Source organism: Benincasa hispida, chromosome 5, assembly GCF_027475165.1.
Source record: "Benincasa hispida cultivar pf3 chromosome 5, pf3_genome.v1.1, whole genome shotgun sequence".
NCBI lineage: Eukaryota > Viridiplantae > Streptophyta > Magnoliopsida > Cucurbitales > Cucurbitaceae > Benincasa > Benincasa hispida.
In genome coordinates this window covers 62,234,248-62,306,336 of record NC_143482.1, presented here as the reverse complement: position 1 = coordinate 62,306,336, position 72,089 = coordinate 62,234,248, and the positions used below count along the sequence as shown (strand labels likewise).

The 72,089-nt window shown below is 31.0% G+C and overlaps 3 protein-coding genes across 6 annotated transcripts; all 3 read left to right on the top strand.

Annotated features, from left to right (window-relative positions):
• Positions 1 to 23,180: 23,180 nt before the first annotated feature.
• Positions 23,181 to 26,718, top strand: BPC4 (basic pentacysteine 4). Of its 3 annotated transcripts, none has more exons than XM_039032731.2 (5): positions 23,181 to 23,442; positions 23,638 to 23,710; positions 24,255 to 24,362; positions 24,987 to 25,161; positions 25,261 to 26,718. In XM_039032731.2, exons 4-5 carry the CDS (start codon positions 25,093 to 25,095, stop codon positions 26,131 to 26,133), a joined length of 942 nt encoding a protein of 313 aa, XP_038888659.1. In that variant the 5' UTR covers positions 23,181 to 23,442; positions 23,638 to 23,710; positions 24,255 to 24,362; positions 24,987 to 25,092; the 3' UTR covers positions 26,134 to 26,718. The 3 variants fall into 3 exon arrangements, with proteins under 3 accessions (XP_038888659.1, XP_038888660.1, XP_038888661.1); XM_039032732.2 differs by having other exon boundaries at positions 23,256 to 23,442; positions 24,992 to 25,161; XM_039032733.2 differs by lacking the exon at positions 24,255 to 24,362 and having other exon boundaries at positions 23,256 to 23,442.
• A 24,113-nt stretch (positions 26,719 to 50,831) lies between these two features.
• On the top strand, positions 50,832 to 55,552 carry LOC120077916 (bZIP transcription factor 29-like). Its single transcript, XM_039032018.2, has 5 exons — positions 50,832 to 51,279; positions 51,422 to 52,814; positions 52,901 to 53,033; positions 53,122 to 53,206; positions 54,995 to 55,552. Exons 2-5 carry the CDS (start codon positions 51,541 to 51,543, stop codon positions 55,231 to 55,233), a joined length of 1,731 nt encoding a protein of 576 aa, XP_038887946.1. The 5' UTR covers positions 50,832 to 51,279; positions 51,422 to 51,540; the 3' UTR covers positions 55,234 to 55,552.
• Positions 55,553 to 64,587: 9,035 nt separating this feature from the next.
• Positions 64,588 to 68,415, top strand: LOC120078038 (Basic-leucine zipper (bZIP) transcription factor family protein). 2 transcript variants are annotated; one of them, XM_039032219.2, is made up of 5 exons: positions 64,588 to 64,872; positions 65,018 to 66,462; positions 66,548 to 66,680; positions 66,770 to 66,854; positions 67,931 to 68,415. In XM_039032219.2, exons 2-5 carry the CDS (start codon positions 65,186 to 65,188, stop codon positions 68,134 to 68,136), a joined length of 1,701 nt encoding a protein of 566 aa, XP_038888147.1. In that variant the 5' UTR covers positions 64,588 to 64,872; positions 65,018 to 65,185; the 3' UTR covers positions 68,137 to 68,415. The 2 variants fall into 2 exon arrangements, with proteins under 2 accessions (XP_038888147.1, XP_038888148.1); XM_039032220.2 differs by having other exon boundaries at positions 64,589 to 64,872; positions 65,051 to 66,462.
• The last annotated feature ends 3,674 nt before the right edge of the window (positions 68,416 to 72,089 follow it).

Below are 72,089 nucleotides of genomic sequence, written 5' to 3'. Positions count from 1 at the left end.
GATATTCTTTTAATATAAATCATTTGATAAAAAGTTTCGAAAAATAATTGTTATAAAAATATCGAATCAACCACAATTTATTGATATAGTTTAAAATAGATGTGAAAGGAAAAAATAATATATGAAAAATGAGATTTTAATTTAAAACAATTAGTTAAAGAATATGAAAGCTTTTTAGGAAAGTTGGTATTTAAAAGTTGATATGGAGTTGGATTTGAATAGAAGAAACTAAAAAGTGGTTTTTTAAAAAATAAAAAATAAATAAAGAATAATCTATTTTACCAAACATCTAACACGATTAAGGGTCTGTTTGGATTAACTACAAAAAAAATATTTTTCAAAAAAGTAATTTTTATTTAAACTCTTTTGATAAAAAAAAATGTTTAAAATAAACTTTGAAAGTGTTTTAAATTTTTTTGAATAGTTATCGAATAATTTAATTTTTTTTTTAAATGACTTATTTTCAAAACTAAACACGATTATACTCTAACATCATATAAAAATCCCTTTCATAGTTCAAAATTTTCTCTATCCTCTTTCTTCTTTCTCCCTCCTCCATTCTTTCTCCTTCCTCCTCTCCTCTCCTCACTTCTCTTTTCTCTTCTTATCCCCATTTATAATTTAGACGTTGTCCGATAACAATTTAGCTCCTGTTTGGTAACAATTTGATATTTGGTTTTCAAATTTTAAAAATTAAGCCTATAAATTCCTTTCTATCTCTAAATTTTATTGTTTTGTTATCTACTTTCTACCAATATTTTTAAAAATCAAGGCAAGTTTTGAAAACTAAAAAAAAAAAAAAAAATAGTTTTTAATAACTTGTTTTTATTTTTGAAATTTAGCTAAGAATCCAACTCTTTTATCGAAGAAAAATGAAAACCATTGTAAGAAATTAAGAGAAAATATGCTTAATTTTCAAAAATTAAATGGTTACCAAACATGGTATTGGTTTTTTATTTTTTGTTTTTTAAAATTATGCATATGGACATCACTTCCATCTATTGGGATCTATAGTTTATTGTCTACAAGTTAAATTTTAAAAACTAAGACCCCGTTTGGAAACTTTGTGGTTTTTATTTTTTTGTTTATGAAAATTAAGTCTATAGACACTACTTCCACCTCCACATTTCTTCCTTTGTTATCTACTTTTTACTAATGGTTTAAAAACTAAGCTAAATTTTGAAAACTAAAACATATAGCTTTTAAAAAACGTGTTTTTGTTTTTATAATTTGACTATGAATTTAACCATGATAATTAAGAAAGATGCAAATTATTGTAAGAAACGAGAATGAAATAAGCTTAGTATTAAAAAACTAAAAACAAAAAAAAAAATGAAATGGTTATCAAAAGGGGTCTAACAAATTAGTTTTCAAAAACTTCTTTTTGTTTTTTAAATTTGGCTAAGACATCAAATGCTTACATAGAAAACATGAAAATCATGAGTAATAAATTATGAGATAATAAGCATACAATTTTCAAAAACCAAAAACCAAAAACAAAAATGTTACCAAACGAGATTTTAAATTTAAATATATATATATATATATATATATATATATATATATATATATATATGTTGTGGTTAGTCCTCTGGACTGGAACGAGCAATAAAGGGAAAAAAACAGAGAAATGAAACAAAGATGAGGTAACAACAATGACGATCATCATAGATGGGAGGAGATAGAGATTTTTTTGAAAAAAAAATGTTATATTAGCCTTTTATTCAATAGCGTAAAACTCAAGACATAGACCAAATAAACCATTTTCTCAAGCCTCAGAGGTTAAAATGCCAGCTTTTAAAAGTCAAGAATTTAGTTGTTACATTGGAAAAGTTCAAATAGAAGTGCAGTTGTCTCACATTAGAAAAGTTCAAAATGATGTGATGGGCTCCAAGCATTAATAAAAAAAAAGTATATATCTTTGGTTTCAAATCATCCCAATTCAAAGTACTTTAAGCTTGACATATTAGTTCCATTATGCTAGTGGTATAATGCATTATGAGAATGCTTTTATAATTGGGGTCAATGAGAGATTTTTGTGTGATTGTAATAATTTTTCACATAGCGAAAATTTTTTTGTTTGTGGTTTTTCTCTAGCTTAAAGTTTTTTCACGTTAATTCTTGTGTTTTTAGTTTTATTGTTTTATTTTAATCTCTGTTATTTTTCGTTTATTCCTATGTTAGTAGGTTTTTTTTTAACAAGTTGTATCAGAGTTTAAGGTTCGTAGTTTCTTGGATTTCTGAGTGTACTCTGTGGTTACAGCATTATTTGATCTTCCATATCATAAAAGAATTTTTTAAATGTTCTACAGTATTATGAATAGTTTGTATTATTCACTATGTTAGAAATGTAATATTGGCTAAATATATTTGTTTTAGTTTGTTGGCATTGACTCTTTGGGCTTTTAAAAGTTGCCTCGGTTTTTGTCTTTGATGGATCTTGTATCAGAGGATGATCTTCTAGATGCCAAATCTGTAGAATATTTTTTATTTAACTTATTCTGTAGAATATTTTATTTGGGATGTCTTCATTGACAGACCGACTTTATGGTGTCGCTCCCAAAAGACAACCATACAAATGAATTTATATGCACCAAACTAACCCTTTATATAAACTAGTAGTACAAGTAGCAAGTCCGGGATCGAACTACAGAGAGCCAAATATGGATTCTTCAAAAGTTGAAACTTGTAGGAAGTAACCAAGGGGGGATTTGTGAAAACTATTAAAATAAATTGTGAAAGTGAAAATTGTGCAATGCAAATAATTGAGAAAGTTTATTTATCAAACAAATACTTAGCTTGGGTAATTATTTAATTCATTCCTCATTAATTCTATCATAGACTACTCAAAAGATACATGAGATTATTTGAATTAAAAACTTAGTCTACTTGATTAGAATCCTAACCGGTAGTCCATAAAATCAAGTTGATTGAGAGAAAAGCAAGAATCCTTAACTAATTAATTAATCAACAGGTATTAAGATTAAGGCAAAACTAAGCCAATTAATCAGTTTCCCTCATCTAACTAATTAATAGAGCGAAATTTGTCTAAGTTAGAAAGTAAATGCTTGCTAATTGGAATTCCAAATTAACACAACAAACCTACTTAACTCATGCTTTTAGGTGATGACTACCTAATAATTACAAATTAGGGTCAATCAAAGCAATCAATTCAAATTATTCTATATACTAAAATTGAAGAATATGCTCGAGATAAATTTCATAAATTCATAATAAAACTCACGGAATTACAAAACCAGTTTCAAGAATTAAATTGGAATGAAATTAAACTAACAAATTCAAGCTAAGTTCTTACCCTTTAGCCACTAAACATACTCAAATTCAAAATAAGTGGCAAGGGGAAGAATTCTTTTCAGAGTTTTGATATAAAAGGGAGCTAAAATGAGGTCGGAACAGAGGGGTGGTGTTCAAAATTAAGTGTACTAGATCTGATGATATCGGCTAGACCCAAATTATCCTTTTATAAAACTGTTGCAATGTCGCAATGCTAGGAAGAGCATTGCAACACTATGATGCATAATGGTCGAGCGTCAGGCAGGCGTTGCAACGCTAGCCTGACGCTGCGTTGCGCGTGCGCTAGGGTTATGCGTCCCTCAAACTCCATAGCGTCGCGACGCTTTGAAGAGCGTTGCAACGCTGATGCTTCTGTCTTTCAGCGTCAAGGTGCATTGCGACAGTGGCGTCATGGATTCTCCAGAGCATTGCAACACTCGGGGCAGCATTTCAACGCTGCCCTATGCCCAAGCATTTTGTCCAATAGCGTCAAGTTAACTTTGGACTCAAGCTTAATCAAAGCGTTGTGACGCTCGACAGTGTAACAGCCTTTTTACTTTGTCATTTGATTGATTTAGCTTCTAACTTCGTCATTTTAGCGCCTTTTAGTTCTGAACACTTAATTCGACTGCTTGTACACTCAAGTCCTACAAAATAATCAATTAAACCAAATTAACTAGCTAAACAACCCCGACTTAAGCGGAAGAAGATAGCACATTTCAAGTGCTATCAAAAACCCCCTAACTTCATTTTTGATCATCCTCGAGCAAGTTAAAACAAGCAATCGTGCAAAAAAATCAGTTTGTCAAACTAAAATGTTCCCTACTCAAGCCTTAACAGTCAACTAGAATCAGATTCATAATCAAAAAGCATTCTATCATTTCATGAACAGTTTGAAAATTCGTTTTAAAAATATTTTTAGTGCATGTTCAAGCTCAAAGTTATTTATTTTGAACAAGAGTGAGCCTGGAATGGCCTTATGAATCTTCCATTTATTTTCTCTTACATTGGCTCAAAGGATCCTGAATTAGCTTTCCTAAATTCAAAGTGGCAATGACATATCATTGATCTATTCACCTTCGTCCTTTCCACATGTTTTTACCCTTTTTTATTATTATTTTATTCTATAGAAATAAAAAGAGGAAACTTAATTCAGGATATCGGCTTTTGTTTTGGCTCGCCCACACGGGTATCGTGCGAATCATCCAACTATGGGCCAATTTCCCTTCAAAGCACCTAAGCTTACTCTTTCCTCTAGGATACTTTAGCTCAGAGGGAAACCACAGGTGTTATGGCCACCCCAAGTAAATCATACCCTTGAAGAAGAGGAGTAGACCCCTAAACATGCATAAACAAGGGGTCTTTTTAAATAAGTACAAGCACTTTTGGAATTTTTTACTATAAAATGTAAATATTTTTTAGATTATTCTATTTATAAGAATTTCCCCATAAATAATATATATATATGTTTTAAAACTAGGCGACAATGATATCAATTGACTATATCTCAAGCATGCATTACTAAATTGAACCACAAAAAGACTAATATCTATCACTAAGACCTATTGGAGTGACAAAAAACTTATGGTCTCATAATTCAATTCTAAGCAAGCATACAGGGTCAAGATAGATATGTAAAGGGCTTGGAGATGTAATAAAAATAATTAAACAGGATTTTCAAAAATATCATGAAAATTATGAACCCTTTCATCGACCTATTCTTATGCAAAAACAATTTCTATGAGTGCGCCATAGGTTAGTCATCATAAGGAACACAACAGCAAGATAAACTTAAACAAGTAAGCATTGTCCGAGCACAACACTCAAGGACCCCAAATAATATCATCATAAAAATTTGAAAAAAATTGGGCCAAAATCAAATCCAAACACTGCACCCCCAACTTTTAAAACACACATTGTCCCCAATGTGATCAAAAGTAAAGCACAAGGGATTAGAATACTTCCCTGAATAATGAAATGAAGGGAGGATGCAAGACATTCTGCTTAGCTCTTTTTTCTTCTAAAAAATCCTACAGACAAGAATAATAGAAAGAATTAGGATCAAATAAATGAAAAAAAAAAAAAAAGATACTGAATTGAATTCTAATCCTAAAATCCTGGTTGCCTCCAGGTAACGCAAATGTTTATGGTCGGTTGTTCGACCGTGATGGCTCGTTTCAGATGTAGACCGACAAGTCCAACCGGTAGGCGATGTCGAAACAATCCAAAGACTCGCCATCATGGAAGACCTTTAACCTGTGCCCATTAACTTTGATAACTTTTCCTATCTCAAGATTAACAATGTCTACTGCACCATAAGGATAAACGTGAGAAACACCAAAGGGCCCAATCCATTTGAACCAAAGTTTACCAAACATAAATTTCAATCAAGAGTTATAAAGAAGTACCTTTTGTCCTACCTGAAACTCTTTGGGTGCAAGCATCTTGTCATGAATATCCTTCGCTCTTTTCTTATAAATCAAGGAATTAACAAAACACTCTAACCTCAGCTCTTCTAACTCCTAAAGCTGTAAAAGTCTGGCCTCCCTAGCTACCTCTAAGTCCCAGTTGCACTTCTTGATTGCCCAATAAGCCATGTGCTAGATTTCAACTGGAAGATGGCAAGCCTTACCATAAACCATCTGGTAGGGGGACATTCCAATAAGATTTTTGAAAGTTGTCCTGTAGGCTCATAAAGCGTCATCAAGTTGGAAGCTCCAATCCTTTCTTCCTGGGTTGACAACCTTTTTCAAAAATGTCTTTACTTCCCTGCTGGACACCTCTGCCTACCTATTAGTCTGAGGGTGGTATGGGGTGGCAATACGATGTTGGACACCGTACTTCTTCAACAAGGATGCAATGAATCTATTACAAAAGTGTGATCCCTGATCGTTGATGATTGCTTTAGGGAAGCCAAACCTGCTAAGAATGTTAGTTTTCAAAAAACCTGCAACCACTTTAGCATCATCAGTAACTGTGGCCTTTACTTCCACCCATTTGGAAACATAGTCCACTGCCAATAAAATATATTTGTACCCACAAGAAGAAGGAAAATGTCTCATAAAGTCAATCCCCCAAACATCAAATTATCTCACAAAAAAAGTATAGGGAATTGTGGCATCTCATTCCTAAGGGACAACCCTTCAGATTTCTGACACCGCTCATAAGTTTTGCAAACAAAATATGCATCCCTAAATAGTGCGTCCCAATATAAACCATAATCTAAGAATTTTTTAGCAGTTCTCTTGGGACTGAAGTGCCATCCACATGCTTGCTTATGACAAAATTCAAGAATAGAAAAGAACTCATCATTAGGGACACACCTTCTAACTACCTGATCTGAAAAAAACTTCCACAGAATAGGATCCTCCCAAACATAATATTTTGACTCAATTTTAATTTTATCTTGCCTATGTTTATTCATCCCATGGGGGAACTTACCAGTGGTCAAGTAATTCACAATGTCAGCATACCAGGGGTCATAGAAATACCATCTACCTGCATCAAAGTGTGGTCAGGGAAGTCTCTATCAGAACTAAAGCAACCTCCCTCTACTACAATCCAACTCAAGTGATCGGCAATGACATTCTTGCATCCTTTTGTCTTGAAGTTTCATGTTGAACTCCTGAAGGAGAAGAACGCACCTCAGCAACCTGGCCTTGGACTCCTTCTTTGACATCAGGTAGCATAGAGCTGCATGGTCAGAAAAAACAGTAATTTCAGATCCCAAAATATAAGAGCAAAATTTTTCTAAAGCAAAAATGACAGCTAAAAACTCTTTTTTCGTCGTGGTGTAGCTGCATTGAGCTGGGTTGAGGGTCTTTAAAGAATAGTAGATGACGTGATGTTTCTTATCGATCTTCTACCCCAACACTGCTCCCACAACCTGGTCACTCGCATCGCACATGATCTTCTACCCCAATACTTAGCTTGGGTAATTATAATTTAATTCATTCCTCTTTAATTTTATCATAGACTACTCAAAAGATACATGAGATTATTTGAATTAAAAACTTAGTCTACTCGATTAGATCCTAACCGGTAGTCCATAAAATCAAGCTGATTAAAAGAAAAGCAAGAATCCTTAACAAATTAATTAATTAACAGGCATTAAGATTCAAGGCAAACATAAGCCAATTAATCAGTTTCCATCATCTAACTAATTAATTGAGTGAAAGTTATCTAAATTAGAAAGTAAATGTTTGCTAATTGGAATCCCAAACTAACACAACAAACCTACTTAACTCATGCTTCTAGGTGAATACTACCTAACGATTACAAATTAGGACCAATCAAAGCAATCAATTTAACATGCATAGCTAATTTGTCAAATTATCCCATACACAAAAATTGAAGAATATGCTCAAGATAAATTTCATAAATTCATAATAAAACTCACAAAATTACAAAACCAGTCTCAAGAATTACATTTGGAATGAAATTAAACTAACGAATTCAAGCTAAGTTCTTACCCTTTAGCCACTAAACATACTCAAATTCAATGCAATTGGCAGGGGGAAGAATTCTTTTCAAGTTTTGGTGTAAAAGGGAGCTAAAACGAGGTTGGAACAGAGCAGTGATGTTCAAAATCGGGTGTACTAGATCTAATGATATCGGTTGGACCCAAATTGTCCTTTTATAAAACTGTTGCAGTGTCGCAACACTAGGAAGAGCGCAACGCTAGGAAGAGCTTGCAACGCTGCGGCGCATAATGGCCGAGCGTCAGGCAGGTGTTGCAGCACTGGCCTAACGCTGCATTGCACGCACATTAGGGTTATGCATCCATCAGCGTCGCAACGCTCTAAAGGAGTGTTGCAATTTTGATGCTTCTGTCTTTCAGTGTCAAGTTGTGTTGCAACGGTGATGTCATGGATTCTCCGAAGCGTTGCAACGCTCAGGGCAGCATCAACGCTGCCCTGCGTTCGAGCATTCTGTCCAATAGCATCAAGCTAGCATTGGACTCAAGCTTAATCAAAGCGTTGTGATGCTCGGTAGTGCAACAGCCTTCTTACTTTATCATTTGATCGATTTAGCTCCTAACTTCCTCATTTTAGCGCCTTTTAGTTCCGAACGCTTAATCCAACTGCTTGTACAGTCGAGTCCTATAAAATAATCAATTAAACCAAATTAGGTAGCTAAACAACCCCGGCTTAAGCGGAAGAAGATAGCACATTTCAAGTATTATCTTGTTGAGTTGACAATTTTATATAGGAATATTTTTCATCATTCTATTGTGCTATTTAAGTTCGAGAAGTTCTCATGCTAGGGTTGCCGCATTAATTATTTGTGAGATTATCGTGTGAGCTCTACAGAATTCTTACAACATTACATTGTTTTCAAGTAGAAGTTCTTTGAGTTATTTGTAGCGGAGTGTTCTTCACTTGTTCTTGCTTCAATTCACGAAGGTTGATTGGTCCTAGGGAGAGCCTAAGACTTTATTCATTGAGAAGGATTTCTCAAGCCTTAGAAGGAGCGTAAGATGTTATTCATCAAGAAGGGAGTTATCAAGACTTAGGGGAGCCTAAGTTCTCATGTGAAGAGAGTTCACAAGTTGGAGGAAAGATATCATCAAATGAAAGGGAGTCTCACACGCTTGGGGGGAGCCTAAGTGTTTCAACACTAATATTCACATACTTAGGAGGAGCCTAAATTCGAGAGAGAAGGAGTCTTACATCTAGAGGGAGCCTAGGTGATCAGCTAAGTTGGGTTGTACGGGTGTCACTATAATTGTTGTTATTTACAAATAAATACAATGTTGTAATTGCTTGACTTATATATATTAGTGGAATATCCTTCCCAGGCACATTACCTTCAGATGTAGGTGGTTTATCATCGAACTGGGTTACCAATCTTATGTGTTTATTTTGATTCACTCTCTGTTATTTTACTGTTGTTTTCAAAATTGCCAAGATGTTGTGTGAGACAAGCATATTGAGTAAAAGTGACCACTTTTTAAATTTCAATTAGTATCAGAGCGGGTCACCTTTATCTCAGGTGCTTTGATCATGGATGACATTAAAGAAGGTGGTTCCACTATGCGTCCTTCTGTTCTTGATAGAACAAACTACTCTTACTAGGAAATCGAGATGATAACCTTCTCGAAATCAATCGATAGTAAAACCTGGAAGGCAGTAATCATGGGATGGTCTCATCCAACTGTGAAGAGTGCTGATGACAAAGAAATTTTGAAACTAGAGATTCAGTGGTCTGAAGCTGATGATGAAGCTTATTTGGGGAACTCACGAGCGTTAAATGTTATATTTAATGTTGTTAATCATAATATATTTTGTTTAATTAATACGTGCACTCAGCTAAAGAAGTTTGGGATATCTTGCCAATTGCTCATAAGGGAACAACTATTTAGGCTGCAACTGCTGACATCAAAATTTGAAAATATTAAAATGCAAGACAATGAATCAATCACAGAATTTAATGTTTGATTGCTTGACATAGCCAATGAGTCATTTGCATTGGAGGAGAAAATTTTTGAAGAAAAGTTGGTCAGGAATTTTTTTAGGTCTTTATCTAAGAAATTTGATATGAAAGTTATAGCCATCGAGGAAGCTCATGACATTTCCACTATGAAAGTTGATGAATTATTTGGCTCTCTATTAACCTTTGAGATGTCTTTGAATGGAAAACTAAAAAAATGAAACAAAGAGATTGCTTTGCAATTTCCAATTGAAGAAGACCATGATGAACTTAATTGAGAGTCTGATGAGTCTCTTGCTAACTCCATATCTTACCTATCCAAATAATTCAATCATGTTCTCAAACGATTTGAGAAGAAAATAGGAAATCAGAGTGCTTGGAGTTCTACAGTTGGAAAAAAATCCCACTCGTAAACAGTTTAAACCTCCCTAAAAAAATTTCTAAAGGAAGCTGACAAAATTGGTTCCAGTAGCTATCAAAAAGGGGAAAAGACCTTCAAGTGCAAAGAGTGTGAAGGCTATGGTCATTTTCAAGCTCAATGTTTAATTTTTCTGAAGAAAAAAAACATAATAGAAGTTACGTCCTAACCTGGTCTAATGATGAATCTGATAGTAGTAACGACTCTAAAGCCAATGTCAAGACGCTTGTTAGTAACATCTCATCCAACACTTTGTCCTATAAGAATCCTAAACTTGATGTGTTCATGGGAAGTAAAAACGGTGAGAATAATCCTGTATTTTCTGATCCCTCTTATCAGACATTGTTCAATAAGTGGCAAGATGACTTGAAGATTCTTGATGTTCAAAAGTGATGATTTAATCTTTAATGGTAGGCAATCATAGACTTATGTTTACAATTGTAGATTTAAAACATGAATTGAATCTAATTAAAGAAAAAAAAAAGATTCCATGAGTAAGCCAATTAGAATGCTGAACTCAAGCATTGAAACTCTTGACAGAATTTTGTTAGAAGAGAAAATAGCTAGTGACAATGCAGTGTTAGGCTTCTCAAAAGGGAGAATCAGGGACAATCAGCCATCCAAACTCAGAGGGAATCAAAAGTTTGTAAGAGCACAACTTCCTTAATCATATGGCTAGCCAAAAGCTTCATCTAGCAATGTAAACAAAAAAACTCGATTATCAGTTTAAACATACATGGATATGTCACCAATATGGAAAAAAAAGGTCATAAAAGACCTTTCTATTTTCAATTGTATGGAACTCCGTATAGATCTCTTAACATGACTTACATGTTTCCTCCCTCCAAAAATAGGCTTCTTCGTAATCCTCAAATGAGACATGTATGGAGGAACAAAGATGTACAACATAAATGCAATGTTGTGTTAACTTCCCTCAAGTCTTCAACAAAGGACGACTGGTTCTTTGACAGTGGTTGCTCTAGACACGTGACAGGAGAAAAACGCTTTATTTCTTACCTAAAGTCTGTAAGTTTCGAGCTTGTTACCTTTGGGGAAGGTGGAAATTTTGTTGGAAAGGACAAACTGAGCTTTCCTGGTCTTCCTTCTCTCAGTGATGTAATGTTGTTTGAAGGACTTACTGCTAATCTTATCAATACCAGCCAATTATGTGATCAAGGATTGAATGTCAATTTTACCAAAGACTTATGCATTGTTACAGATGATGCCAAAGCCTTGTCATGACAGGTACATGTATCTTCATACCTATTACTTATGGTTTCCTAATGATTCTTCTCAGGTTTGTCACCTATGTCGTCAAAAAGAGGCAAGTTTGTGGCATAAACGCTTCGATCACATGAGTATGAAGTCTACACAAAAAACTATGTCAAAAAATGCCATCATTGGCCTTCCTTCTTTGCAAATCATAAATTGAACAATTTATGGCGACTATCAAGCTGGTAAACAGAATCATGTGTCTCATAAACAGGTACCTTATATTGTTTCTAATCGCATTCTGTAAATACTTCATTTGGACCTTATGGATTCTATGATAACAGAAAATCTTGGAGGAAAAAGGTATGTTCTTGTATGTGTTGAAGACTACTCAAGATACATTTGGTGTGCTTTCTTCATGATAAATTAGAAACGTTTATTGCTTTTCAAGCACTATGTCTTCAAGTTCACAGAGAAAAAAAAACATGAATGTCATTCGTATCAGAAGTGACCATGGTCGTGAATTTAAGAATTCTCAGTTTATTGAATTTTTCTCTTCTGTTGGTATTCATTATAAGGTCTCCACCCTATTACTCCTCAGCAAAATGGGGTTGTTGAACAAAAGAATCGGATTCTTCAAGAGATGGCTAGAGCCATGTTGCATGATAAAAAATTTCCTTACTACTTCTGGGTTGAAGCTTTGAATACTACATATCACATCCATAATTGAGTAGCTCTGTGTCTAAGTTCCTCTAGAATAAATTATGAAATATGGAGAGGAAGGAAATCTAATGCCAAATATTTTCATATATTCAATAGCAGATGTTATATCTTGGTTGACATAGATACCAGAAGAAATTGGATTCCAAATCTGATGAAGGCATATTTTTTTGTTATTCCACGAATAGTAGGGCCTACCACGTGTACACCAAACATACACGATGTGTCATGGAATCTATAAATGTTGTAATTGATGATGTTGTGAATGGTTTTGAGGAAGAAGAAAATAACATGTTACCTGTTGATAGTTCACATGCCCAAGACAAGTTATTTGACTAGTGCACTGAAAGCCAGAATGAGAATAATGAGGATGTGACTGAAGAACATGAAGTTAGTACGAAACAACTCTCAAGCAAGGTTCGTAAAAATCATCCTACCTCTAACATTATCGGAAGTTTAGATGAAAGGATCTCCACCAAGAGAAAAGATTAAGTCAACTGTCTTGAGATGATAAGTAACAATTGTTTTACTTCCCCGATTGAGCCAAAGAATGTCAAGAAAGCTCTTGTTGATCAGTGTTGGGTGAATGCAATGAAGAAGAAGCTCGGTCAATTTGTGAGGAATGATGTCTGGACTCTTGTTCCTTGTCCAAAAAGTGTGAATGTACGTGGATTTTAAAGAACAAATGTTGTGAAATCGACAATTAAAGAACACAAAAAAGGAAAGTAGAGATAGAGAAGATCGATACATAGATATACGTGGTTCACTAACAGTGTGTTAGCTACGTCCACGGGCAGAAGGAAAACAATATTATTTGAGAGAATGTTTTCAGAATTACACAAAACGGCGCCTCTAGGGTAAGAGAGTTTATATAGCGCACTGCTCTAAACCCTAGGATCAAAATCGTAAATAACTGTAAATAAATAAATATGCTGAATACAAAATCTGAAGCGCCAGCAAACAGATTCAAGGCATTTCAACAAATCTCCACCTTGACTTGAATTCTCTCCCAGATAACAGATGTACCAAAAGCAACATAAATCAATATCGCCAGACGTACCCAGCTTCTCCCTCATGCCTCAAAATGTCCCACAAAGGGGACCACTAACAATTCAAAACATTCAGCAAGTCCAAACAATGTTGGAACTTGCCTTGTGGAACCGGTTTAGTGAACATATCAGCAGGGTTATCAGCAGTACCAATTTTCATCACTTTAACTCTCTGCTCACCTCTTAAGTGATATCTTACATCTATGCGCTTAGTTCTCTCATGATGAACTTGATCCTTGGCTAGGCATATTGCACTCAAACTATCACAATATACAATAGCTTGGTCATGATGCAAACCAAGATCACCAACTAACCCTCTCAGCCATATTCCCTCTTTAGCAGCTTCTGTCAAGGCCATGTACTCTGCTTCAGTAGTAGACAAAGTAACTGTGGGCTATAAGGTTGCCTTCCAACTAACAATAGAACCACCTAGAATGAACACATAGTCAGTCATAGACCTCTTACTGTCAACATCTCTAGCATAGTCAGAATCAGAATAACCAGTCACCAAACACTCTGTGCAATTCCCATAAACAAGACTAACATCAGATGTACCTCTAAGGTAACAAAAATCCTTTTAACGGCTTGCCAATGCTTCTTCTCAGGTTGACCCATGAACCTGCTGACAACACTAACAGCATGGGCAAGATCAGCTCTAGTACAAACCATAACATACATCAAACTTCCCACTACACTAGCATAAGGAACTCGAGACATATACTTCTTCTCAGCTTCAGACTGTGGTGAAAGCTCATATGACAAACGAGCATTTACAACACTAAAAGTATCTATAGGCTTAGCTGATGACATACCAAACCTGGACAATATTTTCTGAATATATTCTTTCTGTGACAAGAAGAGTTTATTCTTATCTTTGTCCCTATAAATCTCCATACCCAGAATTTTCTGAGCAGCACCCAAATCCTTTATATCAAACTTAGCACTGAGAAGATTCTTCAATTTCAAAATATCATACTTGGACTTTGCAGCTATGACCATATCATCTACATATAAAAGTAGATAAATCATCAAACCATCATCAGCTTTGTTGTGATATACACAACAATCATACAGACTTCTGTTATAGCCAAGTCCAATCATATAGCTGTCAAATCATTTGTACCACTACCTTGGAGACTGCTTTAACCCATACAAAGATTTCTTCAACTTGCAAACATAATCTTCTTTACCTGGATACTGGAACCCATCTGATTGGGTCATATAAATTTCTTCCTCCAACTTTTCATGTAAGAAAGTTGTCTTCACATCTAGTTGTTCAAGTTCCAAATTCTGATGTGCTACTATAGCTAGTAACACCCTGATAGAAGTATGTCTGACTATTGGTGAGAAGATCTCATTATAATCAACTCCTTCCCTTTTTGTGAACCCTCTAGAAACAACTCGAGCTTTATATTTAATGCCCTCTGAAGGTGATATTCCCTCCTTTTTCTTGAAGACTCATTTACAAGTGACAATTTTTCTCTCCTTAGGTTGTTTAACTAATTCCCAAGTCTGATTTTTGTCAAGAGATTCCATCTCATCCCCCATAGCAGTAAGCCATTTAGCAGACTCACCACATGACACAACTTTTCTATAGGTGGATGGCTCATGAGGATCCACCTCTTCAGCAACCTGCAACGCAAAAGTAACCATATCTTCAAAACCATACCTCACAGGAAGTCCAACATCAACTCTTCTAGCTCTATCACGAGCTATGCTCGGTTGATCTACTCGTGATCTAGAATTCTCAGGAAAAACAACTTCTGACTTTCTAGGCACATTAATTTCTGGTTGCACATCAGTTTCTGTAGTAACGTATTGATCTTCTCCAACTTGATGTTGTAATTCATTCACAGCTGAAGTGAATTGCATCTTCACCTGTTTATCAACACTACTACTTTCTCTCACATCAGTAGACGTCACAAAAGGCTTTACAATTGAGTTAAGCATGGAATTTTCATCAAATATCACAGTCCTACTAAGTATGACTCTATTCTCAAAAGATGACCAGACTCTATATCCCTTAACTCCATCCCCAAAACCCACAAATATACCCTTTTTAGCTCTCGGTTCTAATTTACCCTCATTAACATGATAGTAGACAGTACAACCAAAAACTTTTAATAAAGAATAATCTGCAGGCTTACTAGACCACACCTTGTAAGGTGTTTTACAATCAATAGTTATGTGAGGTCCACGATTGATCAGATAACATAATGTATTCACTGTTTCTGCCCAAAACTTTCTAGTCAACCCTGCATTAAAGAGCATGCATCTTGTTCTCTAGAACAACATCTGATTCATACGTTTTGCAACCCCATTTTGCTGTGGAATATTCCTAATAGTATGATGGCGAACAATCCCCTCAGCTTTATAGAACTCATTAAATTCAGATCCACAGAATTCCAGACCATTATCAGTTCGCAGCCTTTTGATCTTCTTCCCAGTTTGATTTTCAATCAATATCTTCCACTGCTTGAAATTCTTGAAGGCTTCACTTTTATGTTTGATCATAAAAACCCAAGTCATTCTTGAGTAATCATCAATTATAGACAAAACACAACTACTTCCTCTAATAGATTCAACTTTGGAAGGTCCCCAACAGTCTGAATGAATATAATCAAGTGTCCCTTTTGTACGATAAACACCTCTTGGAAACTTACTAAGATGAAGCTTCCCAAATACAAAATGTTCACAAAATTCAAAATCCTACACCTTATTATGCCCACAAAGAAGATCTCTTTTTAACAGAATTTGCATCCCTTTTTCACTCATATGACCAAGTCTCATATGCCATAACTTAGTCATATCATCCTTGTGAACGACCGACGATGCAACAACAGCATAACCTGTTATCATGGAACCTAATAGAAAGTACAGTGTTCCACACTTTATGCCTTTCAGAACTACCTCAGAACCCTTATAGACATACATTGCTCCACCTTTACCTTCAAAACTGTAACCCTTGCTATCGAGTACACTAAAGGATATCAAACTCTTCTTCATTAGTGGAACATGCCTAACCACTTTTAAAGTGTAGAAGACACCATTATGTGTTCGTATCTTGACTGAGCCGATTCCAACTATCTTGCACACAGCACCATTAGCCATGCTAACATTCCCTTCATCTATTTGCTGATAGGTTGAGAACCACTCTCTATTTGGGCACATATGATAAGATGCCCCATAATCAAGAACCCACACATCATCAGAATGTGACTGTTCATTCACAACTAAAGCTAGATCTTCTTCAGAATCGATCTCGACTTCTTCAAAATCAATTTCAACTTGTGCAACAGAGGCAGATGCTTCCCTTTTTCACTATTTTCCTTCTTTTCTTGATTCCTTTTTATATTAGGACATTCGATTTTCCAATGCTCCTTTTCTTTACAGTAGTTACAAATATCATATGATCTAGAACCCTTTGACTTCGAAGACCTTTTATTCTGGTTCGACTTCTACTTACCAGAATTCCCATGTCCCTTGCTTCCTGTAGCAGCTAACCTAGATGCCTGACTTTCTGTAACTCAACTTCCTGCATTCTGACGGTCCTCTCTCATAAGCAACGTGGACTTTGTATCTTCTAAAGTCAGAGATTTTTTCCCTCCAATATAGGAGTCAACGAAAGTCTCATAAGATGGCAGCAAAGATGTCAACAAAATTAGGGCAGCATCCTCATCATCAACCTTAACCTCTACATTGCGCATATCTAATAAAATTTTATTTAATTGATCAAGATGGTCTTGTAAAGACGTACCTTCCTGCATACATAGATGATACAAACGTTTCTTCATAAACAACTTCTTGGTTAAAGATTTCATCATGTAAAGACTCTCCAACTTCAACCAAAGACCAGCGACAGTTTCTTCATCTGCGACCTCGATGATGACGTCATCAGCCAAACATAGCATGATCGTCGAATGAGCCTTCTCCTCAAGAGTCTTCCACTCTTCGTCATCCACGGTAGCCTTCTTTGACTTACCTGTCAGCGACACCCACAGCCCCTGCTACTTTAGTAGGGATCGCATCTTGATCTGCCATAAACCAAAACTATTCCTCCTGGTAAATTTGTCGATCTTTACGTTCATGCCAGACATCTTCAATTGTCGAACAAATGCAGAATTTTGAGGAAAAAAAACCCTAACAAGGCTCTGATACCAGTTTTTTGTGAAATCAACAATTAAAAAACACAAAAAGGAACGTAGAGATAGAGAGGATCGACACACAGATATACGTGGTTCACTAACAATGTGTTAGCTACGTCCATGGGTAGAGGGAGAACAATATTATTTGAGAGAATGTTTTCAGAATTACATCAAAATGGCGCCTCTATAGTAAGAGAGTTTATATAGCGCACTGCTCTAAACCCTAGGGTCAAAATCGTAAATAACTGCAAATAAATAAATATGCTGAATACAAAATCTGAATAGGTTGTTCGAAGCGCCAGCAAATAGATTCAAGGCATTTCAACAACAAATATGATGAAAGTGGAAATGTAACAAGGAATAAAACTCGTTTAGTTGCTCAAGGGTACACTCAGATTGAAGGAGTAGACTTTAATGAAACATTTTTTCCTGTGGCTCGAATCGAAGCTATCAGATTGCTTTTGAGCATCTCGTGCTTACTAAAGTTTAAATTATTTCAGATGGATGTGAAAAGTGCCTTCTTATATGGGTACTTGCCTGAAGAAGTGTATGTCGAGCAACCTAAGAGGTTTCTTGATCCCTCTAACCATAATCATGTGTACAAGCTCAAAAAGGCGCTTTATGGTCTTAAGCAGGCTCTTAGGGCCTAGTGCGAATGGTTGACTTAGTTTCTTGTTGATAATGGATATAATAGATGAAGAGTTGGTAAAACTCTATTTGTAAAAAATTATGACAAAGATTTTGTTATTGTTCAAATCTATGTCGATATATCATTTTTTGTGGGATGCCTCAAAAGATGGTTGGTTTTTTTGTAGAAAGAAAAAAATTGAAATGAGTATAGTAGGTGAACTAACTTACTTCCTGTGGTTCCAAATCAAACAACTAAAAGGGGGCATATTTATTTCACAAAGTAATTATGCTAGAAGCATTGTGAAGAAATTTGGGCTTGAAAAGACAAAAATCAAACAAACTCTAGCTCCCATGTCCTCTAAGCTATCCAAAGATGCAAATGGAGATTATGTTGATGAAAACTTATATAGAAGCATCATTGGAAGCTTGTTATACCTCACTACTAGTAGACCGATATAGCTTTTGCAGCTGGAGTCTGTGGACGATATCAATTTTGCCCCAAATCAAACCATCTTCTTAGAGCAAAGAGAATAATCAAGTATATTAATGGGACAAGTGCTTACGAGTTATTCTATATCTTTGACACTGGTAGCTCTCTTGTGAGCTATTGTGATGCTGACTGGGTAGGGAGTTCTGAGGATAGAAAAAGTACTTCAAGAGATTATTTCTTCCTTGGAAACAATCTTATATCAATATTCCTCCTAACACTCATGAGCTTCATCCTTCTATGAAAGATTTGGTTTATGAATTAACTAAAGGTTTGAAGAATGCTTGGCTTAAGATTTGGCAGCTTGCTTCTGCTGAGCTAAGTGTTAAATATGTTGTGTTGTTTCACATTGGGATTGCCAATTGGTGCCCTTCTTCTCACCACTTTAGTCTTGTAACATCCCGGTTTTTTTTTTAGGAAAATTTAGTTAATTATCTCAAATTGCTGAGTTTTAGTTTCCTAATCTTTGGAATTTGGAAACAAATTGTTACAGTTGAAGAAGTTTTATTGGTTAATGTGGATTCTTTGAGTATGAGTTTTAAATTAATTGAAATGGATAATTGAATTATTTGTATAAGAAATTTTGAGTTTTTGTGAAATTTGAAAGGGGAAAGAAGAAATTGTGGTTTTAAGATTTTACCCTCTTTAATTTTAGAACTTAGATTCAAAATTTAAGTAAAGAATTAGGAAAATATAATTGGTTTATTTGGAAGTAATTAAATCAAGTACTTAAAAAGATTTGTAAATTTGGATTCAAGTTAATTTGGAAAGTTAGAATTTAATTTTGGGATTTAGAATTTTTGGAAAGAAGTGATTGTGAATTTATTTTTAGGTTTATTTAATTAATTGGAGAAGAGGTGAAAGATTTGAGTTTGATATGACATATTTATTAAGGAAAGGAAATATATATATATATATGTATGTATGTATGTATGTATGTATGTATGTATGTATGTAGTATTTATGTATTTGTGTGGTGGAGAATTAAAAAGAAAAGAAAATTGAATTTTCAAACCCCCACTTTCTCACTTTCTCTCTGGTTTAGATGAACTTCGGCTGCCGGACCGCTGACGTCCACATTCTTTCCTTCATCAAGTTGCAACCGCACCGCTCCAACCTTCACGTCGCCAGATCTGCTTGCCGTTGGTCCTCCTCTCTTTCAGTCGTTGTCCTCTATTGAACGTCGTCGTGAGGTTCGTAGTTTTGGGATAAGATCTAAATGATTTTCATGTTTTTGTTAAGGATCTTGAATACCCAATAAATAATGTATTTAATTATCATTTCAATCATGATTTTGGAGGTTGAATTTGAAAGTTTTGAAGGAGTTTAAAAGGTCGTTAGCATGCTGTCAAGCAGAGTTAAGGTGATTTCGGCAAGAATTTTGGTAAGATTTGGGGCTTTGTGACTTGTTCAATTCGAATGTAATTTATACGAATTAAGTTATTAAGTTTTGTTGCTGATTTTGGCATGATTAAACGCTTAGGTGTGAACCTAAAGGTTAAATTTTATTTTGGTTTATGTACTCAGATTTAATTCAAAGATTGTGGAGATTAGAAGGGGTTAGTTACTTAAATATTTGGCTCGATAAAGGATTAAGAATTTTACAAAGATTTCGTTGCTTTTTGGTTCCACCTAATATCAAGGTAAGTAATCTTACTACTTGAACTGCCCATGGGCCAGACACTAGATATATGCCAGCATGATAGATGAATATTATGATAGAATGATAACATGATAGATGGATAGTATAGTACGACCGATATATGTTCTTGTAAGATAATCTGAAAGATTTATATGTGCACGTAGAGACTTACATGCTAGTAAAAGGTGATATTTAATTCATTGAGGGTGTATTTGATATGAGGATATAGAGGCATATATGCATGTTGTATAGCCATGATGTTGAGGTGTATACGTATGTTATAAAACCATATTGTAATAATTGTGATGTTGAGACTGTGATAGTGTCTTTACTGATTAGTTAGATGTCCATTAGGTATTATGTTTCCTTCAGAATTCACCAGATTGTGTTACCTTCGGGATTCACCAGATATTGTGTTTCCTTCGGAATTCACCAGATATTGTGTTTCCTTCGGGATTTACCAGAGATAGTGGGCATACTTAACTACAATAGGATAGAAACCAGTTTTGCATTTATGTATGTATCCCATGAGGATTAGAGCAATTCTTATGTTCCACCAGAGGTAGGCATCTAGAGGACATAGATGCCTAGCCCGACCCCAGTAGTGAGGTTACTTACTGAGTATTTTATACTCACCCTTTCTCATGTTTATGTTTCAGGCAAGGGCAAGGACGCACTAGCGAATGACAAGAGGAATCCTTGAACGAGCCACTGGGGACCAGTTTTATGCTTCCGCTCATGATATTTAGATTTCTTTCCATGTTTTTCAACTTTCAATTTAATGTTTGAAACTTACTATTAAGATTTGTTTTTAGACCTATTTATTATCATTTATGATTTATGGGTACCCTATCGTTTGTTTTTAATATCTGAATTTAATGAAGGTCTTTTGAGTTCAACTTATTTATTTAGTATTTATTTCACTATAAAAGGATGTCGTTTTAAGTTCCATGCATGCATGTGTTTAGTAACGGCCTAACTTGAGTCCTAGGGGGTTGGGTCGTTACAAGTCTTTTGATTGCTCTAGCTACTTTGTTATATCAAATTAGAAAATGTGCTACTTTTGACTATGGAGCTTTTGTCATTAGACAATTATGAATGCATATTGGATAAGAAGCTCTGAGATTACCCATTACTTATCCAAGATTGATTTATGGAATTTATCTCAGAAGCCTTACTTGCTCTAGCTAATGAACCCATTGGTACCAATCCCAGATTATTGAATTTCAACTATAAATTATTTCAAGGGCATCATGTTCTAGACATTACTTTGCCTTCTCCTGGTACTACTGAGGAAGCCCCAAGTGCAGATTTTGTTGCCTTCTTCTTTGGTCATCGCCTACTGCACTCTTTGTTTAAGGAAATTAAAATGCTTAATGAGCCTAAGGGGGAACACTGATATTCACATACTTAAAGGAAGCCTAAGTACAACGTTGAAATTGCTTGACTTATATATATTAGTGGAATATCTTTCTAGACACACTGCCCCCTAGACGTAGGTGGTTACCAATCTTGGTTTGTTATTTTGATTAACTTTCTATTGGTTTACTATTGTTTCCAAAATTTCTAGGACATCGTGTGAAACAAGCGTATTGAATGCAAATGACCACTTTTCAAATTTTCATACTATTTATTTGCTATGAGTGAAGCATATATGTAGGGTTTATGAGTCCAATAAAATTTGACGTGGAGAAATTTGATGGAATGATCAATTTTGGCTCGTGGCAAGTACAAGTCAAGGATATGTTTATACGATATTGGTTATACAAGTGAAAATTAAGTGATGGTGGTGATCTTGTGCAGTCTAAGAGTGATTCCAAGAAAGGTTAAAAAAAAAGGGGTCTTCAAGCAGAAGATAGATTCCTGGGAATGCGGATAGTCTGGGCACATGTAGAACAAAGTAGGTTCGTCAAAGGGTTTTGGGTCGGATGCTGACGTGATCTTTCTCGTCAGAGGAGATGGTAACTTCCTCTGAAGAAGACATAATTCATCCTCATGGTATGTTCACTTTACCATGATAGAGGTGTGATGTTAGCAGTTTTACAACTTTACACACGGGTATTGACTTGACAGTCATACAAGGTGTATGGTGGAAGTTGTGTCGATGGTCGAAGAACTTCCAGGTGTATGGTTGAATTTATAGCTAAAATTGCACCATAAATTTCATCAAGGTTTATCGACATATGACGAATAAGAAAAATCTTAGAAGATGATATTCCAAGTGGTCTATTCTTTTATGGTGGAGTGAGTTATAATTTTTTGAGTTGAGAATTAAGATTATCAATGAATATAATGATTGTACCAGAAGCTATGGATTCTTCAAATATCTTGCAAGGTGAAATTTGTTGAGTTTTAACAAAATATTAGAAGTGTGGTTGTTCTACGTTGGAAAGATTCAAGAAAGTAATAAATGTAGCATATGTCTTTGGTTTCAAACCATCCCAATTTGAAACATGTTAAGCTTAATACACTAGCTTAGTCGTGTAAGTGATATAATGCTTTGAGAGAGTGCTTTTATAATTGAGGTCGATGAGAGATTTATGTGTGATTATAAAAAAATTTCAGATAGTGGAATTTTTCTGCTTTGTGGTTTTTTCTATGGCTTAGAGTTTTTTTCATGTTAATTCTTATGTTTCTAGTTTTATTACTTTCTTTTAATATCTCTGTTATTTTCTTACTTATTCATGGGTAGTAATGAAATTTTTTTCATCAATTACACATGATATGAAGGTGAATCGACAATTTCATTCCATCGAAATAATACATAAAACATAAAACAAATTAGGCCAAAAAAAAAAGTTCTATAATATAAATCATAAATATTTGTTTTTTTTTAAATGGTAAAAATGTTTATCTATCAATCTAAGTATTTTTTTTTAAAAGTTTTTTCAAAAAACCAAAATAACCATAACTCAAGTGCTATAGTGTTTATATTATTTATATCTCACTTCACTCACAATCTTGATTCACATCGACATTAATTAATTATTTATTTATTTATTGAGAATAAAAAAGAACCAAGTAGAAAAGAAAAGCTACAATCGAATCGAAAACGAACTTCAAAACGTCAAAGAAAAAGCGCGTTTTAGGGGTTAGACTTTCAGTTAAAAAGAATTCTTTTTCCCTTTTTTTTCCCTTTTTTAAAAAAACAGGAAAAAGAAAAACGACGTCGTGTAAAACTGGAAGGCAACGGGGTCGTTTCGGATGAGAATAGAATAGACACATCAAATGAAGAAGATGCTACTACTCACCATTCCTTCGTCACTTCCCTCTCTCTCTCTCTGTTCGCTCTTCTCAAACTGTATCAATCTTTATCAACACCACCAATCTTTTGCTTCTGCTTCTTCTTCTTCTTCTTCTTCTTCTTCTTCTCCAAATCGCTCTCAGATCAAGCTTTCTTCTCCATTGCATCTGTAAGTATTCCTCTCATCCATTTCCACACTTCCTCTTTCCTCTCATGCTCAAGTCTTTCCCTCTCCGTTTTCGAACTTCTTCTCCTCATAAACCCTAGCCTTCTGTCACTCCTACCTCACGTATCTTTCTTTTTCTGGATTCTCTGTATGTTCTTCTTCGGTTGATGTTTTTTTTTTCCCTAATTTTTGTTTCAGCTGTTAGGTTTTGTTCGTTCTCTGTCAAATTAGAGGAGATTGAGCTGCAGCTTTCTTCTGCTGTTTGATTCCGGTATGGTTTATCCTTTTTCTTTTGAATGAACTGCTGTTTTGAACATTTTGTACTGTTGTTTTACGACATGTTGTTGTACTCTTTAGGATTTTTATGACTAAATGTTTGTTGTAAATTTTACTGTCTTTGTAAGTTTAATGCGAAGGAAATGGTGATAAATATATATGTGTGAGTGTGAGTGTCAATGTCATTATTCTATATGCTGTAAGACTTTTAAGCTGAATCAGAGTGCAAAAAATTGTTTGATGTCTTGAATAAAATTGTTGTAAGTCTTATGTTTAAGCTGAAGTGGAGTATATATGCTAGAAGGTTTTTTTTTTATTAGTTTAGCTTGTGTTTGTAAGTTTTATGTTTAGAGCTTCGGTGAAATTGTTGTGGACTTAGTTTAGGTTGGATTTTTGTTTTTGAGTATCGTTCCTCTGTTTGCTAAATGATCGTTATATATGAATTTTTAAGGTAAAGATGAGCAAGTAATGCTTACCAGTACACTTGTCTTTTATTTTAATTTATGCTGTTTTGTTTTTCTTATTTCTTTTGTGTTCAGAGCTTTGAAGAAATTGTTATAGACCTGAACGAGCGAAGTTGGTTTTCCCTTGATGTTATAAGTAAAATGCTGCTTTGGAATATGACATTAAAATTTCTTCGGTGGATGGTAATGACCAATTTACATAGCTTTCATTAAGCTTAAACTGAAGTGGAAATTTTTGTTTATTGATAGTGGAAAAAAGATTCAAATTGCGAGCTCAGGTTTCTGTTTCTGTTTTATTTTTGTAAGAGGGATCCAATGAGAACCATTATTTTTTAATGAAATCTTGACTTTGAAGGTATAGTCAGATGTTTGTCCCCTATTTTAATTTGTGTTCGTTATTTGAATTGAGCCCCCAAGAGATGTCGGATGTGATCATGCCGGTACCTCCTATTATCCAGAACTTATGATCCTAGCTTTGTCAATGAAAAGAGAAGTATCATTTTTAATTATTTGGTAGATGTAGCTGAACAAACCCATCGTGGTGTGGGGTGATTCCAATCTTCTTGATGATTTTACAGTAGTTCTATCATATGTCTGCATATTGACCAAAAGATAGTCGCCCTTTGGTTTGGGTTAATTATTCAAGGTTTAATTTTTCTTTTAAATGTTTGTGACTTTGAATTAATGATTCAGTAATTCTTGTTGTTGAGGTTTTATTTCATTTAGTTTCTATCTTTGTTATTAAGCCTTGTCGATGGTTCCCATTATCTAAATCTTGCTGATGTCTTCAAATTTATGTTAAATCAGAGTAGATGATTATGAGTTGGAAGGTTAGTTGATGGTGAAAGAATTTCAAATTAAACTCCAACCAGCATTCTGAATCCATTCGTTTTGGTCATTGTTTTTTGGGACTATGGATGATGGCCGCCAACATGAAAATGGGAGGCACAAACTGGATTATTTCAGAGGGAGCCCCTCACCGGTAATTTTCCTATTCTTTTGTTTTCTTTTAAATTTTTAATGCATTCAATTAAGATGGCCTTCTTAGTTAAATTGAATGAATTGGAAATGAATTATGCAGTGGAATATGGTGCCTCCACATCATGTAAAGGAACCAAATGCCTTGGTCATGAATAAGAAGATCATGTCCATTATAGCTGAGAGAGATGCTGCTATTCGGGAGCGGAACTTAGCACTATCTGAGAAGAATAATGCATTGGCTGCACGCGATGAGGCTTTTCGGCAGCGTGATGAGGCACTTGCACAGCGTGATTCTGCATTAATGGAAAGGGACAATGCCCTTGCTGCCCTTGAAATCCGTGATAATGCTTCTAACTTTCCTCTTGGTGGTGGGATCCAACGGAAAACAAAGCGATTGCACCATTTATCTAATCATATGCCAAGCATGTCTGAAACTCCCTATGGTACAAAAGATGTGCATATAACTGATGCCTTTCCAATTACAGTTATAGCTTCTGAAGCTGTTAAGTCTCAACAGGGAAAGCGAACTAAGGATAACAAGTCAGTTTCATCAAAGACATCAAAGCCACCAAGGAAGAAGGTTGGCGAAGATTTGAATAGACACGCTGCGACCGATGGCACAAAATACAGAACCGACTGGGATGGTCAGGATGTGGGATTGAATCTTGTAAGTTTTGATGATTCTTCTATGCCAGCACCAATTTGCTCATGTACTGGACTTGCAAGACAGTGCTACAAATGGGGGAATGGGGGTTGGCAATCGTCGTGTTGTACCACCCATATGTCCATGTATCCACTTCCACATATGCCTAATAAACGCCATGCTCGTATGGGTGGGCGGAAAATGAGTGGAAGTGTTTTTACAAAATTGCTTAGTCGGCTAGCAGCAGCAGGTCACGATCTGTCGGTACCAGTGGATCTTAAGGACCACTGGGCGAGACACGGTACAAATCGCTACATAACAATCAGGTAGCTAGGAAGTAACTTCAGGAGGAGTAGAACATTTTGCAGCGGTCCTTGGGGTTGTCTCAATCGTGGTTCAAGTTAACATGCCTCAACCGAAGTGATTCTTCATGAGGTAGAGCTCTTCCCTTTCATTGGCTTAGGCATTGTGATTAAGACTGAACCTGAATGGACCACCGTAGATTGGGATATCTTTGTAGAGTATGGCCATAAGAATGCGGCAGTCTTTTGTGCAAATTCCTAATTTCCCATTGCCAAATTCCCCCATTAGAATTTCAGAGAAAACTGTAGAACGTAGAATCAAGAATGGATCTGGAAATGATGAGAATGAAGGCTGATTTTATTTGATTATTTGAATTCGAGGTACCATCTGTTACTCTGTTCATATCTGTTGCATCGAAAAACAACTTTCGATGGATCGAGTCTCAGAGGGAAGACTGGAAGAGTAGATGTTGAACTAGTAGTTGTAGGACTTAAGTAGATCCTCTAAATATTCAATAATTATTCGATAATTTTGGTCGTCTTGCTGGTAGAGTAGATTCTCCCTCTTCAACTCTTGTACTCAAAATGGATTAAGAAGCTTCCTCTTTCTTGATGTTGTGTGATTTTCCCTCGGTTGTTTTTCCTTCTCCATTTATGCTCCAACTGCCCCATTTGCTCCACAGCTTAAACCCAATTCTCAACACCAGCTGGCAGAACCATCCAGGGCACTCGAAATTTTTATAATTTCGAGTTACAGACGAAGATTCGAACTTTAGATTAAGACTAGTTGAGTTGTTGCTCTTTCTTGTGAGGTTTCTTAGGTTATGTTTGGAAGTGTTTTTTAAACAATTAAAATAACTTTTCTCATGTTTAAAAGTATTTTGAAGCATGTTTTTAATCGTTCAAAATTAACTTCATGTTTCTGCTACACTTTTAAACGTAATTTTCATACCATTAAAATTTATTTTGAATCATTAAAAATATATTTTATAGTAATTTTAAATAGGAAAAAAGTGGGTTTTAATCAATTTGAAACTACTCCCAAATATGTCCACTTTTTTTTTTTTTTTTTTTTTTTACCTTTTTCTTTCGACAATTGGATTGGATAATAACTAAGTTCAAGCTCATTGGGTTAGTTTTCAGTTTCTTTAAAATCTCCATCCAATTAAACTTTGAAAAGCCAAAGTGTTAATTCAATACCATAAAATTCAAAACATTAAAAGAATTTAGTGAACAAAATACAATCCAAAATTCTGATCAAATTGATCGATGTCGGTGACCAAGTTTTAATTGGATCAATCAAGACTCGGCCCAATCTCTTGTGGCCTGTACTTAGGCCCACAGTCAGAAGATTTAAATCAACTGGGAAAATAAAAAACATGGTAGCTGCCTTTTCCTTTTAGGGTCTTTTAGGGCTTTCAGACATCCCTTCTCATAATGATTTATTGAAGTCAATGATTGATATTGCATCTCATCCAAAATTGAAAGGAAAACAATATTTAGGGAAAATCCAAGTTGTCTATTCATTCTTGTATCTATCATCCAAATTTCGTCCTTCGTAAATATTTATTTCTTCAAAGATGCATTATACTTCAAATCACATTTTTATTGATATTAAAATTTATTGGTTTAGAAATGCCAAATGTTGTTAAAATAAGTATAACTCAACAATAATTAGTGTGTACTTTTTTCTTCAAAGTTGAAGGTTCAAATCTTCATGTCTTCACTCAATATACCAAAAAAATTCAAAGATTTGAGTCCTTTTTACCTCCAAGAAAAAAAAATCTAGTTTGTGTTATGCACATAGACCTGAATACAATTCAATGTTCAAGAAATTTTTAAATTTTTGATGTAGGTAGTAGAATTGATGTTTGCCAAAGCAAGTATATCTCCGCAATCAAGAGATTTATGGTTCAAATCTCTCGACCACTATTGTACTCAAAAAGGGAAAAAAAAAAGATCGGAATCTTTCCTTTTTCGTTTGAATGCAACATTCTAAACATTAAAAAAAAAAAAAACAAACAAACAAACAAATTATTTTGATTTGCAAAGATGTGAATAAAAGAGGAATTGAATTAGTTTGATTGGAGGGAAGATAGTGACAATAAATCATGCAAGTTTGGAAGCCATAAACTGCGGAATTCCCCTAAATTCCTCCGTGGATCAATAGTCAATAAAACAAAGTTTGCTTTTTTTTTTTTTAATTGATATTTATTTTTTTCTTTCCTTAGAAAATTGTCCCACGCTATCACACTTTTCCCAAGCCATAGCCATGATTGCCGCCCATTTTTGCCCTTTTATTTAACATTCAACAATTTTTTTTTTTCTTCCAAATCATTTCTTAATCCAAATAGGTGGATTGAAGAATCGAATCTTTTGTTATGAATAACTTTGACTTTTAACTCTAAAATTAATTTGAATTTTGTCTTATATTGAAAGATTTACAACGATTGAAATGTACTTATATCTAATCGTTTTTGTCTACTTGTAAAATGTGTTAAGAGTGGTACCAAGACATTTCCTCAAACGTTTATTACTAATATGTGTTTCGTTCAATGGGTTAGAAAAATATCCTCTTCATTTTAATTGATTATAAATTCGGTTTTCACTTTTTTCAAAAAAAATCTTAGTAGAGGCTTTATTTTGTATCAATTGCAATATACACGACGTGTAGACGATTAGCGTAGATTTTGTACATATTTTGTGCATTACTATCTCTGCATTCAACAAATTCTTAACCCTTCCATTAGTCTCATATATATAATCAACTTTGAGAAAGTGGGTTTAATTCATCCTTCAAACCATCATTTAAAAAATGCTTGACTTAAACCATTTTCATTAGATTTTAGTTTGTTTTGTTGAGGTTGAAAAGTCTAAATTTGATTTAAAATTGTTATTAAATGTAAGGCAAAACTGAGAAAGAAATGATGGAATTGACCAAACTGCCTAATTTGATCAATTTGAGCAATAAATTTCGGTTTGTTTCATAGGTTAATATAGAATATATAACTTACTGGTCAATTTGTCTTGGGAATTTGTTTTGTCAAATTGGTGGTTGATTTTGTTGGTTGATCAAACAATTTTTACATATTCAATTTCTCTAAATTGGGTTAACAAACAAAACCGGCCCAAATCAATTCAAACCACAAATCTCTTAATCATAAAGATACTTGTAATTGAACTAGCTTTGACATCCAAATCAAATTGTTTACAATTGTATAAATTGTTTAAAAGAATAATTGGCAAGATCTTAAATTCTTTTTCCTTCAAAGATTTGAACCTACATCAAGAGAAAACCATCATGTTTGTATCTAATAGATCCATGAACTTATAAAGTTAAATTATATGTTTATTTCTTAAAATGTCAAGTTTGTATCAATTTGGTCAATGACCTTGAGATATTGTCTAATAGGGTCTGATATATATAATATCAATTAATTTTTTACATATGGGAGAAGGATAATCGAACCTTTGACTTCAAAGTTGATAGTACACAGTTTATGTCAATTGAACTTTACTTATTTTAACAACTTGAATTGAATTACTACCATGAAATTTGCACACATTACATGCTATAAGTAAACTTAACTCAACAGTAATTAACATAATCTTCTTCTCTAAAGGTTGAAGGTTCATCCCTATCATTATTATACTAAAAAAAAATTACAAAGTTAGGGTTTTTTTATTTATTTAGTGTTCTTTAAATATACAATAATTAAATAGTTACGTTTCTTTTAACAATAATGTAAAAGAAATTTTGTTCTCAATAAATAATAGAATCCTTTCCCATACGCAATACTCAGTTCCAAAATTTGTTTGAAAGAACCTATTTTTGGCATCATGTTGTTAATCAATTCAAATATTGATTTGGACATGAAGTATACCAATTCATTGCCTTTTTCTAAACTATAAATAAATGTATAGTCAAAGACAATATCTTTTTTTTCTTAGCATTCAAGACTAGCTCTTTTCTTCAATGCCTCAATGTCTTAGGAGTTTGATTACTTCCAAAGAGTCAAATTGAAATAAAAGTATAAATTCAATTCTTTTTTAACCTCTATCAACTTGTTAAGTTCGTATTTGGATTAACTTTTTAAGTACTTAAAAGTACTTTTTTTTTTTCAATTAGAAACATTTTTATAAGTAAAAACTACAAAAATGACCCCTAAAGTAAAGTGGTAGTTGTAGTTATACTATCAAACTTTCAAACGTAGAAATTGAACTCTCGAACTTACACAAGTGTTAAAATTAGACCCTAACTTATAAAATTGTGGAAGTTGTAACAGTTGTATAAGTACAACTTTGTTGATTTAATTTTTATCATTTGAGGGTCCAATTTCTAGAACTATTGTAAGTTTGAGGGTTTAATTTTAATAATTGAATAAGTTTGAGGGCTCAATAATCGAAAGGTTGAGGGTGTAATTGAAACTACCACATTCTTCAAGAGCGGTTTTTGCAATTTACTGTTATTTTAGAGTACTTAAAAAGTCAATCCAAACAAGTCATACACCTCCTTGACTAGTTAAAGATGATGATGATGATAATGATGAAAACTATGAAAAATACTTAGGCGCATAGCAACCTACACTTATTGTGCAACTTACTTAGTTATTCAAATTAGCCACATGACAAACTTTTCTTTTTATTAGAATAGGAGAATATTTTTAAATTTTTTTACTATATAATTAAAGAGTTGCATTCGGCCCTGATTTAGGTTCTAAAGCTTGGAGTTCATATGACTGTGTTTAGGGCGGAATGTTATTTTGTCTAAATTAAGAAGTCTTATTTAAGGTGTTGAGTTACGTTCTAAAGTTAGGGCTATATGATGCGATTTTTCTAGCCAAAATAATATATTTTTATGGTAATTATTTATTTATTTTTCTTGAAAATATTTTTAACCAATAATTGTGCACATATTTTTTTGAAAAAAGTATAGTGACTTTTTTTTACGTACGCATGTATTGTTTGGGAGTTTTAAAAATTAAAATTTAGGGTTTACTTTTTAATTATGCAATTTTTGTTTTTTTGCTAAACTTTTTGTTTAACTCTTCAAATGCACACATATTTTCCTATAATTTTAATACTTAGTTGAGATGTCAACTTAAAACCTTCAAATATATTTTACAATTTTTACATGTAACCATTGTATTTGAGGCAGACAAACTATTTTTATTTTATACAAATAACAAAATTACAATATAGTTTCAAATTAGTGAAATGTATGAGTGTAATATGCGCGCGCGCACAAAAAAAAAAAAAAAGTAGTTCATTGAGGGGTCTAGGGCTTTTTATGGCATCTTGTGCCAAATTGTAGGTTAGGGTTTTATTATGTATGCATGTTGGTGTGTGATCAAACTTTCACATTATTTAGATAAGGGGATGATTGTTGGTATATAAAGGATGACAACTATCACCAATGGTATGATATCTTTTTTTGGACAAGACTAAAATTAAAGTCGTGAGGGTTTATGCCCGAAGTAGACAATATTATACAATTATGAAGATATTTGGAGGTTTGTTATCCATAACAAGTGGTATTAGAGTGATACTATGCCCTTACTTAGCCATGTTGGTAAAATCCTCAGCTTCCAAACAAAGAAGTGAAATTCTTAGAAGATGTAGTCATATGGTGGTATCCACAAGTGGTTGGCACCATATGTGGTAATCTGCAAAGTTGGACATTGAAGGTGGTCGTTAGAGATGATTGTTGAAGGTGGCCTTCACCAAAGGTGGTTGTCGAAGGTGATTGTCAAAGCATGTTGCTGGAGTGAGTTAGAGTAGTCATCAACGATGGTTGTAGCTGAAGTTGGGCATTGGGAGGTAGTTGCCACAAGTGGTTGTTGGACTTGGTCATCAGTAGTAGCCGACAAGTGATGTTATTGAAAACATTGGAGGGAAATATATGAAAATGAAGTTTTCCAATATAAATGTGTGAACTTCAATAATGAACACTATAGAAGTTGGTGGACTAAGTTATTTTATACCAGCTTCACAAATTGGTAGGCCAAACATTAAACTCAACTCAACAAATGTCAATACCCCAAATACCCCTTAAGAGGGATGCATGAAAATATGTGTGATCTAGACTACATCGAAGTATTAGTCACAAACTACCTTACGTTCAAATACTTCAATTTAATAATAATAAAAGCAAAAATTGGTTCTTTACTAACTATCACCTATCTCTTTACATTTCATTTATTTTTCTTCATTCACAACTCACAACTCCACCCCTAATTCTCCATCTTCACTCGTCTATTCCTTAAATTGTAATTCAAACCACTTAATTGATACCATGGTGCTATCATTTATCTTTATATCAAATTTTTATGAATAAATAATTCCATTGTGATACTATTTATCTGAAGTCGAATGATTTAAATCTTTAATCTCTTAGTTGAGAATGTATGTCTGAATTAGTTAAATTATACTCAAGTTCAATGAGAATTTGAATTTTGGAAAAGAAGAAAAAAAAAATAGATGTTGATATTTCAAGTACATTAAATATTAATTTAAAAATGAATTGGATTATCTAATATATCATGAGAAAATGACAAAAGGAGACATTCATTGTCAAACATTAATGGGCCCTCCCCTATCATTATTGCATGGCCCATCAGCCTTTATTGAGTCTTAAGACAATGACTTCAATGAGAATGGATAAGCTCTTTTTTTTATTTATAACTATTAAACTCAATTCTCCATCTCTTTTTCCCCCTTTTTTTTTCCCTTTTCCTCTCTTTTTCTTCTTCTTCTTCCTTTTTCTTTTCAAGGATCCAAAAAAAATGCTTTTCCATTTTTCTTCTCTCAGACCACTTATAACTTGCCACGTTTACAAATCATCTATTAACACGTGCTCGTATTGTCCTACTAGCTTCGACCCCACGTGACAGTAAAATCAACGGTGCAAGTCTTACCACGTGGAGAGCATCGAGTACCCTTTACTAGAAGGAATTCTTTCTTTATTCTTTTTTTTTTTTCTATTTAAAATTATTATTCGTATTCTTTTGTTTTTTCAAATCTTTTTTTTTTCGGTTAACGTTTAGCCGCCGGTAGGGTTGAATGGACATTTGACTCTTTTTAATTACTAAAAAACAATTTTCCTAAAATCAGGTCTCTGATTTATATTACATTAGAGTCTATATGTACAATTTCTTTTAAATAATTGAAACTTGTGTTTACATATTTAATTCTTATATTACAAAGTTCAAATTCAATGTTATTAAATTAATAGGCTTAACCCAAGAGGAGGTGTGACACATGTGCATGCCATGAATTTTGAAAGAGTAATCCAATAAAAAAATAATATATAATAAACATAAAGGAGTATTTTTCGTAATTAATTATAAATTAAAATAGTAATTTAAATATATATTTCGAATTTCTAGATACATTTTGAGGAGGTTCTCAAAAAGAAAAAGAAAATAAAACTATGATATTTTTTTTTCAAAAATATAAAGTACAAGTAAATTAAAAGGCGAGATGTATTTCGATGTCTTTCAAAAAATATCCCACATTTCTGACACAAATAAAATAATGGAATAATTGGGAAACTAGCATAAGAAATTTGGTTAATAGAGAGAGAAAACTTTTGACTTTGCAGTTCCTTGATAAGAAAGATAAATGATTTTTTAAATCTGTTCCTCCAATCAAATAACATAAACAATCATTTTTATTCCAACAAAAAACACAACTTTTAAATATTACACATTTTCCAAAAATAATAATAATAATAACAACAATACGTTATTAACATATTTTTATATATTTTTTTAAAAAATAAATTATAATTAGACATCTAAGAACAATACACAAAAAATAAATATATTTTCAAAAAATAAAAACCTAACAAAAACTTTTGACTAATAACCATTCATTCCTTGTCATGCATGCATGGGACTATTTTTCCTAACTTCGGTGTTTTTAGATTTGAAAGTTGAATTTATTTATTTTGATTCAAGTAGTTTCAAATTTGTTAAATTATTTAGTTCCTCGAAAGTTTGAATAAAATAACAATTTTGGTTAGGAGTAATATCTTAGAAGATGTTTGAACAGTAGATATTGTTTGATGAATATAAATATTAAATGGGTAGATTTTAAATGTTTGATATAATTAACGTCCGTGTTGATTTGCAGGATAACTAAATTAAATTAATGTGTTTGATTTACCAATTTTATATATAAAAGCTAAGACTAAATAATTATTTAATCGAGAACAAGTAAGGTAATCATAATTAAATTTAATTATTTAATATATTGTTATATCGATTAATTATTTAATCACTTAAAATGTCAATAAATTAATATTTTTAATTAAATATTATTTAAATTATTTATTAAATATTAATTAATTAGAATAGTAATAAAATTTATATTAAATAGTTAAGATAATATAAAATAATGAAGATGGGAGGAGCTCTAAAATAATGAATATTGTTTAAATTATTTTATATTAAATAGTTAAGATAACATAAAAATAAATTTTTTATTTTTTTAAGTACAATTAATGAAGATAGGAGGAGTTCTAACTTTCAATCTTAGAAAGTTTTATAAATATTGGTTCCTAGCTATTAACTAACGTGAACATAATTAAATTCGACTATAATTGATATGTATTTATTCTCTCAAAATTAGGGGTTTATGTCTTCATAATCAACTTGTTGAAAAAAAACCATTATAGGAAACACAGATTATCTAACTACAAACCATTGAAGAAAAAAAAAAAAAAGTAAAAAGACTGAAGAAAGTTAGCTGTCTCTTTTTTTTTTCTCTTCAATGGTTTGTAGCTAGATAATTTGTTATATATATATATATATATATATATATATATATATATATATTATGAATATAATTCAACAAGTATATTAATTTATATTTTCGATTTTGAGGTCAGAAATATGATTCTATCATCCTACAGATTGTAAAAAATATATATATAAAAAAAATAAATCTAATTCGGTATATAAGATGAATGAAAATGTGTTATGTATTTAATACGATAACAATAAGAGACTATTGGTAAGGTTTGACCAATGTCTTAATAATCAAATTGAAACTATATACCATATAATCTGGTTAATTTATTTGCTAATAGTTGAAACTAAAAAAGTATGAATTATTGTAATTGGATGATTGTCATCCATTATAACACAGACATTGCAAATTACAAATATGAACATAGCTCATCTAATCACTACAAGAAATCTAACGTCTCTCGATGTCACAATTCGTTGGAAAAGAATAGAAAATGGTCGGAAAAAATCCGTCGGGAGAAAAACTCCTGACGCATGAAAAAACGGCGTCGGAAGTTAGTCTGAAAACTTCTGACACTTGATATACGACACCGACAGTTGGGGAACTCTCGACGCCCTATACATGCATCGGGAGTTCCCTAACTAACTACCAACACCGTTTTCTATGCGTCGAGAGTTCTTGAACTCCCGACGGTTGTTTCATGCGTTTGGAGTTTCGGAACTCCCGACGGTTTATTTGATGCGTCGAGAGTTACAAGAACTCCCGACACAGTAATATATGCGTGGGGAGTTCCTTCATTAGTTGAAAATTGTCTATCAAATATTTTTAATTTATAGTTTGTAATTTTTTTAAATTTGATCTGAATAACTTGTAAAACATAATTAACCAAATAAAGATTCACATAATAAATAAAACAACGAAAATGAAGTTCATACTATAACAAATAAATAAAAAATTACAATATCCTAAAATAAAACAAAGTCGATACTAGAACTTCATAAACATTCATATCACAAATACATAAAAGAAATAAAATGAAAACAACGTCTAGAACACGTCTGGAACACAACATCTTCAACAATCGTCCCAGCTCATCTCCGAACAGCATTCTACAATAAAACAAAAACATTCAAATGTCATAATCGGTAAACATCTACAGCACGTTCAAACTTCATAAACAAAACGTCCACAACACATTAGAACTTTGTAAACATTCATAAACACACAAGAACTCTAAGTTCCACAACAAGACGAGTGTAATGAAACTCTACCCACCCCCGTGATAAACATGAAACCTCCTGAACATAAAAAAAGACACAAATATCATAAACAAGGACCAACACACATAAAACTCAAACTTTGTCCGCAAAATGGTTTAAACCAATCTCAACCCACCCCCCACAACACAAGAACTCCAAGTTCAACAATTATAGTAGTAGTTAAGAAGATCAAAGCCATAAATCTTTTGAAATATAATGTTGAAATATAACTTTATAAGATGTTTTGGCTGAGCTATGCTCAAATTCGTGCAAACATAATATTGTGGGTGAATTTGGACCTTACAAATTAGGTCAAAAATCAGGAGAAGATAAAATAATTTAAGAACAAGATAAAGTAGACTTGGTAATAAATCTAGGTGCTACCTAATCATTAATCCAATTAGATTTAATCTTATATTGTTTGGAATTAGGAAAAACTCATTCTAATTCTAAAAGAAGATAAACCCTAAGTTAATTATCCAATAAAAATATCATTATAACTCCATATGATGTAATTAAAATTTTCAATTTCTTCTTCATGATAGAGTTCTCATTTTGACTTTGGCATCGAGTTATTTTCTTTGTTTTGCCGATCATCTCTTCCTCAAATTAAAAATTTACCATTGTTGTCATGTGAATGTCATAGATTTTTTTTCTTATCTAAATTTTGATAAAATGAAAATTTTTAAAATTTAAGGATATAATTGAAACTAACCTATAATTTATGGGTACTTTTATATATATATATATATATAATTTAACCATATTTAGTCAATTGAAAGCCATCCCATTCCATATTTGATAGAAGCAAACGTGTTTGGCTGAATCTCTTGGTCTCTTTGTTAGGTAAAGATTGGGCACGACATTTGGTTCCTCTTATGCTTAGTTAATATAATATAATACAATGTTATAATTCATCATATTTGATATTTAATTAATGAATATAATTAATTTACGTGCTTATGTTGGTTGGTGGAGGCACCATATAATATATATTAAGTTATTTCTTCTAACAAACACATAAGCTTGTGTATATATATCTTTTCATAAACTAAAAATATCTTGGTATATACTCCACGACTCATTTAATTAAATTTATAAAAAATAAAATATCTCAAATTTATTTCTTTTCATATATGTTTCTCGGCTGTCTTAGGATTAATTTTAAGGAAAAAAATAATCAATGTTTATTTCTCCATATATTATTCAGTTGGAGTCTCAATCAAAGAAGTGTATGCCTTATTATTATTATTATAAATGCTTTCAAGTGAAGAAAGGTAAATTTTTTAGTTGTGAATTTTATTATGAATATTATAATAATAAATAGATGTCCCTTACTTAGTGTCTCAAAGTCACATGTCACTCTTCATGTTGTCCATGTGCCTTGTAATTATTCATGTTTGGTGTCCATGTAACTTCACATCTTACTTGTCACTTTGCCTATATAGTGGCATTTGGTGGATCATAAAATTACATACAGGTGAGAATTCTACTCCAAAATTCAACTACATATTATCCAATTTTATAATTTTAATTATTTTATTATATATCATATTTTATATATTTAATATTATTGTATTATATTTGTTTTAATATTATATTTATTACCATCCGTGCTCCTCAAATTTACAGCACGTTATCAGCACGAACTCCTGCCGTTTTTCCCGCTAAAGGTAGGTCCTAAAGGTATGTCGGTTTTTCCCTTTTCATTATAATTAATAAATTTAATGTTATTTTGCATATTCAATATCTATTAAATTTCTAACATAAGTACAATATTTTATGATAATGTTGTCATGACAAATCTCACAAAACTAGAATTTGTTGCCCTTGATATTAACGACAATAATTATTTGTCATGGGTACTTTATGCCGAAATTCGCCTAGATGCTATGAACTTCGGACAAACAATTAAAGAAGGAAATACGATATTCAGTTAGGACAAAGCAAAAGCTATGATTTTCCTTCGTCATCATATCCACGAGGGATTGAAAATGAAATATCTTACAATAAAAGATCCCTATATATTGTGAAAAATTTTGAAACAGAGGTATGGTCATAAAAAAAACAGTTATTATTCCTAAAGCTCGTTATGAGTGGATGCATTTGAGGTTACAAGATTTCAGATTAGTAAGTGATTAAAACTCCGCATTATTTAAAATCAGTTCAAAATTGTTGTTACGCGGAAAAAAAATTAATGATGATGATATGTTAGAGAATACATTTTCTACATTTCATGTCTCGAATATGCCCCTACAGCACCAATATCGAGAGAAAGATTTTAAACAATATTCTAAATTAATTTCATATCTTCTCGTGGCCAAACAAAATAACGAGTTATTAATGAAAAATCATGAATCTCGATTAACCAGAACGATACCATTCCCTGAAGTGAATGTTGTGAATTTTAATAATAATCGCGGTCGAGGTTGTGACCGTGACAAAGGAAGAAATTATTATTATTTCCGTGGTGATCGTTTTAATCATTCAAATTAAAACAAAAAAACAAAAACAACAACACACAATGATGATCACAAAGGAAAAGCTCCACAAGATAAAAGTTCAAAAAGTATTGAAAATAAATGCTTCCGATGCGGAATGAATGGACATTTGTCACTTACTTGTTGTACGTCAAAACACTTAGTTGACCTCTATCAAGCCTCCCTGAAGGAAAAAGAAAAAAATGTGGAAGCAAATTTTGCATGCCAAGATAATGATATATTTGACCCATCCCATGTGACAAATTTGGATGTGGCGGACTTCTTTGAATATCCTGAAGAGAAGATTGGCGCAGTTGATGGAACATCAAGTGTTTCTTTTGATTTTGAGAATATCTAGACTTAATGTTATTGTTTTATTTTATCTACCTTCATGTTTTTAGTAGCTTTTGTATATTTTAAGTGTTGATTTTCTTATTCTAATTATTTTCTTTTAATGAAAAAACATAGATCATTTTCATATGTTGGGTATTTAAAAAATGAGCAAAGAAGATTTATGTTGGGTAGACAGTGCAACTACACATACAATACTTACAAGTAAAAAAAAATTTTTCCAAACTGACAATACTAGAAGCAAAAGTCATTATGATATCAAGTTCTGCAAACTTGATCGAAGGTTTTGGAAAAGCAAATACTATTTTTTACAGGAACAAAATTTACAATTGACAATGCATTGTTCTCTAGTCAATCAAAGAAAAATCTTCCAAGTTTTAAAAATATACGTTGCAATGGTTATCATAGTGAGACTAACAGTAAGAATAATGTGGAATATCTATATATCATATCCACTGTCTCAAATGAAAAACGTATATTGGAAAAGTTGCTTGCATCTTCTGGATTATATTATACTCATATATGAGTAATTGAAACATATGCAACAATGAACCTTAAGTTCATGAATCCAGACATATTTACAATTTGGCATGACCGATTGGGTCATCCAGGATCTATAATGATGAGGAGAATTATTAAAAATTCAAATGGATATCCATTGAAGAGCCAGAAAATTCTTCAATCTAATGAATTATCATGTGATGCTTGCTCTTGAGGAAAATTGATAATTAGACCATCACTAGCTAAAGTGGGGACTGAATCACCTGCATTTTTAGAACGAATTCATTGTGATATATGCAGACCTATTAACCCACCAAGTGGACCATTTAGATATTTTATGATATTAATAGATGTATCCAGTCGCACGTATGTTTATTATCAAGTTGAAATCTTGCATTTGCAAGATTACTTGCTCAAATAATTAAGTTAAGAGTATAATTTTCTGATTATACAATTAAGATTATTCGTCTTAATAATGCTGATGAATTTACATCCCAAGCTTTTGATAATTATTGTATGTCAATTGGGATAAGTGTTAAACATCTTGTAGCTCATGTTTATACACAAAATAGTTTAGCAGAATCATTCATAAAACATTTGCAATTAATTGCAAGACCATTACTTATGAGAACTAAGTTTCCTTCATATGTATGGAGGCATGCTATTTTGCATGCAGCATCACTTGTAAGCTAGTAGTTTATCATAACTACTCGTCATTACAATTAGCTTATGGTCATGAGCCAAGTATTTCCCATTTGAGAATTTTTGGGTGTGCAATACATGTTTCAATTGCTCCACCACAACATGCTGAGCTGGGTCCTTAAAGGAGGTTAGAAATATAGGTTGGATATGATTCCTCATCAATTATTAAATATCTTGAACTCCTGATGGGTGATGTATTTATTGATTGTCATTTTAATGAGACAAAGTTTTCAACATTAAGGGGGAGAAATTAAGAAATTGGAAAATAAATTGCATGGAATGCATCGTTATTGTCTCATTTAGATCTCCGTACAGATCAATGTGACTTAATTACTTTTTTTGCATCTATAAATGTATTTCGTAATTGATTTGTTATATTTCGCAAATGACTTGGTTGGGGATGTAAATACTCATGAAAAAAATCATTGTCATGACTAGTGAGGAAAGTGAAAAATCTAAAGATAATAATAAAATTTCAATAAACTATGTCATGATAAGAAAAGATTGGCTTCAGGGGAAATAAGCAATCAAGACAGAATTAAACTCACTTTAAAAAAGTCAGGTTTTTGGACCTATAGTTCAAACACTAGAAGGTGTTAAACCTGTGGGATACAAGTGGGTACTTGTGAGGAAAATAAATATAAATAATGAGGTCATAAGATATAAAACAAGACTAGTTGCACAAGGTTAAATACCTTGTATTAATAATGAGGAGACATATTCTTCAGTGGTGGATGCAATTACACTAAGATATTTAATTGGTTTGACTGTGTATAAAAGTTTGAATATGCATCTTATAGATGTAGTCACAACATATTTATATGAATCTTTTGATAATGATATTTATATGAGAATCCCATAAGGATTTAAGGTACCTGAAATATATACATCAAATTCATGAGAATGGTATTCAATAAAATTACAAAATCACTATATGGATTGAAACAATCAAGACGAATGTGGTACAATCGCCTGAGTAGATATTTATGAAAAGAATGATATTAAAATAATCCAATATGTTCGTGTGTTTTTATAAAGAAATCACAATCAGGATTTGCTATTATAACTATATATATTGATGACTTGAATATAATTGGAACTCATGAATAGCTTTCAAAGGAAATAGAATATCTTAAAAACGAATTTGAGATGAAAGATCTCGAAAAAACAAAATTTTGCCTTGGTTTGCAAATTGAGCATTTAGCAGATGAAATATTTATTCATCAGTTAACCTATATAGGAAGAGTTTTGAAAATATTTTATATGGACAAAGCACATCCATTAAATATTTCAATGGAAGTCTGTTTATTGGATATAAAGAAAGATATATTTCGACCTCGAGAAGATAATGAAGAACTTTTTAGTCTTGATGTACTGTATCTTAGTGCAATTGGTGCACTTATGTATCTTGCTAATAATATAAGACCAGATATTGCATTTTCAGTAAATTTATTAGCTAGATATAGTTATTCTCCTACAAAAATACATTGGAACGGAATTAAGGGTATACTTTATTATCTCCGATGAACAATCGATATGAGTTTGTTTTATTCAAATAAATCAAAATTTAATCTAGTTGGTTATGTAGATTCTGGATATTTATCTGATCCATACAAAGCTATATCTCAAACAAGCTATCTGTTCACATATGGAGGAACTGATATATCATGGTGATCAGTGAAACAGACTGTAACGACCACTTCCTCAAATCATGCTGAAATTCTTGCAATTCAGGAGGTTAGTCGATAAGGATAGCAAAATTTCTTGCGGGGTCGAGTCCCCACGAGTCTTTGACCCGATCGGAGCGGAGAATCCCCAGTTTGACCGGGTATGAGGGTCAAATTGAGGATTTAAATCGGGTCCCCGTCCCCAAACTCGATCTCCTCCCTCGACCCATTTTTAAAAATTGTTAATAAGCGGAGATTTTTTCCCACGGGGACGGGGATGGAGAATGTATCCCTACCCCGTCCCAACCCCGTTGCCATCCCTACTAGTCGAGAATGTGTATGGCTAAGGTTAATAATTCAGCAAAACGTGTGGCTTGTATTCTAATAAAAATCTTTCAACAATATTATATGAAAACAACACAGTTTGCATAACCCAAATCAAAGGATGATATATTAAAGGAGATAGAACAAAGCATATTTTACCGAATTCTTCCTACACTGATGATTTTAAAGAAAATGACGACATCATTATACAACAAATTTGTTCGAATGATAACCTGACAGACTTGTTTACAAAGGCATTACCAACTGCAACTTTTGAAAAATTGGTGCACAACATTGGAATGCAACAACTCAAAGATCTTAAGTGATGTTTTCGTGAAGGAGATTAACTATATTGTATTCTTTTAGGAGTATGTATTATATGTATGTACTCTTTTTTCTTCACTAGGGTTTTTTCCATTAGATTTTTCCTAATAAGGTTTTAATGAGGCATATTATATATATATATATATATATATATATATATGGACATCTAAGAGGTAGTATTATGAATACTATAATAATAAATAGATGTTTATTGCTCAGTGTCTCAAAGCCACGTGTCACCCTTCATGTTGTTCATATGCCTTGTGATTATCCATGTTTGGTGTCCATGTAAGTCCACATCCTACTTGTCCCTTGTGGCATTTGGTGATCTTAAAATTACACATATATTTGTGAGAATTTCACTTCAAAATTTCACTAATTTACATATTATCCAATTTTATAATTTTAATTATTTTATGTTTTTAGTTGTTTTATCTTATATGTTTAATATTATTATATTATATTTATTATCATCCATGTTTTTATTATGCTCCTCAAGTTTACGACAATTTTGAAATTCTTCTGACATTTTAGTTAGTATATGTCTAACTAATTGAATTATAATCCATTTGAAAATGTAGGTCATTTAAAGTTAAATATCGTTAAATATTTTTAATGAAATAGTCATATATTCTTAAGTAAAAAAATTTGCTCAATTCTTTTCAAGAAAAAAAAAATCATTACCAAATATACTTTTCTAGTAGATAATGCTATTAAAACATTATATTGACAAAATTGAAAAAATAGTGTGTTATTTTAAGTTTCATTTATCTTATATGCATTACAATTCACTTATCTTATATGCATTACAATCTCTATTTATTTATTTTATTTATTATTGCTATTATTTTGATTTTTTTTAAGTATAATGAAGATGATGGTTCGAAACATAGAGTCACAGACAGATCTTAGTCGTTAATATATTTTTCAAGTTAATTGAACTATGTTCCAATTTTTAAACATTACAAATATCACTATTGTGTGGGAAAAAAAAAGTAGTTTTTAACTATTAACTATAGATTTACCAAAATTTTGATTGATTTAACTCCATTATTGAAATCTCAATACCAAACTCTATATATATATATATTGTATTATTATTGTATCAAAATGAACATAGCTTAACTAGCCTAATGTACGTTCATTTGACATATCATTTGTATTATCAACTTCAAATTAGAGATTCGATTCTTCCACTCGATTCAAGATGTATATATTCTTATAAGATCCTTTGATTAGGTAGGAAAAAAAATTATTACTCGAAAGTTTGTCACATCATTCTCTCTAAATAAATAGAGAAAATACAAGAGAAGATGAGCATGATCAAATAAAAATATCTATCAAATTTAATTTTTTTTTTTATAAAAAAAATTACTATATATTTGATTCTCACTTTCTTCTTGAATTATTACTTTTTGTCGGAATCTTATATTCAAATAAATTTCTAATCAAGTATCTAAATTTATTTTAAAATGTAGAGATTAAATGGATATAGTTATTAGTTTCAATTCAACCTTCTTGTTTGAAAATGTATAAATTTACGTTGGTCGAATAAATAAATAAAAATAATAGATTGTTTAAGAAAATAGAATGAACGGCACTAATTATGAAAAAAGTCAACTAACGAGATTCTCGTAAAACGTGTTCTATAAAAATACCAAAGATAAAGAGCTAATTTTACGTTTCCATATCATAAGGGGTTGCCCACAAACCAAAAACCTTATCCTATACTTTGTTTTTTAAAAAAATAAAATAAAATGGTTAAAACTAACTGTTTAGTCTTTAGATTTTTAAATTTATAACAATTTGATTATAAATTAGAAGCAATTTAGTTCTTATATTTTAAAATTTTATTACAATTTAGTCTTTCCCACTAAAAAATCTTATTAAAATTAAATGTCGATTTCTATTACATAATAGCTTATATAAAAAAAATTTGATCTCTGATCATTTGATTGATCTAGTTGTATAGAAAAAAATATTAAACACTATCAAAAAAATTTACGATAGAGACTAAGTCGTTACAAATTATAAAATATAACGATTAAGTTGTTATTTATTGAAGTCTAAGGTCTAAATTATTGTTTCCATAAAAGTTAAACCAAAAGTGTTTCTTAATCTTTAAACTAATAATTTTAAAATACCATATTGGTTCGTGTACTTTGAAGTAATTTTTATTATTATATAATTTTATTACTACTTTTAATAAATTTTGAATTTAATTGGTCGAAGTTAATTTTTATCAAAATTATTTAAATAAAAATATTGATTTTCATACGAATAATACAATATATGTGATTAAGTTGTAAAATTTATAGTGAAAATGTTAATATATAACAAAAAGTTCTTTAAAAAATCAACAATAAACTAATCGTAACTAGTTTTTTTTAGTACAATAATGCAGGGTGGAAAATTGAATCTCCAACCTCTAAAGAAAATAATTATGACAATATATATAACCGAGTCAAACTTAATTTGATATAAAAACTCAACTTAAAGTTTATCGAAAATATGTTACTAAAATTATATATTTGAAATCGAAAGTATAAACACTAAAATAAATATTGAAATGAAAATAGTATTTTACTTTTTTTTATTTATATTTTTTATCTTTAAAAAAAAGAATCAGATTCTTTTTTGTTAATCGTGCAAGCAATATTTTTTCCAATGGGGATTAGATTAAATTTTAATTAAAATAATTTGAATATTTATTTCTTGGGCTAACTTTAATGGTAAGCGACTAACATGTGGGATTCAAGAATCCATTCCTTTGCCCTACTAATTCATATATATCCATATATTTTATTATATATATATATATATATTTGTTTCATGATAATTTAAAATAATATAGAATGTTCACAATCATGAACTTTATTTTATCATTATTTTTTAGATGTTTATATTCCAATATTTTTTTTATGATGCATTTGATTTTTTTTTTTTTTTTTTGTGACCTTTTTGTTTTGTTTTGTTTTGAAAATATTTGTCATTCTTGATTTTGTAGAAACAGTCGTCTTCATTGTAAAAAGAAAAGATGTTTTTTTTCTTTAAACAAAAAATAGAAAAAAAACAGAGGAAAGAAAGAAAAAATAGCATTCTCTATTTTTTTAAAAAAAAAAAAAGCTTAAATTTATAGATATTATTTTAAATGACAAAATTGCTGAAAATATTTTCAAATTTAGTAAAATGTCACGGTCTATTAGTGATAAATGATACTAGTCTATCATTGATAAACAGTGACATTTTACTATATTTATAAATATTTTGGTTCATTTTTCTATATTTAAGAACAACCTTTAAATTTATGTATAGGTTATAAAAATATAAAAATTGAGGCTTCTTTAAATAGTTTTTTTTTTTTTCCTAAGCTTTTCTTGCTTTAGATCAAAATTGTTTGCCATGAAATATTATGATTTTGTAGATGTTTATTTGGGAAAAAAATGCTTGTAGAAGTTGAGAAATCACATGCTAGTGAGAGACAACTTTGTAACATAAAAAGTAGGATTAAAAATGATTTAAAAGAATTAATAAATAATACCTATACCAACAAACTACATTTTTCTTTTTAATGGTTCAATCATAAGAACTCTAAAATTAAACGTGCTTAACTTAAAATAATTATGGTTATTCTTTCTCTTTCCAAATAATAGAGAATAAAGACAAATGAATAATTATTAGATAAAGTGATTTTAATTTAGTGGTAATTAGCATACACTAATTGACCTATCACATAGCATCTTTTCCTTAAGGTCGAAGTTCAAATCTTTAGGCACTCACATTTATTGCACTAAAAAACAGTCATGGTGCATTTATAGTTACAAATCACAATAATATTTGAAAGAAAATTTAATGAAACCTACCAAAGTTTAGATCAAATATGCTTACCATATCTCTACAATATAATTAATTAAAGTCGGAGGTTTGATCCTCTATTATATTAAAAAAAAAATAGATTTGAGTTTCAAATAAATCTTCCCCTCGTAGAAAATTACACCATATATCTTACAATTTGTATTTTCTTTTTTAATTATATATATGTGACTGGAGACATGTTTTATTTAAATAATAAAATCCACTGAATAATTTTCTCAGAATTTCTACTTTATGACATATAAGAGTTAACTAGTAGACATATTTTTAGTATGTCGATACTTATTTTATATTTTTGTTTTAAAAAATATTATCATATTGTGTGATTTTTAAATATAACAGGTTGATATTATGTTTGTTTATAATTTTTCATTTTTTATATATACTTTTCAAATTTACAAATGGACTGATATCAACGTTATTTACTTTTTTTGAAAAAAAAATCATAATGTTGTTTTCTTCGTTTTTTTAAAAGGTGGCTTACTTTGTCCATTTCAAAATAGTTTGGCTCGTAATTGTTAATAGATTTTAAAATCAAAATTTCAATTTATTATTTTTATTCAAAGCATCTGATCAATTTCATTAGTTTCAATTTTTAACTTTTTTTAAGAAAATGTTTTGTCATAATCATGTACCGATAAGAAAATAATTTTTTTTTTATAAGTTTTATGTTTAAACCTTTATTTAAACGCAAACATAGGTAATTTAATCGATAAGTTATTTTATTTTTAATGTTTATCAATATTTTAATTACATTTCTAGAAGTCGAAAGTTCAAATATATCTTATTTCTAAGTTGAAAAAAAAAGAGTTTCATTTACGATTTAATATATATATATTTTTTAAAATCCACATCAAAAATATAAAGAAGAGGTAGGAATAAACCAAGATTCTTGACCGCCTAAATAGAAAGAAATTAAATAAAACGTAAGAGGCTTAGACACTAAAATCAAATTCAAACCAGGAATATATCTCTTGAAAAAACATATTCTAAAATAATGAAAATGAAAGGGTAACCCTTCTTACCAGTTACCACATAATAATAAAATAATTAAAATAAAGGCTAAAGTATCATGTTGGGTATCTATATTTAAAATTTTGTGAAATTTAATTTTATACTTTCGAATGTATAATTTTATTACCTATATTTAATTTATTTTAGTTTTTTTAAATATATTTTTTTAAAAAAATATTAAAAAGTACATAAACTAAATTTTTACCATAGAAGTGAACAAACTAAGAGTAAGATGATATTCTAAAAGTCAAAAGATTATCAAATAAAATCTATAAAAACTAGTATATATATATATATATATTAATTTTTAAATGTGATCATGAATACATAAGTATGTGCTTTTAAGAAAGATTAGAACAAAATGAATGATTAAGGAAAGAACACAATTTTTTAAAACTAAAATTCAAAAAATTAATGGCCATTTTATAACAATTTAGATGACTATTGGTTCTTAAAAATTAAGTTTACAGATGATGTTTCCATCAATTGATTAATTTGTTTTGTTGTTTATTTTTTGTTTAGTATTTTAAAAAATAAAACCAAAATTTAACAAGTTAAAAAAATAGTTTTTAACAATTTGTTTATGTTTTCGAAATTTAACTAAAAATTCAAATTCTTTGTTAGGAATGATGAAAACTGTCATAAAGAATCTATATGAAAATAAAAACAAATTTCAAAAATCAAAAACAAAAATTGAAATGATAATCAAACTAGATCTTAATTTTGATATTTTGTATTTTAATATCAAACCTGTAAATATTACTTTTATGTATAACATTAATTGTCTTGTCATAAATTTTTAAGGGTTTCTTAAAACTAAAGCTCATTTTTTAAAAATTAAATAAAATGTAGATTTTTTGTAAATTTAATGATATATTCAAATGTTCTTTAGAAAAAATAAAAAGAACATGGTAAAACCGCCGCTGAGAATATAAGTACAATTTTTCAATATAAAACATTACATATATTTTATCCGGATGTAAATAGTTATCAAATGATTCACCATGGAATAAAAAGGACTATAAATTGAGAGAAGAAATATCAATTTATATCCATAAATTTTAAATTTATATCAATTAAAATCATAAACTAATAATTCTATCAATTTAAATTCTTCACGTTTATAAGTGTATTTATTTATATACCATCAATTATATTCCATTTTGTTAAATATCCTGCGAAACTTATAATTTTATTAATTAGACTCATAAACTTTTAAAACGAATTATTTTTACTCTCAATTAGGATTTCATCTTAATATTGGCTACACGTAAATTCAAACAATTCATTTTGATAATTCAACATTTGAAGTCTACTTAATTGCAACAATTGACGCATAGGAGAATTTTGAAGATAATTGAAAAATAAAATCTAAATTTATTATCTATTTTAATTGAAACAATTATAAGTATTACACGATATATTTCAAACAAAATCTGAAAGAAAATGCAAATCACTACACTTATAGAAGTCATAGTTTAAATTAATGCAATTATTGATTCATAATTTTAATTTGCACAACTCTATAGTTTATAGGTATAAATTGATTTTTTTTTTTCTGAGAAAAAATCATACATATAAAGTTATTAAAGAAAATATAATTTTTTAGTACCTACAAATTTACAATAGAAAAATTACCTTTTTAGTCTTGAGTTTGAAAAATACGTGCATTTGATCCTTAAGTTTGCAAAATGTATTTTTTTAAGTTACCAAGTTAAAAAAAAAAAAGTTCGAAAGATCTTTATAGTAATTTATAATTATTATTTTAAAGTAGAGATATTTTTTCTAAAAAAATTACATTTCTCTCTAAAATTATTTTTTAAATATATATTTATAATTCAACATTTCATATAATTATATTGGATGAAAAAAAAAAAATTCAAAGATCTTTTAAATATATTCTTAAAAATTTAGAAATTAAAAAAATACATTTTAAGAATGTACGAACCAAAATGTACTTACTCTAAAAATCGAATAACCAATAAGGTATAATTTAAAAATTGGAAAACCAATAACACCTATATTTCAAAATTTATGGATAAAAAAGGTCGTTTACCCGTTTAAAATTTAACGGACACAATAACTGCATCTTTTAAATACAATTTTTTTAATTCTTTTTTAGGCCATATTGTAATCCCCTTTTAAGAATTAAGCATAATTAAATATGGCAAAAACATGAATATTATTATGGGAATACAATTAATTTACACCCTTGTGTTGGCAAAGTTGGCTGCTTTCTATTTTAAACTGCCAATTTCTTAAAAACAAAATTTTAATTGCTAATTCAAGCAAGTTTATTTGGCCAAGATATTAGCAACTCTTCATTTTCAAATTCCATACATATTGTTTGTTTTTTCAAATGAAAAAAGAAAAAAATATTTGGATGCAAGCTAGACTAGCCTTTTTTTTTTTTTTATAACCCATCAATTATCCAATTAAAATCATTTTTATTTCAAATTTAAATTGTTATTTTTTTTGTTGTGCAATAAACGGTTAGTAATATGTTATAGGCTACACGTATTCATTGTCCAATGAAAAATATTTAGGAACATATTGAGTTGCATATATTTTTGTACTATCCACTCATTTGTCCAATTACAAGTTGTCATGTGATAATATTTTTTATTTAAATTATACATTTTTATTTTTTATCATCATGATTGAAGGGACACACAAAGAACCAAGTATTACAGTTTCAAAATCTACCTCATTGTCTTTGTACTATCTTAAAAATAATAATACTAATAAATAAAAAAATAGACATAAATAAAGCTTGATTCATTATTCACCTCAAAACAAATAATAATAATAATAATAATAATAAATAAATAAATATATAAATGTTAACATAAATTTGGCAAGTTTTAACTTCTATCAAACTTTCTTTGAAAAACCATTGCAAAATATTGTCAGCTACTTCAGAAACATAGTACAAATTGTACAATTTAAATAGAATTATAGAGAAAGACGACACAATGAGTGTTATTTTTTTTTTTAATAAATTAAGTATATTTTCTTTCAATTTCTTATAATGATTTACATATTTACCAAATATAATAGTTGAATTATTAGCCAAATTTAAAAAACAAAAACAAGTTTTTAAAAGCTAATTTTTGTAGTTTTCAATTTTTGGTTTAGTTTTTTAAACCAATAGTTAAAAACAAATAATTAAGGAATAAATTTGGGAGTAAAAGTAATATTTGTAGGATTAATTTCAAAAACAAAAAACAAAAATAAAATAGTTATTAAATGAGATCTAAAAAGTATCCTTTCAAAATTTATTTTTGTGTTTGTAACTTGATTAAGAATTTAATTATTGTAATAAAAAAATGTGTAAACAATTGTAAAAAATAATGAGAAAATAGACTAAAATTTTAAAAACTAAAAACAACCAATAAAATAATTACCAAACTTAAAAGAGAAATGTACAATCTTAATTTCATTTCTTTTTTCTTGGAAGAAATTGAATTTTTTCAGTTACCTTATCCCGACATACGTGATCTCATGGAATTTAATCGCAATAATTTAAATGCAATCTGGCCGATAAAAAAAAAAGAAAAAAGAATAAAAAAAAGTCGAAATGCGGTCGGAATGAAATTGAAATGCAAAACAAATTCAAATTCGGGTGAAATGCAAATTCTTATTAAATTCACGCGTACGCGTCATGAAAATCGGTGTACCACCAGGAGGAAGGTCGTCATCGTCACCGTGAGAGAGAGAAATTTTAGAGAGAGAAATCGCCGGCGTTCTCTCGGGATTCCCGCCGGGAAATTAGTTTAAAGTTCTGGCGCTGGTTTTTGACCGGAAGTGCTTCATCTTCTAGAAATGGCAGGGAATAAAGACTGAAAGCCTTGCTGTTCCTTCGAAACGTCGCTGGCTTTCTTCTGTGGACGCCATTGTTGAGTTTCTTATTACTGGCTAGGAGGTATTATTAACAGCCACAAAGTGTCCATTATCGTCAATGAAGAGTCATTGCTTTACATTTGAACATTTTGTAGCTGTTTTAATTGTTTTAGTGATTGTTTAGGTTCAGTTCATGGATTTTTCTTTGTTATAATTTGTGGCAGATTGAATGGATGATTGTTTGTGCTTGTGATTGGAATTCAATTTGCGTAGCTGTGTGAAGTGGTGATTTAGGTTTTTTATTTCCTGTTTTGAGCATTATCGTCCTAGTGTTTGCGGTGAAATGGGTGATACTGAAGATGCTCGTACTGATAACTTACGAAATCTTCAATGTTCGTTTGGAACATCTTCCTCTTCTGCTTTAAAGCATCATTTCTCTATGGATCAACTGAAAATTTCTCAAATGAACTGCTCACAAAGCCGTCCACAGCATTTTCAGTCGAATTTTCTTGGAGATAATAATAGAAGAATTGGGATACCTCCTTGTCCCAACTCACCGCAGATCCCACCAATCTCACCGTATTCTCAGATCCCGGTATCGCGTCCGATGAACCAGCAGAGCTATAACTCAGTTCCTACTCATTCTCGATCGTTATCTCAGCCTTCTTTTTTCTCTCTCGATTCCTTGCCCCCTTTAAGTCCGTCTCCATTTCGTGACTCCCCATCTACATCGAATTCAGATCAGGTTTCTGCTGACACATCAATGGAGGATAGGGATGCCAGTTCACATTCTTTGTTGCCTCCTTCACCTTATACGAGGGCCAATTCTTCGAAGATGGGTGATGCTTTACCTCCTCGTAAAGCTCATAGGCGGTCTAACAGTGATATTCCATTTGGATTATCTTCGATGATTCAGTCATCTCCTCTTCTTCCTTTTAGTGGCTCAAGTGGATTGGAGCGATCAACAAGTAGTAAAGAGAATGCTAGCATATTTAAGCCGGCCAGTCAGTTTGTTAAAAGAGAACATAGTTTGGAGAAAAGCATTGACAACAATTTGGAAGGAATGGGTGAAAAGAAGTCCGAAGGGGACACTGTGGATGATTTGTTCACTGCTTATATGAATCTGGATAATATTGATTTGTTCAACTCCTCTGGGATGAACGACAAGAATGGTCATGAGAATCGGGAGGATTTGGATAGTAGAGGCAGTGGAACAAAGACAGGGGGTGAGAGCAGTGATAATGAAGCAGAAAGCAGTGTGAACGAAAGTGGGGATAACTCTCAAATGCCTGGATTGGATTCGTCTGCTGAGAAGAGGGAAGGGATTAAACGGACTGCAGGGGGAGATATTGCTCCTAATAACAGACATTACCGGAGTGTCTCCATGGATAGTTTCATGGGGAAGTTGCAGTTTGGTGAAGAGTCACCCAAAATGCCTCCTACACCGCCTGGCATTCGTCCAGGGCAACTTTCTTCGAACAACTTAGTTGATGGTAATTCAACTCCATTCAGCTTGGAGTTTGGTAATGGTGAGTTCAGTGGGGCTGAACTGAAGAAAATTATGGCAAATGACAAACTTGCCGAGATTGCACTAACTGATCCCAAGCGTGCAAAGAGGTATGTGTAAATTATGTGATCAACTGATTTACCAAAAATGACTTCATCCACTTGTTATTAATCCTTGAGTTACTGGTTTACTTCAGGATCTTGGCAAACCGTCAATCTGCTGCTCGATCAAAAGAACGAAAAATGCGGTATATATCTGAATTGGAACACAAGGTTCAGACGCTTCAGACAGAAGCTACCACGCTGTCTGCCCAACTCACACTTCTGCAGGTAGAGATTTAGAGTGATGACAACTATTTTTTATTTTCATTTTTCTGTTCCTTATGTCCTGATCTTACCGTAACTATTTTATATTCAGCGTGACTCAGTTGGACTTACAAACCAGAATAATGAGCTGAAGTTCCGTCTCCAAGCCATGGAACAGCAAGCACAACTTCGAGATGGTATTGACAATTTTTCTCTTAATTATTTCCTTCATTACCTAATTGGCAAGGCTTTTCATTGACACATTGAATCACAAATTATATTTTACTTTGTAAGCCTATTTCTGGTACACGACTTTCTGTATATTTTTATCATTTTTCAGATTACTTCTTTGAAAACCACGTCTTTTAGTCTTGTACTTTCAGTATTGAACCATGAATCCTTCTCCCTGGCATTGCCTCAGTTTTCAGACAGTATAATTGTTGATACAAGACATGTTCATACCTCTCTTTAGTACATTAGTATGAAATGTTACTTGTTGTTTTGTTTTACCCATTTTCGTGCTTGAGAGTCTCCAATTTGTATCATTGGACTCTAGTACAATTTAGTGGACCATAGGCGTTCTGTAGTTCATGGTTAGGCTAACTACTAAGTCATTTTCTCCTGTTTCATTGTACGTACATTTAACCTGACTTTATTATTGGCATCCTCTCACTTTTTCCGAACTCATATAAATTTCCTACATCCCCTTCTAGAACTTGAATTTCATCTATTACAGAGTCTATCATGCAAGAAAGTGACTGTTCAAGCAGTTAGAACTTGATGCTTTTGGGAGGAAGATACGTCCTTTAGAGTCTTTGGCAATCGAGAATATGCAAAGTTGGTACCTTTTCTGATGTCTTTAATTGAAGAAAGTTCTTCCGTTCAAACTGACCGTTCACCCTCTGGGTTACCTTTTCAACACTTGCTCATAAAATAGATCAAACCCCTCAATGCAAGAATATGTGCTGCTCACTTTGTTGTTCCAATTTCCTCCCCTTCATTCTCTTTCAGTATTCCAGAATTGATTCTTTCCATAGTCTTTTTTTCCCCTCTTCTTATTTTTATGAATAACCGAACTTTCATTGAAGAATATTAGAGGCTTGGGGCTGATATGGCTTTCCTATAACTATTCTCATTTGGAGTATTAGAGGCTGGGAGCTTAGAAGAAGGAGGTGTTGTTAAATTGGTGATCCTTAAACTTATCCCTTTCGTTGGTTATTCTACAGAAAACATAACTTTCTTCTATTAATTTATAAAATCTTCTTGGAGCTCTAAAGATATTGGTTGACTTTTCTGGACTCATTTGATCCCTTCCAAGGATTCCGTATTCTTTGGAAGAAATCTCTCTCCGTCAGGAGGAGTCATTGGAAGTCAACTTTTTCTTTGTGGAAGGTCTTTTTAGGTGTTAGGATGGATATAATAATAAATTTACTTTCACCCATCAGCTTAAGCTTTTGGATCAATCGGTGATTTAAAATTATGGAACATTAACACTCGAGATAGTCTCCAAAGAAGTTACCCCTGGCCATGGCTTGTGTCTCCCCTTACCAATTTTGCAAATCTGATGCATTCTTCCTTCCGCCCTTTCGCTTTGCAATTCTGGAAATTTGTTTTTAGCTTATTCTTCTGGCTCATTCCCATTTACTTGGTCCTTGTTGTGTGGGCTGAATATCTCAAGAGAGGAAGGTCCAATTACCTTGAAGAACTTGGTTTATCTTGTAGTTTTGTTACCATTTATATCTCGATATATTCGGGTTCTATCAGAATACTGAATAGTGCATGAGTCGTCTCGAGACAGAAGAAAAGTTTTGTAAAAATTATCTTTCCGTTGCTTTATGTTGTAGTTGATTTATGCCTTTTTGATAATTGCCCTTTTTCTTCTTTTTATGCCAATCGGACAAACCTTTCTGAACGTACTCAGCATAAGTTATTTCTCTTCAACATACCCTTCATTCATTCAACGAAATTGTTATCAAATTTTACAGCTCTAAATGAAGCGTTAACTGCGGAGGTTCAGAGATTGAAGCTCGCTACAACCGATATAAATGCGCAATCTCATCCCTCGAACGGGGTAATGGCTCAATCTTCTATGAACCACCATGGACTCCAGCTTCAGCTTCAGCAGCAGCAGCAGCAGCACCACCACCACCACCACCAACAACAACAACAGCAACAAATGCAGCAGAATGGCAGTGCAACCACAAAACCAGAGTCCAACCAATAATTTATTTTTTGTGGAAGATATAGATGAGTTTCATTGTCTCTTTGATCATCTTGTTTCATTTATAGAAATATTCATTATTGTAAGCTAGCTTATTATTATTATTATTATTATTATTATTTGCATTTGCATTTGTCAAATATCCACCCCAACACAGTCTTTTCCAAAGTTGTGTAAATCACACACTTTATAATTTTTTATATGCTTTGTTTTCAATTGTTTAGAGAGTCTAGGCAAATATTGTTACCAAAAAGAGAAGTGTACTTGATAATATATTACTTTATATGATATTTTGGAATGGGAATTCCCTTTCTTTCCTTCAGTCAAGTAGTGATTCCAAGTTCATCTGACATTGTATTTAACTATCTAAATCGTGTTATTTTATTTGATTTCTAGACATTTTACAATGATTAGGCATTTCAAATTCTTGCAGGTTCTTGGATCATATTCAATGATTCCATTATTTTTGAGCACCCCATTTGGTTGGTAATGGATCTTATTCTATTTCATGTATATTTAGTCACATTATCATTTTTTAGTATGAACATTGTATTAATTAGATGACATGGTTAAATATTTAAGCCAAAAAATTAAGTATATAAACACCAATTTTCTCATCTCTAAATTTCTTGTTTTATTAACTATTTTTTACCAATAATTTTATAAACCAAACTAAGTTTTGAAAAGTAAAAAAAGGTAATTTTTGTTTTTGAAATTTAGTGTAACAAGTATAACAAATTGAGAGGATGTAGATTTAACTTTCAAAATGAGGACTTAATGTTTTGATTCCTTTACTATCATTAAAGGGTTTAGATGCTTCAATTTGTAAATGAGTGGATTTTGCATTATTGTATTAAATAGTTGTATACTCACATTTGATGGCCTAATTATATCGTCGAAAAGATGGTAGTGTAAAGCTAAAGTGAGTATAAAGCGAGTATAACTAACAGTAATTGACATACACTTGATTTTTGAGGTCAGAATCAAAATGTTTCATCAATAAAGATGTTAGGTTAAAAGATGCGATCAAAATTTCATATTGATTAAAAGTGAAATATATATTAGGTATTTTTTTAGTCGATATTTGTCTGGTTAAATTGTATTTTAGTTCATATATAATCTATTAATCTTTATGCTTTCAAAAGTTCACCATTATTTTTTGGTCATTCTATCGATAGTGAAAATCAACAAAAAGCTAATGCAAGAAGTTACTTAGGGTTACACATGAAACAATATTTGAAATATCTTAGGGGTACTTTTGAAAGATGGTAGGCTAATGATGCAACAAAATCTTACATTAAATAAATTAAACTTTTTAAAAAATGAGGAAGATTAGAAATTTATCAATAAATATGTTTTTTTGTTGTTGTTAAATTTAATTTTACCTATCTACTTTAACGTTAGATCAAATATAATCTTTATGCTTTCAAAAATATATCATCAATTCTACTTGTTGTCCTTACTTGTAACGAGAATAACAAAATCCTAGCGTAAAAATATTTAAAAGAATGAAACAAACATGTCTAGTTGTCCTACAAAAATTAATTGATCTTACAATCTTTCTCTTCTTTTCAATCCAAATAACATTTAAAACTTAACATAAATACATATTTGTCAATCCAAATGACTTCTAATAAAAACAAAATGTCATGTCACCGAGTTTATATTAAAAGATGAACTTTAGTCATAATAGGAGAATGATGATGAAATTGATCCAAAATTTGAATCATAATCATTAGATTCAAATCCCAAGTTTTGTGATACATGCACAAAATTGTCCACATGAGTTGACAAAGGATGCTTCTTATTCCAACTGTGATACATTCATGAATATTAGGTAAACAATTCCAGTTGTTGCTCTATTCAAATTCACTATTGTTTAATGTTTCTTAATTAATGATTATTTTTAGGACTCGTTTCATAATCATTCTTTTTTTTTTTTTTTGGAAAATTAAGTCTATATATACTACTTATCAAAATTTCTTCATTTGCTATCTACTTTTACTAATAGTTTAAAAAGTCAAGTCAAAATCTGAAAAACTAAAAAAATAGTTTTGAAGAATTTATTTTTATATTTAAAATTTGGTTAAGAATTCAACCATTGTACTTAGAAAAGATGCAAATCATTGTGAGAAATAGTAAGAAAATAGACTTAATTTTTAAAAATAAAAACAAAGAAAATGAAATGGTTGTCAAACTGGACCTTAGTTTTTAATTTTTTTCTTTATGTTGATGTGTTTTAAACATGTGTTGGGATATTCTGTTTTTTTTTTCCTTTCTCTATTCTTTTTCAATAGGAATAATTTTTATGCTAAAAAGTTGTTTAGATTTGTTAGATAACCATTGAGATTTTAATTTTTTGTTTTTGAAATTTTTATGTTTGTTTTCTTCTAATTTTTTTAGTATGATTTTCAACTTTGTTGACGATATGTTTGAATTCTTATTCAGATTCTAAAACCAAGAACGAGTTCTTAAAAACTATATTGCTTAGGTCCTATTTGATGACAATTTAGTTTTTTGGTTTTGAAAATTAAACTTATAAACCTTACTTTTACGGTTCTACTCACAAGTCTTTATGCTCTGTTGTCTATTTTCAACTAATGTTTGAAAAATTAAACTCAATTTTGAAAAATAAAAAATAAATAATAAATAAATGACGTGTTTTGGTTTTTAACTTGACTAATAATTCAAGTGTTTTTTGTATAACGAAGGTGAAAATCATAAAATAATAATAAAAAAAAAAAAGCGATGATGCCATTTAATAACATTTGAGTTTTGGTTTTTAGTTTTTGAAAATTAAGCTTATAAACACTCGTTTCATCTCTAATTCTTTTGCTTTTTATTTATTATTGTACCAATGTTTTAAAAACAAAGTCAAATTCTGAAAACTAAAAACAGTATTCGAAAAAAAAATTGTTTCATTTTTTAATTTGGTAAGAATTCAACTCTCATAATTAAGAAAAATGCAAACCATTGTAAAAAAAAATATGAGAAAATAGGTTTAATTTTAGAAAAATCAAATAATTATCAAACGCGGTGAAATCATTACCAAATAAGACTCGCTAAGGATTTCGTTTTCCAGATTTAACTTGAATATTGTAAATATTATCATAAAGTGGTATGATATAAACATAATTTTTTAAAACTAAATGAATATTCAACGAAATGTTAAAGTATAATGAGTTTAAAATTGCTGGAATGAGTTGATTCTTGATTCTGATAAAAATCGATATCATAACTAGTAGAAAAAAATAATATGTATATTAAATTAAATATTTAAAATTTGAAATTTGAATCTATTTGATTTATAAACGTTCAAAAGTTAAATGGATTGATTTGAACATTTTATATTTGTTATTTGCTACTTTTTATTTTATAATAATACATTTTGGCTAGCAAGCAGATAAGGGTGAATATATATGAGCAAAAATTTCATATTTTAATTTGAAAGGTTAATTATTGTTAAATTATGAGTTTCATTTATTGGGTTTTTTTTTCTTTTATTTTTCTAATACCATTTATTGCCTTTCACATCTACAGTTGATTGAACTTCAAGCAAAATAATGTCACGAGTGTTAATATTAATATTTTTTTTCTCATTACTATCATAAATCGTTAATATTAAATAAAAATAATTGAAGCTTCAAATCATGATGATTTTATTTTTAGTTTTTAATTTTTTTAAAATTCAAGCTCTTTTACTAACTATTTATCTAGTTGTATCTAAAGATGGGTCCTGCAGAGACTCGTTTCAGAAGATTGAAAGTGATTATTTAATAAAATTTGAGTTTAAAAATAAGGGTATACATGAATTAGATTGGATTGAGGTTGTTTTTTTGGACTAACCTGAATTTTTGGATTAGTTGGATTGACAATGCAAATACAAATCTTCAACCCAACTTTTAAAATCCAGGTTGGGTTGAGTTATTGGATTATAATTTATTTTTTTTTTAATTAAAAATATGTAAATTTATGACTAATGACTAAAATTTTATAAAATTCAAATGCAAATATAATTGCAAACTTTAAATAAATACAAATATCATAATAATTTTAAAAGAAGAATATCAAAAATTCATAAATTAATCAATATAAAATAATCAAACGTTAAATAAAAATAAAAATATATATATAATTCAAATTGGGTTAGGTCAACCCAATTTTTTTAGTCAACCCACAACTCAACCCAACCTAATAAAAATATATTAATCCAACCAAGCTCAAGAACAAAATTAACCCAACTAACCCTTACGTTTTAGGTTGGATGGTTCAGATTGTTCGAGTTGTTTAGGTCATCAAGTTATTTGAACATTTCTAATTAAACATGTAAATAACCAATTGAATTCTTTAATTACTTAACATTGTTTTATGTGTTGAATTGTTTAGGCTTCAATTTATTTAATAGCCATTTGGTACCTAATTTTTAAAACTTTGGGATTATTTTTCTTACATTTTCTTTACAATAGTTTTTATCTTTATAAAAGAAGATTTGAATTCAAAACTAGATTTTAAAAAAAAAAATCATAAGCTACTTCGTTTAGTTTCTCAAACCTCAAGGTCAAATTATGACTAAGATGAAATCAAATTTAAATTTAAAAATTTATGACCCGTTTGGTTCATGGGAATAAGAGGTGGAAATGAGAAATGATATTCTATCACCATGTTTGGTACAAATTTTTAACTTTGTGAATGAGAATATTTGATTGCAAGAATTTTCATATACTGTCAGCTTTTCATAACCACTCAAATAAATGAGTTTTCTCCATTTTTAATAGTTTTTTTCTCTCTCTTATTTTTTATCTTTTCATTTTATTTGTTTTTTTTCATTGTTGATATTAGTTAATTTATTTAATTTTTATAAATATGTTTAAATTAAATTTATAATTGACATATATAATTAATTTTGTTAATAATAATGCTAATATAATAATTTTTTATATTATTATGAATTAATATGAAAAACCATAATTTTTTTATAAAATAAGAATAACCGTAATTATATTTACTTAATTTTCTTTTTATTGGTAATCTATACTAAGATAATAAATTATTTATTAAAATTATTAATTAGTCTTTAAAAAATATTTTAATAAGTATTAATTAATTAACTAATAATAAAATATGTCAATTTTTTTCAATTAAACAATATTGTACAATTGTATTTCGAGTTTTAATCTACAAGCATAATTAAAAACATTGTTTGATAATCAATTAGTTTATATAACTTCTTTTGTGTGTATATATATATATATATAAGGCCTATGATTGTCATTAAACAATTAGTTAATTAACTATTCAATTACCAATATTTTTTTAATAAAAATTAATAATATAAATGTACAATAAAAAATTAATTGATAATAAATATATTAAACGGGGGGTGAATGAGTAAATTTAGTTAAATTTTAATGACTTAAAATTGATTTAATAATTTAATGTAATAAAATAAATTAACAAATGAAAATTAATTCTTATTATTCTTATATTTTATAATTGCATAAAAAGTATCACACATTCTCAACATCTTATTTTCATTCCCATACATAGCCAACCATCATTCCAGACATTTTATTCCTAGATATCCTATTCCCAAGAATTCTTTATTCCCAGATATCTACAAAGCCTTAATCCCAACTGTCTAATAAAAATTAGACCCAAATTATAGATTGATAGATATCATTTAAATATAATAAAATTAATAATAAATTGACGAACAAGATATAATGAATTGGGATGGCAAGATCATTGACGATGCACTTTTGTGCATGGCTATCACAAGAGATGTGGTTTTCCTTTTCTTTAATTTTAAGAAGAGAAAGAGATACTTGGCTTGTTTTTTACTTCAATTTTTAGGTCAATTTTGTGTCGCAAGTTCTTATGGCCGTGGTTGTGGATGTTGCAATTAGACGATTTTTCTAGTGGTATTGTCTCGATTGTTCCATGACGGGATCAAAATAATTGATGGATTATTTTGAACAATGATTTTAGGAAATTGACTTAAGAAAAAACGGTTTTTTTTTTTTAAAAAAAAAAAATCATTTTTATTTAAACATTTTTAATAAAAAGGATTAAAATATACTTTAAAAAGTTATTGACAATGAAAAAGAACATTTCTATATTAGTTTAGAGTTTGATTATTAGGGGATGTTTTGGTTGTGCTTTAATTTGTTGTTTCTTTATTGGTTAGAAAAAAATGGGATGACAAGTCTCCAACTTCTAGATTCTATATATAGTTAATGGGATGAACTTCTTGTATTGGAAAATGACAATACATTAAAAAAATAATTATAATAAAAATAAAAATAATAATAAGGAACATGGATGTTATTTATAGTGACATATCATAACCAAATTTGAAAAAGAAATATATTTATAAAGTTTCTAAAATTTGGATTACATAGCTACCATTCTTAGAACAAATTAACTCAAGATGTAAATAAATATTCCAATTATGGAGAATAACAACATTTTACAAGTGCCTTAGAGATGTCAATCTCATACCCAATTTTATTATTTTTTAGAGATCATAATTGGGAAAAGGAAAAAAAAAGTTAAGAAAAATAGTATGTATCTAAATTTGATGATCAATATTCAAAAGGAAAATAATATATAGTTAGCAACTTTAGCACTTACCAAATTTTTGCCTTTAAGTAATTGTAATATATATATATATAATATCGTTTTTGGTATATATACTTTAAAACAATTATATTTTAATTTTTGGACTTTCAAATATTCAAATTTAGTCTATATAAGCTCGGTTCTCATACTTACTATGAGTTATTTTTTTCAAAATGGATAAAATAATATATGCTTGTTTCCTTTAGAAAAACATCAAATGTGTTTTAAATTCACAGAGAAACCTAATGAAACTAATATATTTTTTCAGTAAAAATAATCATAAATTGTTAGTATATTAAATTTAAGTTTTATTGGAAATATGATGACTAGATTTAGATGTGGGATGCGGGATCAAAGGGCAAATTAGAGGCATGGGATGCAGACATGTGCATGGGGTGTACGATCCTTTGCTTGTAGAGGTATAGGCAATTGCTGAAGGGTTAAAGGTTGTTGCTTCTCGAGGTTTACTTCAATAAGGGTGGAGTCTGATAGCTTAACAGTATTACGTATGTTGAATATAGAGGAGGTCAAGTTTACTGTTGTGAGGTCCTTAGTGGAAGAGATTATTGAGTTGAATGTGGATGAGATGGAGCAATTCTAACATGTTAGCCATTCACAAAAATTTGTAACAGTCCGGTCTCTTGCGCACTTGATGGAATTTGTTTGCATGTGTGTTGGGAAGATTTTCCTAATTGGATTTGTCGGCTTATTACTTCGTGAGTTGTCTTTATGTATGAGCTTCTAAAAAAAGAAGAAGAATGAATTCAGACATTTTAAATATATTGACTAAAGTATAACAAGTTTCAAATTATACCTTACAAAAGATGGTATTAGAACTTATGAAATAAATTTGTTTGATTAATGTTTTTTTAATAAATAATTGAGGTGAAAATAAAAACCCTCGCTGAGATGTTGAAGGTTTTTTTCCCTCCTCAGTTTCATTTGAGATTTAGCTTTATATCTTAATCAATGTCACGATACTAATAAAATTTGGACATTTGAAGATTGGTATAGACGGTAGTTATTAGTTCTTTTAAGTATTTTTTAACAATACTTTTATATACCATGAATCTCTCTCATTCGGATATGATGTTGATTCATTCATGTACTCCTCTTGACTCGAATTTTACATGTTTAGTCTCAAAATTTCTAGGTTCGTGTCTAATTTATCCTTGAAAATTTTTAAATGTCCAATGAATTTTTGAACTTTCAACTTTTTTGTCTAATAAATTTTTGAACTTACAATTTATGTCTAATAGGTTCTTGAAAAACCTTAGGAACTAAAATTATAATTTAAACATATGTTTTTTAACGAGTAGTTAAATGAAAACTAATTAGAAAGTAAAATTATAACCTTCACTTTTGAGTTTAAGGTAAATATTACTATTTTTGGTTAGGTTAAATGTTTAACTTGGCAAAAGTTAGAAGTATAAAGTAAAAACAAATATAAAATAAAAACTGATACACCTTACTATTTTATTTTTTAAAGCACACCTTACTAAATGTAGAGAGAAAATATGACTTTTTTTCTTCTTCCAATTAATAATAAAATTCATTTTTATTGGCACTGGATTGTTTTAGATTTTAAATATAAGAACTAAATTATTACCTACTGAAGTTGAAGAATCTAAAGAGTAAATTGTTAAAAGAAATTCGAAATCAAGAATATTAAATTATTACACTAAAGGTTTAAAAATCACAATTATTTTATAACTTTAAGGTTGAATGAAACTTTTGACATATGGAGCTCAATAAATTAATTAGGAAATAAACATGTTTATAAAATGTAAAGGCTAAGCCTTACGTAATAAAAATCAACACTCGAGTTCGATAAGATTTTTCTAATTTTTTTCTAATTTTAAAATACTTGAATTAAAATATAATATATTGAAGTTCAATAAAAAATTAAATCTTTATTTTCATGGAGGTTAGAGGACGATTTTGATTAATGTACTTGCGTTCCATTTTAATTAACCTACTTACAAATGTCCAATGTCAATTCACTATTTACAATAAATTTAAATATAGTTTATAAAAGCTAATTTTTATCGACAATAAAATCTTTATACAAAAAATATACAATGATGTCCAAATTTCGTAGTTAAAATATTAACAATAGTTTATAAAATGTTCTTGAAGAAATCCACAATTCTAAATTATAGAATAATATTTTAGTAAAAATATATTTTATTAATGATCTGTTTGAAATTTTGTGATTTTAAGGAAGACAGAAAATAGGACATAAAATTAGAAATGATTTCAAATCTTGTTTTACTTAAAAAAAATTCTGACTAAAATGCTCGAATTTTGTCGAATTTCATCAAATTTGAAAATAAATTATTTAATTAATTTTGTCAAATTCTAATTTTCAACTAAATTCAACATGGTAAAAGCCTATATTAGTACATTATTAACTTTCTCTTCTTTTCCGATTATCATCCAAATATAAAATTTTAATATATTAATTTCAAATCTTTATTTCAAACAGAATAATTAATTTAAAATTATTTTTTAAATTTCAATATTTACTTTCAGGTAAAAGAATATATTTATTCGGACATATAAGAATCTAATTGTAATTTGGAGAATTTAACTGCTAAGTCAATTCATGTGAAAATTGAGGGAGGAGAGGGCAACAGTCGAAATGCGGTCGGAATGAAATTGAAATGCAGGCCAAATTCAAATTCGGCTGAAATGCAAATTCTTATTAAATTCACGCGTACGCGTTATGAAAATCGGTGTACCAGTAGTCCTCGTCATCGTCTCGTCGTCGTGAGTGAGAGAGAAAGTGCCGAAGCGATTTTTAGAGAGAGAAATCGCCGGCGTCCTCGTGATTCCCGCCGGCGGATTGCTTTATATAACCTCACTGCTAATTCTGAACGGAAATGCTTCTCTCAGTGGCGGAGAATTAAGGTCTCTTCTTTCTTCAAACTCTGCCGCCGTCGTCGGAGGGAGGTGGCTAACTTCCGGCGAAGACATTGTCCAGCTTCCGGTCGGCTTGGAGTGATTACTTCCTATGAGGTATTTCTAACATCTTTGGAATGTCTATTATTGTCAATGAAGAGTCATTGCTTTACTTCAGAATGTTCTGTAGCGTTCTTTAATGTTGTTTCGGTGATTGTTTAGGTTTTGTATGTGAGGTTTTATTTGTTTTAATATGTTGCAGATTGTGAAGGTGATTGTTTATGTCTATGATTAGGAGTTTGGAAGTCAATTGGGGTTGAACTGTAGTGGAGTTGCCCAGGTTTTCGAAGTGGTGATTTAGGCTTTTTATCTCGTTTTCTTCTCACTCTCGAGCATTATCATTCACTGAGACCTTGGTTTTTGAGGAGAAATGGGTGATACTGAAGATGCTAACACTGAGAACATGAGAAATCTTCAATGTTCATATGGAGTATCTTCTTCTTCAGCTGGAAATCTTCCTTTCTCAATGGATCAACTTAAAATTTCCCAAATGAACTGCTCACAAATCCGTCCACCGCACTTTCAGTCAAATTTCCTTGGGGATAATAATAGAAGAATTGGGATACCTCCTAGCCCCAACTCACCGCAGATCCCGCCAATTTCACCGTATTCGCAGATCCCGATCTCGCGTCCGATGAATCAGCAAAATTATAATCCAGTGCCTACTCATTCCCGATCGTTGTCTCAGCCTTCTTTTTTCTCTCTTGATTCTTTGCCCCCTTTAAGCCCATCTCCATTTCGTGAATCCCCAACTACGTCGAATTCAGATCAGGTTTCTGCAGATACATCAATGGAGGATAGGGATAATAGTTCACATTCTTTGTTGCCTCCCTCGCCTTACATGAGAGCCAATTCTTCGAAGATGGGAGATTCTTTACCTCCTCGTAAAGCACATAGGCGGTCTAATAGTGATATTCCATTTGGATTGTCTTCAATGATTCAGCCATCTCCTCTTCTCCCATTCAATAACTCTGGTGGATTGGAACGTTCAACAAGTAGTAAAGAGAATGCTGGCTTATTAAAGCCCGCTAGCCAGTTTGTTAAAAGAGAACCTAGTTTGGAGAAAAGCGTTGACAACAATTTAGAAGGAATGGGTGAGAGGAAATCCGATGGGGACAGTGTGGACGACTTATTTTCTGCTTATATGAATTTGGATAATATTGATTTGTTCAACTCTTCTGGGACTAACGACAAAAATGGTCATGAGAATCGTGAGGATTTGGATAGTAGGGGTAGTGGAACAAAGACGAATGGGGGTGAGAGCAGTGATAATGAAGCAGAAAGCAGCGTAAATGAAAGCGGGGATAGCGCTCAAATGCCAGGATTGAATTCGTCTGCTGAGAAGAGAGAAGGGATTAAACGGACCGCAGGGGGAGATATTGCTCCGACTACCAGACATTACCGAAGCGTCTCCATGGATAGTTTCATGGGCAAGTTGCAGTTTGGCGATGAGTCTCCCAAAATGCCCCCTACACCACCTGGTGTTCGTCCAGGGCAACTTTCTTCAAACAACTTAGTTGATGGTAATTCTGCTCCATTCAGCTTGGAGTTTGGTAATGGTGAGTTCAGTGGGGCTGAACTGAAGAAAATTATGGCAAATGACAAACTTGCCGAGATTGCTTTGACTGATCCCAAGCGTGCAAAGAGGTATGTGCAAATTGTGTCATAAACTGATTTACTTAAATTACTTCATTTATTTGACTTTTAATCTTGAGCAATAAATTTACTTCAGGATCTTGGCAAATCGTCAGTCTGCTGCTCGATCAAAAGAACGAAAGATGCGGTATATATCTGAGTTGGAACACAAGGTTCAGACTCTTCAGACAGAAGCTACCACACTGTCTGCCCAACTCACACTCTTACAGGTAGAAATCTTCAGTATTGAAAATTATTTTCTATTTCCATTTTCTTGCTGCTAAATTTTCGAGTTTTTCCATCATTGCTATGTATTCAGAGAGATTCAGTTGGACTTACAAACCAGAATAATGAACTAAAGTTTCGTCTCCAAGCCATGGAACAACAAGCACAATTACGGGATGGTATTGAAACTTCTCTTTACTCTCTTCCTCCTATGTCTCTGAAAAGATTGCCAATTAAAGCATCAAGTAAAACTGTGTTAGCTATTTATTTCTGGAAAATGACCTTCAATATACTCATCATCGCATTGATTAGTTCAGATCTTTGAGAAACGCATCATGGGGTTTTGTATTTGTAGCATTGAATCTGGCTTGTTTTCACCTCCTAGGCCTTAGTTATCAGATGGTACAAGTTAACTGTACTGTCAATCCGAGTTGATGTGTAATGTTACTTGTTGTTTTACTATTGTCGTGCCAGTTAAGAATTTTTATTAGTATTAGCGGGCCCTAGGCTTCCTGGACTTCATGGCTAACTCCTACGGCACTTGCTTTTTAACTTGAAGCTGTTGTCAGCTTCCTCTGTCACTGAATTTTATTCAGAAACTATACAAGCTTCTTCCTCCCCTTCTTTCTAGCTTGTTTATTGACCTGCCCAGACCGGGGCCGACTTCATCATAAGTCAATTTGCTCCTTTGTTTCAGTCTTTCTTTTGATAAAATAGTTATCTTAAAATGAAAAATTGATGCTGGGAAAATTATTATACTTTTTACTCGAGCAAACATCTCCTCTACAAGTAAAATGTTTCTTGAGTTGTGACCTATATAGGGGATATGCTTCCCTATCAAACAAAAAGTAGAAGATACAAAAGATATGCACCTCTCTTAAAATAAAGCAAGTTACAGGAGATATGCCTCCCTTTTAAAAATAAAGCTAGTTCGTTCAAGATTTTGCCAAGGCAAGCATCAAATGAATTTTATACGATGACTTTAGATTTGACAAAAAGCTGGGAGCTGGCAAGGCAAATGAGCCAGCCAACCTCACCTGGAGAAACCTTACAAATGTTAAACCATTAAAAAGTGTCTGCATTCAAGTTTTCTGACTAGTATTCACCATTTAGTCTCTCAAATCTTGTCTACATGGTAAGGCTTGAAGCAATACTGTTACTCCTTTGGTGAGCATGTAGATTATCATTTGTTTCAGTTGTCGAAAATTCACTTATACTTCCGCTTTTATTTATTTTGCTTTCTCAAATGTGACAGCTCTTAATGAAGCCTTAACCGCGGAGGTTCAAAGATTGAAACTCGCTACGACAGAGCTAAACGCACAGTCTCATCCCGCTAATGGAGTAGTGCCCCAATCTTCCATCAGTCACCATAGCCTTCAGCTTCAGCTTCAGCACCACCAACAACAGCAACAGATGCAGCAAAATGGGAGTGCAACCGCAAAACCAGAATCCAACCAATAATAGTTCGTTGAAGATGGACGAGCTTCATTATCTCTTTGATCACATTGTCCATCAGCATTAAAGTAAGCAAATCTCCTTATTATTATTGGCATTTGGCAAATGGTAATTCTGTAATACATCCAATAGTCTTTTTAAAGTTGTGTAAATCACACAGTTTAACCTTATGCTTTGTTTTAAATACTTTAGTGAATGTAGGCAAACTTGTTACCAAAAAAAATGAGAAGTGAAGTGTTCATTGGATGATAATTATTACTTTATATGATATTGTAGCATTTGAAAGCCTCTTTTCTTCCTTCCCCCTGGCTCAGGCTTCCTAATCTCACAATTACCTTGTTACTTAGGGTAGTGGACTTCGTTTTATTAATACGGGCTAAATTACATAAATATCCTTCAACTTTGTCCTTTATTTAAAATGCATTTTTTTAAATCTCTCAACAGTTGCAATATTACTCCTGACTTTTCATAAATTATTCACAACTATTCTCGTAGTAGAAATTTATTAGAATTTTGGAGGAAAATTAAGATATGTTATGGCTGGGGTGATGATCTAGAACGGTGTAGTTGTGTTGGAGTTTCAATTTCAATTCCAAGTCATTGTCACATCATTTTAGGTCTCGTTTTTTGTTCAACATTGAAATGTTTTCTTACTATGTTTATGAAAAGTCAGATAATATTCCAATTTTGGAAGTTAACCTTTTAGTAATCTAAATAGTAGTTGTTGAATGAGAAATTTTGGACCAATCATAAGTTGCAACGTCATTTACTAAATTAATGATGAAATTCCAAATCATTAAATTTGGGCTCAATTAGGAGTTGACATATGTCCTAATGATGCCACGTGATTTTATCATGACCGTTGAATCAGATAAGATTAATTTGATCCAATTTGATATTATTATTTGGGTCAAAGTCCAACTAAGCAAAAAAATAGGCTAAATTTGATCCAAATGTCAAATCAGGCTTAAATTCGATTAATTGGGCCCAAAGGCCAGGCTCATGGACCAACCAAGCCCAAGTCTAACTAGTTGGGCCCAAAAGCCAGGCCCATGGATCAACCAAACCTAAGCCCACCTGTAAACTCTATAAATAGAGAAGCTTTCCTGATTTTGAGAGATCAACAATTCTATACTCCAGAGAGCTTATAGAGAATTCTTTACAATCAGAAGACTCATTGACTCAAGACTGAAGTCTTGATACAAACACTCTGAAGACTAAGACTGAAGTCCTTTGAAGATGCATCTTCAAACATTCTGAAGAAGACTGAAGTCTTGATACAAACATTCTGAAGACTGAAGTCCTTTGAAGATACAAGCAATTCTACATTTAGAGAATCCAAAGAGAATTCATCAACAAGCAGAAGATTTCCAAAACTCTTAAAGCAACGCTCTTAGAAGATAGAAGACCTTTAAAGACTGAAGTCCTTTGGAGATACAAGTATTCTTCCAAGACTTCAACTCCACGCAATCAAGCGTACTCATTCAACTGAGAGAGAATCAGAGAATCAAGTACTAGAGATCGAACCACATTGCATCAAATCAACTTCAACATCAACATCAACACCAACTTAAGTTTAACTCCACGAAACAAGTTTCTCCGGAAGCCTCGTGCGAACACTAATCCTACAATATGGTCAACAAGCCCAAAGGCCGATCATCCAAGGAAATCAACAAGTCCAAAGACCGATCATCCAAGAAGATCAACAAGCCTAAAGGTCGATCATCCAAGAAGATTATCAATCCCAAAGGCCGATCATCCAAAAAGATCATCAAGTCCAAAGGCCGATCATCCAAGAAGATCAACAAGCCCAAAGAGGCCGATCACCCAAGAAGATCAACAAACCCAAAGGCCAATCACCCAAAGATCAACAAGCCCAAAGGTCGATCACACAAAAAGATCAACTAGCTTAAAGTTTATAGTTTATTTTGAAAGCATTAAAATACTGTGTATTAGAGATTGTACTCACTTTCTACAAAATTAATACAAATACAAAGTTCAAGTTCCACGAAATAAATTTCTCTTGAAATCTCGTGTGAACAGTAGTGTTTTGGTTTGATTTCTGAACATGTTTAACACAAATACAATAGTAATCAAGCAAAAGTCCAATTAATTCTCCTTGTAAATTAAACCAATTTCAAGAGAATCAATCCAAGTTTCATAGAATCTTCTAATCATAAGAAGCTTCTATGATTTGGATTGAGTCGTTAGTGTTTATATTTAATATTTTGAATACGTGACAACATTTTTTTAAAACAATAAATATACTTGACAAAAAGACAATTGGAATTATTATATTGATGGCATTGTCCAAATTGTGAATTGAAATGGGATGACAAAATCTTCAAAAAGATCTTTGTATGAATACTGGTGAAAGGTTCCTTTTATATTTTTTAATTTTATTTTTTACTCTAATATACTTTATCACTTTTTGTCATATGGGTTCTCACACTTCTTATTTTTTATTGAGTGAATTTAAATATAACATTACACATTTTGAATGTGAAATTTTTCCCATAAAATAACGGAATCCATTTTAAACATGTTAAGTTGCATCACTTTTTATCCTTAATTTTTGAGATGTTGCAAATAAACTTTAAGTGTTGTAGTTTTTACATTCTAAAAGATATATATATATATATTAATTTGAATAATTGTCAATTAAAATATTTTCACATGTTTTTTATGGATTAATATATATGTTTAGTACATAATTAAAAAAGAGAAGGAGAATATAACTAAATTTTTGTTGAAATTTGTGACTTATGAGAGATTAATTCAATTGTCTATTTGGTTAATTATTTGTATTCATTTTGCTGAAAACTTGATTTTTTTTCTCATGTTTCTAAAGAAAAATGATTCTTTTATTAAAATTAGTATCATAGTATTTTAGACAATTTGACTTTTTTTCTTTTCTTTCTTTTCTTTCTTTTTTTTTTAAAAAAATTTATTTATATAGTTTAACAATATATGGGTAAGAGATTATAAGCTCTTACTAATTCTTGGTCGAGAGGTCATATTTTTTTTATCAATTAGATTATATTCATCTCACAATTTGACCTCAAATAAACAATAGTACATAACACAAATGTGTCATATGGAGATTGCACTATATACACTTTTACCGAAGGATTCTAACCTAATAAGAATTATCATGAAATTGTGAGAGGATTCAAAGTTAAAAGTTATTAAAAATTTACTAATTTTAAGATTCATGAGTTCTAAAAATAATTAACTATGGGAAGGATAAGGAGTGTTGTAAGGACAAGAACGAGACTATTTGAAACTTTAGGAATTAAAACGTTAATTGGAAAATTCAAGGACTCAAGTACAATCTAAATCATGAAGCGAATAAATTCTTCATCCCACGCATAACAATTTTACTTGGAATCAAAGGAACATAGTTAAATCAAAAGATTATGGAAAATATATTGGTAGGTCTTTATTTCCTTGCCCTCCAACTCCATAAAATCGATCAAGTGAACTTTTCTATGTAGTAGTTATGTTCTGATCATTCTATGTATGGTGACTAAAATAAGGCAATCATAACAATATATTGGTTAAAAATTACTTTGGTCCCTAAACTTTCATAGAAATAACAATCTAGTCCTTAATTTGTAACGATTTAGTCTTCATACTTTCAGTTTTGTAATAGTTTAGTCCCCAAACTTTAGTACGTAACAATTTAGTTCTTGTATTTTCAAAATTGTGACAATTTAGTCATTGACATAAAAAATTGTTATCAAAATTAGATGTCAAATTTTATTACTTTATGACGCAGACTTTGTATTTTATATAAATATGAGTCTCTAATAAGTTTATCAATTTATTTATGTAAATCTCATTAAATCTTAATATTAATTTCTACAATAGGGATTAAATCATTACAAATTGTAAAGTACAAGGATTAAATTGTTACATAGTGAAATTTAGAGACAAATAGTAACAATATTGAAAGT

Excerpts from the sequence above, each read along its gene's own strand:
- LOC120078038 (XM_039032219.2), top strand. The coding sequence starts at position 65,186 with ATGGGTGATACTGAAGATGCTAACACTGAGAACATGAGAAATCTTCAA. Across the intron at positions 66,681-66,769 it reads CCCAACTCACACTCTTACAG|AGAGATTCAGTTGGACTTAC; the intron begins GTAGAAATCTTC and ends CTATGTATTCAG. Across the intron at positions 66,855-67,930 it reads ACAAGCACAATTACGGGATG|CTCTTAATGAAGCCTTAACC; the intron begins GTATTGAAACTT and ends CAAATGTGACAG.
- BPC4 (XM_039032731.2), top strand. The coding sequence starts at position 25,093 with ATGGATGATGGCCGCCAACATGAAAATGGGAGGCACAAACTGGATTAT. Across the intron at positions 25,162-25,260 it reads TCAGAGGGAGCCCCTCACCG|TGGAATATGGTGCCTCCACA; the intron begins GTAATTTTCCTA and ends TGAATTATGCAG.
- LOC120077916 (XM_039032018.2), top strand. The coding sequence starts at position 51,541 with ATGGGTGATACTGAAGATGCTCGTACTGATAACTTACGAAATCTTCAA. Across the intron at positions 53,034-53,121 it reads CCCAACTCACACTTCTGCAG|CGTGACTCAGTTGGACTTAC; the intron begins GTAGAGATTTAG and ends TTTTATATTCAG. Across the intron at positions 53,207-54,994 it reads GCAAGCACAACTTCGAGATG|CTCTAAATGAAGCGTTAACT; the intron begins GTATTGACAATT and ends CAAATTTTACAG.